This window comes from Ictidomys tridecemlineatus, chromosome 12 (genome assembly GCF_052094955.1).
Source record: "Ictidomys tridecemlineatus isolate mIctTri1 chromosome 12, mIctTri1.hap1, whole genome shotgun sequence".
In the NCBI taxonomy this organism is placed as follows: domain Eukaryota; kingdom Metazoa; phylum Chordata; class Mammalia; order Rodentia; family Sciuridae; genus Ictidomys; species Ictidomys tridecemlineatus.
In genome coordinates this window covers 67062503-67134591 of record NC_135488.1, presented here as the reverse complement: position 1 = coordinate 67134591, position 72089 = coordinate 67062503, and the positions used below count along the sequence as shown (strand labels likewise).

At 37.8% G+C, this 72089-nt stretch overlaps 1 long non-coding RNA gene across 1 annotated transcript; it reads left to right on the top strand.

The window, feature by feature from the left end:
• The first annotated feature begins 32018 nt into the window (after positions 1–32018).
• Positions 32019–67365, top strand: LOC144369594 (uncharacterized). Its single transcript, XR_013429377.1, has 3 exons — positions 32019–32456; positions 53608–53799; positions 67136–67365. It is a non-coding gene; the product is annotated as an uncharacterized LOC144369594 (long non-coding RNA).
• The last annotated feature ends 4724 nt before the right edge of the window (positions 67366–72089 follow it).

Here is a 72089-nt window from a genome sequence, read left to right as displayed (position 1 = left end):
ACAAATGACACTGGTATCTATATTAAGACTCTGCCTCTAAAAGGCCAAGCCATGTAGATGACAGATGAAAAAGTCATAAAATGTTTCTCCCACCTGCTAATAATGGGATATTTGGAGACAGAGAAAACTTAACAACTAGTTGGTTGGATTTTCACATTTTTCTTCCTATGGTTTCGATATCAGAAAAATAGAGCTGAATTTATAGTGTTAGCAATAGGCACTTAAATTGAAGAGGTCTCACTCATGGGTATGCCCTATTCCCATGCATAAATAGGCCCTGAGTAGTCTATTGGTCAACAAGGCTGATAACTATGAATTCAATGCTAAACTGAAATGACATTGCATCCCTGTCGAAGAGGAAACTTACTAACTCTCCACGTATGTCAGGGATATATTACCTCTTGTCCTCAGAATGGCTTGCAAGGTAAGCATTGTCATCCCCATTTAAAAGATGAAGACACTGAGTCTTTGAAATGACCGAGCCAAGATCACTTAATTATAAAGGGGAACCCAGATCCTTCTGATTCCAATATTCTTACTGATTCCACGGAACTGTTACAGTAGCCTTCTATTAACTGAGGCTAGTTTCAAGGTTAGCATTTTATTTCTCACATGCTGCCTGTGGGTCAAAGCATAGTTAAAAAGTTGTAAAATTTGAGCAGCTTATGTTTGATATGTTTGATTCTTCACTTTCTTCTCTTTCTTTGTCCTCTGCCCGCTTCGATATCTGACTATACTCCAGGCATTGGAACCGCATTCTGCTTTCTGGATGCTTTGTGGTTTTTGTGACACCATACTCAGCACAATTCTAAGAGCATTCTCCCTGCATGAAATCTCACCCACCCACAATTCCTCTTTCTTTGAACTCTGCTGTTTGTTGTGTGGTGAGGTGGGATTAAATATTTGCAGACACATCCTCCTGCTGCTGGGATAGATGCTGAGCCTTCTAGGGGACCAAACATGTTAACCAAGACAAAAAATTCACTTTAAGGAAAAGATGAAGAGATGTTGCAGATATCAGACATGAAGGTCTTGGAGACTTAGTAGTGGAGTCATCTCTTCTAGAACGATCAAACCCAAAAGTTCAAGTGTTAAAATACTGATAAAATATTTCAGGTCAGTGAGTTTAACAGGAAGAGTAAAGGGTTACCTGCAAAATACCTAAGCCCTTATGCATCTCTTAAGACATACCCTGTACTAAAGTCTCCCTGATGTTTAAACAACTTTTGATCAAAACAATAAATGTCCAGGGAGTTTATGTTAAAATTGACTAAACTGGAAAAAAAAGAAAGAAACTTGGGGTACCTCAGTGTGTCCACAATAGAGTTCTAATATGTTACAATAGCAGCAACACAGAGGACTAGGAGGGCATGCTCACAGCTTCTGCATGATTGAGATGTCAATTACTAAATTATGTACAAAGAAATTCTCTGAATTAATCAATCATCTAAAACTTATTGAGCACTTGCTGTATTCCAGGATAGAGTACAAAAAAAAAAAAAAAGAACTCTTGCTCATAAATGAAGGGCTTCAAATAATTTAGTATGTTCACAAAACCATATAACTTAATCTGAGGTTTGCAGCAGGACATGGGATTAGTGTAAGTATTGTGTACTCGTTTTTGTGCTTATTCAGTCAGCAAATATTTGTATGAGGGCTTAATAGTCCATACTAGATACTGAGAGATAAAGTTGAGAAAGTTACAGTCTAAACCAAGGGCCAATTGTCTGGTCAGGGACATGCAATATAGTATGATGATTCCCGTAAAATGGGACTGGACCATGAGAAGATCAGTCATTCGGGCTAGTGTTACTTTGGCAGCTCGATAGTCTTGAAGTGATGAGAAAACCATCTTGGAGGAAGTGATATTCACATTGTGACCTGTCGGATGAGGAGTGAGCCAGGCAAAATATGGGGAAGGTGTGTCAAGAAGGAGAGAGTGAACAGCATGTCTGAGACTTAAGGATGGGGGCGGGGGCTGGTCAGTTGGGGACAGTCAGTAACTTAATATTGTAAGAATTTAGAATTTAAGGCATTGAAACAGGGGCATGTGGGTGGAGAGGTAAATAAAGGCAAATTTATGAAGATAGTCGAATGACAAGGAGGTTAGAGGTTATCTTGGGGTCACTAGGGTGCCATTGATGTTCCAATGTGGAGGCCATTTCAATGATTAAAGTATGGCATATATAGCAAAATAGTACTATTGCCTTTCCAGAAAGCATTGCCAGCCCACAGAAATGCCTGAAATTAACAGCCAAAATATCTTGAAATTGTTGACCCATCTGTAGCATGACGTGTTCCAGTGTGTTCTCTCCATGGAGCTCCCTGTGCTGAGATTCTTTAAAAAAAATCAGTAAAAGGTATTTTTGAATAAGAAGTTAGTAAAAGTCGTAAAAGACTTGAGTTAGAATAGATATGTTGCAGCTGTTTCTGGCTGAAGCCTGAAAGCAAAAACTAAGCAGCTGACACATATCTCCTTGTAACTTTTATTGAGCAGACAGCCTCCTTTCACCCCACCACCTTGGTCTAACTCTATGGACATTTTTTTTTAAATGTGAAAAGGTTAAAAAAAAAAGTTTTAAAGTTAATAAAATATACAACTTGACCTGGTTAATCTGAACCAGTTTGCAAACTCCCTTTATATTTGGACAAAAAAATAAACCTTCAGATTAACAAACTCTTGGCAAAATTCACGGCCTCTCATGTTAGCAAATTCTTTACTAGTTCCATTTCCGGCCAGACATGAGGATGAATTAAGGCTGGAAGAAGCAGGCCTGGCTGTAATTACATTAAGTGTTTTATGCAATAAGAAAAAGTGTGTCACAGAGTACAGATATCCATAAGGTGACATTGGCTCTGATCGGCCAAGTTTTAGGCTGCCTCCCAGGTTCTTGGATCCAGTAATGGAGAACGCTGGGCCAGAGACACTTTCTACCTTTCCAATCATTTCATGTTTTGTCATTAATGTAAGTGATAATGTTGCTGGCTAGACAGATGGAAGGGGAGAGGTGGATCCTGTGCGGTAAAATGGAAGAACCTGGCTTGATCCAAGTTTGCAGACTGGTTTCATGTTGCTTCAGATCTTAAGAAACCAGGCTCCAGGGACCAAGTAAGGGAAGGTGCATTCTGGGTAGGACTGTCATCCTAGAATTGGGGAAGAGTTAGAAGTATCTATCTGTGGTTTCCTCCCTAATGTCCTCCGAGCTTTGTCCCATGACTCACTTTCTTCAGAAGCCTTTCCCAATGAATCTAAGCCCATCTCAATCATTTTCAAAAAGTTCTTGTCATTGGAAGATACGATATTACTTTAAACTTATCCCAGTTCTCTATTCTTATCTTTTTTCCCCCTTTCTTTTTCTACAAAGGTTGAATATCTTTTGCTTTTTCTTCTGGCACCGTGTTCAATGCTGGCCGTGCAATCTATGCTTAATACTTTGTTGAGGGCATTAGGAAAGAACGTAAAGCTCAGAAAGAAAGTGTGTAATGCTAGCACCCGGCTACCTTGCAAGCAACTTTCCCCTGCATAATCCCACTTATTACTCTCATAAAATATAACACTATCCTTATTACTTTTGGCAGTAAAAGAAAGCCTCTAATGTATACCTTTCCTACCACACCTCACACACACACTTAACTATTAAGGGAGTTATAAATAGAGGGGTGGAAAGACATGGAAAGGCCAGATTCTACCAGTGGGTGCCAAATGACTCGGAGTGTGCGAGTTTGTTCCCACCCTTAAAGTGGTCTGGGAAAACCTAAACCTTTATATCTTAAGGGTGACCCACTGGCCCCGCCAGTGTTTTGAAATGGAGTCCTCCTTTCAAAAAACCTCCCCTGGTCCTTCCTTGAGGAAAAGTAGTCTGAAACTTGCTTTCAAAGCCCTTAAGTGTAAAAATAACAAGCATTCAGTCAGTGGGGTCCCTGATGCCTGCTCTACCACAACACATTTTGAGTCATAAATCATGGCTCTGTCAAACCCACGATGACGCATTGTGTTAATGCATCATAAGGACAATACTGATGAAGTATGAGTGCAATATATCCTGCAAGCCTATCACTTTAGGGTTCTGTGTTTATAGATAGCCAAGGCAGGGTTTGAAGGCAGCAAAACAGAGAAAGAGAGGCACATGGGAGGGTTTAGGATGCCGATTATTATTTTTTTTTTCTGACAAACTGAGAGACAAAAAAGAAAATCAAAAGCTTCCACTTTTCAGACACTGATGCCCTCCCTCTCTAAGTAGTGGGTCATGATGTGAATCCTACAGATGTTGTTCTAACCAAAGTCAGGTCACAGTTACTGGTGAAGTCAGAATGGATGCAGATCTTTTGAGGCTTAGCCCTATACCCTTTCTGAAAATTCCAAGCCTTGGGATGAATAAAATACAGTCAACCCTTGTATCCACAAGTTAGGGATCTTCAGATTCAACCAGGCATAGATTAAAATTAGCTTTTGAAAAGTTTTTTGAACTGAGCATCTATATATTTTAAAATCATTATTCCCTAACAATTATTTATATAGTATTTACATTGTGTTAGGTGTGATAAATAATCTAGAGATGATTTAAAGTAAACAGGATGATGTGTATAGGTAATATGCAAGTGTCACTTTATATAAAGGACTTGAGTATTTGCAGAATCTAACCTCCAGAAGTCTTGGAATCAATTCTCCATGGATACTCAAGGATAACTATGTATTCTATGTTATGAAACAGGAGCTTGGTATAGGTAAACCCTTTGGTAGAAATGTTTTCTCCCTAGTATCAGAGTTAGATGAATAGCCATTTTATTTCTTGAGAATTTGCTGCTACAATAGACGTGGCCCTAGCATTTGCTGAACTTTGCTATCCAACCAAGCCAGACACTGATCACATATCACTCTTTTCTTCAAATTAATTCAGTAGGGTGATTTCTCCTTTTTTTTTTCAGTCACTGAGGAAAACAGTTATCCCTAGGTTTAGATGATGGACCTGTCCACAAAATAATGACTAATATAACAGTTGTCCCAATGGGAACAACTGGAAACACATGTGTTGCTTTTTGGGAGACAGGACTACAAAATACCCTATCTATCAAATCTTCAATTGTCCATCATTTCCAATCAATCTATTGTTCCAGCATTTTTAATTTAACTCATCTCAATTATATTTTAAGATGTTCTTTAAAACAACGAGTTTTTTTTTTAATGAAACAAATTTGATGAGAAATAAAAAGTCATTTAAAAGTGCAACGAAAGTACTGAGGGAAGCTGGGCATGATGGTGCATGCCTGTAATACTAGCTTGGGAGGCTGAAGCAGGAGGATTGCCAAGTTCAAAGCCAGCCTGAGCATCTTAGTGAGGCCCTAAGCAACTTAGTGAGATCCCCAAGAAATTAAGAATTGGGAGATGTAGCTCAGTAGTTAAGTGCCCCTGGATTCAATCCCTGGTACCAAAAAATAAAGTCCTGAAGGAAAGTAGAAAATTCAGTGGATTGATGTCTTTGGTTAGGAGATAGTTTAAGACACATTTTTTTTGTATTACTGAAAAGCAAATGAAGATTTACATTAGATAAAAATGGCTGATTATTATACACATGTTTAAGGATGAACAACTTACTTTTTAAAATTCAGACCATAAATGTGTTTACTGAAATGTACAGATAAGTCCATTCCTGCAAAAGAGCATTTCCTCTTCAGAAAATGCTGGAATTCAGATTTCCCTAATTAAGCCAAATAACTACATAGCTGAGTGAGGATTTGATGCATATGAAAATTAGGCTAAAAAGAGGGCAATCATTACCCACTGGCATTTCCTGACACGAGACTACCCTATTTTTTTGAGTGCCTGGTTTCCTGTATATACAGTTGATATTTGGTGAAATAATGTATTTTGGATGTTTTGACTTACAAGTTTACAAATATGCTTTTGAGAACATTCATTCAATTAAACAAAAAAAAAGATGACTTTGTGGAAGTAACCAGTTTTCAGGACCAGATTATATTATATACTTAGAAATACTCCCAGATATTTTCTATTCAGCTGTCTGCTAATAAATGTGTCAGCTGGGGGCAGAAGAAAGGTTATTACCTCCCACGAAGCACTAGAAAATGATTAGGTGGATCATGACTCTCGCTCAATGGCTGTCTCACAGCCTGATGGGGGGATCTTCTGGAAGGGGGAGTGACTGTGAAAGTTCACCAACCATGGGCTTGCTCAACTTTGATGGCTTTTGCTGTCCAGAGAATTTTAAGGTCTCTGCAGAGAATGATGACAACATCCCAAGGGTTCCCTGGCAAGACTCCAGACCTTTGAAGATGTTCAACTCTCTGACCAGTGGGTTTGTGGTAATGTTTGTTGCTCTTGGCCTTGAAGTCAATTGGTCCCACTCCCAAATGAAGCATCTGGAGAAAGTATGATTTCTAAGAACTATTCCCAGAGGCCATATCTATCTCTCCATAACCAGAATAAAAATATCCCTCGATCCTCCAATGTACCTATCTGATGAAATCTGTCTTATTTAAGCTCAGCTGGATTATACCAATGATCTATGGGTCAACTTTCCCCTGTCCTCTTGCATCACCCATCAAATCAGGAACATGGAATACTTAAACATATGTCCAAAAAATTCTCCTGGTTGTCATTCCCCAGGACTCATAAATCATTTTTGCTCTTACAAAGCTACAAGGTTTTAATGCATGAGACTCAGGGGAGTGTAACATATACAGATGTGAAGAGAAGCAGCACCCTTTCCTACCCCAGGCCACCAACCCTCGTAGGGCTTTGGGGCCCTTATCTGAACAATGAGGTTTTGAATTAGATGAGGATTAAGGCATTTCAAGCAATAGCTTATGATTAAGGGCATGCTGCTATAGCATTTAGTAGACAAATTACTGTCACAGGTAAACTTCTAGAAAACAACTTTGAGGCCTATAGATTCTTCCAGTATTAGACAATGTTAATCTTAGACGTCACAGTGAGAAAACAAACCCTTTTCTTGCCATAATCCAAAACATGTTCCAAGGTAACTCAGAATGGAGCAGATCCTCTCACCCCAAATTTCCTGAAAATGTCCAGGTTAAATATTTGGTTCACCGACTTAGAATACTGTGGCAAGGTTTATTTCTGTGAACAAGTCCAACAGCCCTTCCCAGCTCCACTGGTAATTCATGTTGTAAGTCTTCATCAGGATGCCAGCTTTCTCAATCTAGTTCTTCTTTGGGGGATACTGAACCTGAAAATTTGTACTTAAACCCCCCAAACATGTCTGTGTTTCTGTTTTATATCCCAAGAAATGAACTGAACCAGAAAGTGTTTTTTCCCCCCTGGGCTATTGTTGAAATAACTCCTTGTTATATTGCTGCAATGCAGAAGAGGAAAATGTTATTAAAAATAAAGACCACCTTCTCTGGAGAGTGGATTCTTGAACCTGGAGGCTCTTTTGCCTGACTGAGAGACTCCATGTGCTGACCCCAGACTCTGGGTTGTAGGAACTGTACAATAAATAAGAAGAAGGTAGGATTTCTGGATGATACTTGGGGATTAACAAGAAAAGAGGAATAAGAAAGGAAGGCAGGTGGATATTAGCAGCTGGGGGGTACCAAATACGGTGAAGGGGCAAGTAAAGTGTCCCCAGTGTTAGAGTATGCTGAGACGTTAATGAGCTCAACTTGTGGCCTGTGTTGTTGTGATATAACACCCACTGCCCCTCTGCATGAAACATCACTTTCGGAACAAGGTCTCTTAGGGTAATACAACAGTTGTAGATCTGGAAGAAAAAGCTCAGTTTCTCCTTTAGGTCCTCTTGGATGCAGCAGACTCAGATTGGTGAGATAATCCACAGTCTTAACTGATCCAGGAAAAGGAGGAATTACAGTTCAGATGTAATCATGAGAACACAGTCTTTCAGAATTTTCTGGAATCTCGGGAACGTATTTAGAGTCCCACAAAGTATGGAACATAATGTTTGAGGCAATCTTACTTATATTGTGAAGAGCAGGGAGACCCCACTGACATTTGGTCCCACTACAGGGAGGACTTTTATTACATGGGGCATCAGGGATTATGCGAATCTCCTTACATCAGTCTTTATCTGCTTGTGGTCATACTTTGTGGAATAAGATAAGCCTTAGGATATATTCAAGCATGGGTGATAGGTGATTTCACACTCACTTTTGCTCACTGTGTCCTACCTCTAAGTTTTGACTTCTGATGAAGATCTAGAACAAACCCTTCCCAACCCTTCCCATCTCAGTTCTAAATTCAGGTGTGTTGGAATGTGTTTTTTCCCCCTTTGCATGGCTCCCTTGTTTGAATAGATTCCTCCATCCATTTCCCTGTGTTAGGTTCCATTGTCTGCTTTCAGCCCTGGACTGTCCTTGTGGCCAACCCCTCCTTTCTAAACAGGGGGCTTGGCTTCCTCTTACATCCTCAGTGAACCACAGTGACCTTAGAGGCTGATGCAGGTGCTTTGGGAGCCCAGTTCATCAAGTGCTGCAGACAGCAAGGGCTAGGGTGAACCATCAGCCCCTCAAAACTGTAGTCTAGAACTGCCCTGGACCAGATTAGTAATGGTGACCTAGAGGTGAAAGGCTCTGTATTCCATTACCAGTCTCCTGAGTAATCTACCTAATTCAGTATCCTTTCATTTAATTGAAACATTATTTTCTCTCTGTTAGCCAGGGCACTCAAGCTGGTGTAGCAGTGTTAATCTTTCAGCTGATTTCCATCTTTGCAGAATTACCTTTCTAGCAATTAGAAGCACTGGTATAAATTTGCTTTTGCTCCTTCCTGGGGTTCAACATTAAAATGGAAATCTCCAAGCTCAATGTGTTTTTCTCCAGGCTGACCTGGGGCAGGTATTAATTAACTGGGGTGCCGTGGAAAGGTTGAGCGAGGGGAGCCAACTAGGGGAATACTTCTCTTGGGATGTCTTTACAGCCAGCATTGGAATAAAGAGGGTGAGACCTGGATGGAAAAGAATCACATTTAAAGTTAAGTGGAATGACTACAGTGTTAGTGAACTGGGGAGCTAAACAATGGTTATTTCAGAAGTAAAAGGGTGCCTTCCTATAAAAAAAAAATAATGTTCTCTGTGTCCATTGTTGATTTCTGAATGTAGCTCATTTGTGAACATTCTCGAGGACATTCAGGGTTAGTAATCAGGCATCTCCACTTCTCTGGGGCAGAGGGGTTTCTGGGAGCAGGAACTTTCTGAATTAGAAGTAAAAAAAGTTCTGGACAAACTGGGATGTGTTGGGCACCCTTATTAGGCATGATATCTGAGAAAGCTTCATAAGCTGGTTGATCTCTCGCATTCCCTGCCAAACATCAATACTGAGTGATTTATACTCATCACCTTATTTCCTGAGATTTAAAATTTTCTGAAATCTGGTCTGCTTCTTCAATAAATGAGAAATGAACCCAGGATGATCAGGACTGCTAATGGTGGAATCCACTGGCCTCAGACCTTGCACTCACTCTAGCATTGAACACATCTCTTCCTTTGAATTCTGGGTGCGTGAGTTTTTCTGATTCACCTTCTTTGTAACCACTTCTTTTTCTCCACCTCTTTAATGTCCACCATTATGCCTGTTCTGTCTCTGCAATTGCTCCTGTAGACACTGATGTTATTTACCTGTTGCCTGCCATCCTACACTTTAATGTCCTGCTCCATGCTGCCAAAGAGAGAAATAGCAAACTTATTTCCTTGGGCTGACTCACCAGCTGCCTTGCTGTCAGGCTCTGTCAGTAGAGGAACCCTGGGAAGTCAGAAAGTGGGAGGGAGAAAAATACAAGACTCATATTCCTGACTCTTAACGTTGCTTCAGTTACTCACCATACCTGGTGGTTGCCATAGCAGTAGCATCTGGTATTTTACCTCCAGAAGCTGAGGCAGAGAAGTCTCTGGCCAGATGTCCTAGCTCTGGTCAATGGAAGATGCAGAACTGAATTTTGATAGCCCTTCCAATGATACAGAAGTCCATGAGGCTGTGTGTTCCAACCAAGGGAGGTCAAACACTTGCATCCTCTGCCTATGGCAACCTCCTGGCTGCCATATTTTCCTCTTCTATCCCTTTTGATATTGTCATAACCATTCTCTGCAATTAAATTTGAAACAGGCAGAGCTGGTGGTTTCCTGAATGGCTGTTGACTGATCATCTCTCAGGATTTTAATTCTTAACAAGAAATAAATGACTCAACTTTATACCTGCATTAAAACGCACTTTGAGGACCAATCCTCATTGATGTAATACTTATCTGCATGGTACCCGTGATCTTCCTTCGGACTCAATTCTCCCTCCGGACTCAATTCTCCCTCTTGATTACTAGGAAAACTTCTAGCGAGAGAGGTATGATTCTTCTAGCTATCATGGACACTTGCCTTTCCCTTGCCTTCAAAACCTCTTTTTATAAAGGTATTTTGCATGTGTCACTTTCTCTCCTGTCCCTAGTTTTGGTCTCTATGACTCTCTGTTTATAAGCAGCAATGTCACATTCATTTATTAAGGAAATATTGCTAATACCTGTTCTCTAAAGTAAGGAATAACTACTCTTCACAACATACTTTATGTTTGTAATTTCTAAACAAGTTGCCAGGACTCTAGGATAGACACTGTCTTTTCCTGCAATTGGAATTATTGAAGTTCAGAGAGGTTAGCTAACGTTTCAAAGGTTACCCAGACATTCAGTAGAAGATTCTGGATCTGAGTTTAGGTCCTTCTCACTCCAGAGCCCATGCATTTTTCCTTTAGTTACATTCTTTTTAGACCCTTCAACTTCAAATCCATCTGGCACACACCAGCTCATTAATATTACTAACTTTTACTTTCAAATAACTGGATCCATAGTTAAGATCCAATCAATTCTTACTGGATTAATTGAACATACCATGCCTCTAATCAGATAATTTTTTATAAAGTTTTAAAAAACAGCTGTATTGAGGTATAAAATACAGATAACAAATTGTACATATTCAAAGTGTAAAAATGATAATTTGACACATATGCATCTGTGACATCAGTTATTACCATTATTATGATAATGAGCATGTTTTTGCAAATAGTATTACTTTTCATTGTTCAGTGCTATTCCATTGAACAAATACAAGGCAATTTGTCAATTCATTTACCTGACCATAGACACGTTTCAGTTTTTAGCTATTACAAATAAAACTGCCACAAATGTTCACATATTGTTTTTGTCTGGCCATAAGCTTTGGTTTTTCTTGGGTAGATGTGTAGGAATGGGATGCCTGGGTCATGTGGTAGGTATTTATTAAACTTTTTAAGGAACTGACAAGCTATTTTCTAAAGTGATTATAACATTTTTACATTCCCATCAGTAGTGTATGAGAATCATGGTCGGTCCACACTCTTGTCCACTCTTGGTATGCACAGTCTTGTTCATATTAGCCATTCTAAAAGGTACAGAGCCTTGTGATGTGAATTTTCACTTTCCTGATGACTGATGGAGTTGAGCCTCGTCGTGTGCTTTTTGTCCATATATGTTCTTTGCTGAAGTATCTGTTCAAATCTTTTGCCCATTTTAAAAAATTGAATTGTTTGATGTTTTTGTTATAAAATTTCAGAGTTGTTTTAATGTTATGGGTTTAATTCTTTATCAGCTATGCTATTGCAAATCTCCTACTTTATATCTTTTCATTCAGTATCTTCAAAAGAATAGAAATTTTTAGTTTTGATGTAGTGCACTATATCAAAGTTTTAGTTAATGGATCATGTTTTAGTGTTAAAACTAGGAAATCTTGACAACTTCACAAAAATTTTCTCCTGTATTTTTTCCCTAGTACTTTCATAGTTCAGATTTTACTTTAAATCTATGGTCCATTCTCACAGTGAGTAGTGAGTGGTATTGATTGAGGATTTTTTTTTAATTTTTCAAAATTATATCCAATTATTTCAGTGCTACTTGTTGAAAAAATTAGACTTTCTCCATTGAGTTGCCTTTGCACCTTTGTTGAAAATCAAGCAACAATACATACATGGCTCTATGTCTGATCTTTGAATTCTGTTTTAAGAATCTGTTAGTCTATGTTGATGCTAATACCACAGTCAATGTAACTTTTGAGTAAATCTTGAAGTGAGGTATTGTAAACCCTTGAGCTTTATCTTTCTAAAATTGTCTGTGCTATGTTGGGTCATTCACATTTCCATATGAATTTTAGAACCAGTGTTTCATTTTCTACAATATCCTGCTAGAATTTAATTGAGATTGTCTTGGGGAGAACTGTCTCCTTGAGTAATCTTGAGTCTTCCTATCCATGAACACAGTATATCTCTCCATTTTCTTGGGTGTTCTTTCTCTTATCAATGTTTTTTCATATTTAATGAATAGATTTGCCAGATTTGTCCCTATTTCATATTTTGATGCTAATATTAATGTCATTGACTTTTTTAAAGCTCAGTTTCTGATCATTCATAATTTATCTATAAAATGCAATCGATTCTTGCTTTGCAAACTTGCTAAAGTCATTTATTAATATTGGTGGCTTTTTTAGATTTTGTAGGGTTTTGAATATAGGCTATGATTCATCTGCCAACAGAGTATATTTCTTCCTTTCCCTTCTGGGTGCCTTTCCTTTTACTTACCTAGTTGAATTGGCTAGAACTTTCAGTGTTATGTTGAATGGAAGTGATGGAAGTAGATATTATTGCCTTATTTCTGATCTTAACGGTAAAGTCCTCCAGTATATTTTTTGGTATAGTTTTTTAAAAATTTTTCTGTTTGTTTTTGTTTTGACAGAATCTATTCATCAGGTTGAGGTTCCTTTGTATTCCTCATTTATTGGGATGTGTATCCTATATGCATGAATTACTACAAATATTTTGTCTCTTTACATGCTTTGTTTTTGAATTTTCAAAGCATAGATTAGGTTCACGGTTAAGAAAATAATTCATACACACATGAAGTTGATTTTTCAGAAGTAGTCACTGCTTTTCCCACCATCCTGACCTTTCCAGAGTAGCTGAGGAGGAGAAAAGCGGATAGGGTACAAAAAAGGAACTGGACCTGTAAGGAATTTCTGATTCCTTACTCTCCTCCTTCTATCCCATAATCCAATGTTTAGGAGCTTCCTGGAATCGTGAGCTGGTCAAGGTTTTATTCCATTTATTATTTTATGCCTTTGGCATCTTGTTGGTTGGTTTGGTTTGTTTATCTATCTATCTATCTATCTATTTTTACAAATAGCTAGTTATGCTACCATTTTCTTGGTTAAGTGGATCTTTGGCTTTTACTTCTTATAATGCCATCTAGTTTTTCATTATTTAACTTTTTTTTAAAAAACAAAAACCTTTCATTTATGGCAATTTTTATCTTGTCTGTTTAACACTAAAACTTGTGATTTCATTATCTGTGTTGATCTTTGTCTTATTTTAAAATTGCAAGAAAGAATCACTGACTTGAAGGTAGCATCTGTGATTACTATCCATAGAGTAAGCCAGAATGGCTGGAAGACTTCCTGAGAGCTCTCTTCAGCTTGTTCTTTAATCCCACCCCCGTATTTCTTAGGCTTGCAGTACTTTAAGGAGCACTGCTCAGATTTGTGTTCCATGTCAACACCAGCAGGAAATTGATCCAGAAATTTCATCCACATAGGGTACAATGTAAACATGCTCCCTGAAGTTGTACAGCAGTGATACTGGCCACCTGGTAAAGATGGTGCAGCTAGTTTTAAAGTTTTTAAACCAAAGAAAATAATAGCTACATGGGTTGTTATGGTTTAGATGTGAGGAGTCCCCCAAACGTTCATATGTGAGATAATGCAATGCATGACATTTCAGAGGTGAATGATAGTAAACTATAATAGGTATGGCCTAATCAGTGGCTTACTCTACTGATATGGATTAACTGGGTGGTATCTATAGGCAGATAGGGTGTGGTTGGAGGAAGTAGGTCACTGGAGGTGTGCCTTTGGGGTTTACATTGTGTTCTTGTGAATGGAGCTCTCTGTGTCTCTCTCTGCTTCCTGGTTGCCATGTACTGAGCTGTTTTCCTCTGTGTTGCCATGATGTTCTGCCTCACCCTGGGCCTAGAGCTATGGTGTCAGCTGGCCATGGACTGAACCTCGGAAACCGTGAGCCAAAATAAACTTTTCCTCCTCTAAGTTCTTGTCAGGTCTTTTGGTCACAGTGACACAAAGCTGACTAAAACATGGGCCAGTCTCCCTTTCCAAAGATTACATTAATCCTGCATTTAATCACAATACAGCCACGCCATTGAAACAATGTTATCATTTTGTATCACAAATCATCCAAACCTTTTATAAGGATATGAATTATTTAAACAGCTGATCTCTATTCAGTGCAACCACTGAATGTCAGATAAATATATGGTTTCAAAATAAAAGAAAAAAAATTGTGTAGGAAGATTCTAGACAGAAAGGACTCTCAAATAATACCTCTCTATATATAGTTTATTTTCATTTAAAATTTTAAAAAAAATTCCTGTTATTTTTACTTTATTTTTTAAAAATGTCTAAAATGCAAAACAGCAATATAAAAATATAGAATGAAAGTGAAAAATGGAAATAAAATAGCATATGTTACTCAAGTTTAATTTTAAAGTTCAATTCTTGAAAACTTGACACAAATTGCCTTAAAGGTAAGCAGCTGTCATAAGATGCTTCTTCCAGGAAAATTCTATGAAATTTTAGAAAAATTCTCAAAATTTCTATTCCAAAGGCAAAGACAAGTTTTGGCTAGAGCTAGCATTAAGGTTGCAAGTATTATTTGGCTGAAGCCAGCTCTATCAGTGATGATGAATCAGCAATAACCAAAAGTAAAGCAAACACAATTTCACTTACTATTTGTCCAGTCTCAGTCCCTAAGCATCAACTACAGTCTCCTACAGAGTATCTCTCAGGTTAATTGAACTGAGAACAAGCCTGTCTACTCTATGGAATTCCCTAAAGTAAAGACAAATTGGACAGAGTGAACTCTTTTCCAAAGTAATTTGACTCATATTTACCACTTTCTCCATAAGAATAAGGACCTCCTATCTGATGAGATTTGTATTAAGTAAATTTTCCAAACACCCTGTGTGAGGCTCACCTTAACGATTAAGACCCTCTCTCTTCTGTGGAATGTATCTAATTGACACCATCATCAAGTGCTTTTACATTCTATTTTCTCTGAAATTTTATTCCTTTCCAGATGGATAAAACTCCATGCAGGAGCTATGATGATATTCTATAGTTGGGTGGTGAGGTTCTTGCTCTTCAGAAATTCATAGTGTTCCATGTAGAGAAGTAATAGATTCAAATGGACAATATCCAGTAGTCCATGAACCCCTCCTGAGAGAGGGAGAGGGAGGGAGGGAAAGAGAGAGAGAGAGAGAGAGAGAGAGAGAGAGAGAGAGAGAGAGAGAGAGAGAGAGAGAAGTTGGGGGTCGCAGAGGCAGAGACAGAAGAATGTGAGTTGGGATGGCCAGAGGAATTTCCTAGAAAAGCTGGTAATACTTGGCATGTTATGGAGGGCTAATAGGAATGAGATCACCTGTAGTCCTCTGAATGCTGACACCCATCACTCTCTTCATCTGAATACCCAGAAATATTAGCATTCATTTCATTTTCCCCCCAATTCTACTCTTTAGGATCTTAATAACCATACGCAGCAAGGAAGAGCAGGAGGTGAAGGATTTGTTTTTATATTTCATTTTATTATTCCTTCAAAACCATGTCTATAGCATTGCCACAGTTGAAATAGTTTATATCCAGAGAAAGTTGCCTAATGTCTCTCACACTGCTCAAGTTCTGTAACAGTTTAGCCAGCTATTCACTATATTTAACAAGTTCCCATTAAAATTTTATCAATCTATAAACATAGATCTATGTGCAGGTCAGTATTATGGTCATGGAGAACATAGCAGTCTTCCTGGATCATATTTTCTGATGGGAAGAGATGTCATAGAAATCTGTATATATCTGTCTATTGATCTATCTATCGATCTATCTATCATCTATGTTTATGGAGTAAAAGAATACAATGCAATGAAATACAAAACTATAATATTAATATATATTAATAGATGTTTATATGTATATATGTCTGTATAAATAGCTATTTAAATTTCTATGCATTAAGTGCTGGGAGGTCAACTAGAGCAGGGCAAGAGCATGTTGGGAAGCAAGTTTTATTCAGATGGTCAGGAAAGACTTCACTGAAAAGGTAACATATGAGTAGTGATTGAAAGCGAAGTGAAGTGAAGTCATATCAGTTTTAAAGGAAAGAACATTCTGGTTGAGAGATAGCAAGTGCAAAAACCCTGAGTTGGAAGTATGGTTGATGTTTTCAAGGAAAGTAAATTTTTATTGTGAGAAAATCACAGGGCCAGCTGTGTGGAGAATAGATTATAGAGGCCAACTATAGAAAGAGAAAAACTAGTTAGGAGAATTTAAGGAGCAGGCAGCTAAGAGATAGTGGAGGCTTGGAACAGGACTTAGTGGTAGAGAGTATACTTAGATTCTCATTCCATTTTTGCTTGTTTTTTTTTTTTTAAACATCTCTGAAATTGGGATGGGTCATAAAATTAGTGGCTGTTCACCATTGCTGCAGGCCAGGAGGGAAATAGAGATGTATTTGCCATTTTTATGCATGTGCACATTCTTGGATTTGCATTTTCATTCCGTGTCAATGACATCACAGGTCCCTGGAAGTCTTATAGCTTCTGTTCAAAATCTGCAGGAAGGAGAGCTCTTAATGGCACATTGGATGACACTTTGTGTAAAAACATGTGCAAGTGTGACTCTAGGTTAAAAGTGATTAGAAAGATGAATTCTGATGCTGATAATATTTTTGGAAACTTTAGCCAATGAATTTCACACATATGCTTTCCCGAGTAGTATATTGTAGTAGTATATTATAAAATTAAGTTTGTTGAAGGGGCAAACATCAGTTTAGAGGTCTTCAAATATGTATAAAAGGAATAGTCTGAGCAATAGCATTGGGTCATGCATTGCCAGATATTTTTGTTTTTAATAAGTAAATAGTTTAATTATGTATCTCATGATCAATGACATCTAAGATTCTATAAATTCCTACTTTTGTGGTTGTTTAGTCAGCTTTTTCACCACTCTGACCAAAATACCCAACCAGAACAATTGTAGAGGAGCAACAGTTTATTTGAGGGCTCACAGTTTCAGAGGTCTTACTCCATAGAAAGCTGACTCCATTCCTTGGGGCTTTAGATGAGCCTCAACATCATGGTGGAAGAGTGTGGCAGAGGGAAGCGGCTCACATGATAACCAGGAAACAGAGAGAGAGAGGTCTTCACTTGCCAGAATCAAATGTATACCCCAAAGCCATGTCCCAAATTCTCAACTCCTCCAGTCATACCCTGTCACTTCAGTTACCACTCAGTTAATCCCTAGCAGGGGATTAATTCACTGATTGGGTTAAGACTCTCACAACCCAATCATTTCTCCTCTGAACTTTGTTTCATTGTCTCACACGTGAGCTTTTGGGGACACCTCACATCCAAACCATAACATTCCACCCCTGGCCCCCAAAAGCTCATACTCATTTGACAATGCACAATACATTAGCTCATTTACAAGAGTCCCCATAGTCTCAACAGTTCTGAGATTGCTCCAAAGTCTTCTCTGAGACTCAAGGCGATCTCATATTGTGAGCTCCTGTAAAATTCAAAGGAATTTACAAATATCCAGTATATAAAGGTACTGAGTAAATTCTTCCATTTATAAAAATAGGGCCATAGAAGGGATGGGGCCAGGTGCAGTGGTGCATCTTGTAATCCCAGCAACTCAGGAGGCTGAGGCAGTAGAATCGCTAGTGAAGATTGCAAGTTCAAAGCCAGCCTTAGCAAAAAGTGAGGCTCTAAGAAACTCAGTGAGACCCTGTCTCTAAATAAAATACAAAATAGGGCTGGGGATGTGACTCAGTTATTGAATGCCCTTAAATTCAATTCCCAGCCCCCGCCTCCTTAAAAAAAAAAGAAAGAAAATAAAAAGAAAGAAGGGATAGAACCAACACAGACTGTAATCTAGCTGGCAAACAGGCCCTATAGTCCTGTGTTTGGCATCTAGAGCACATGGCATGATATCCTATCTAAAGGGCTTGTGTAGCTCTACCCCTGTGGCCTTGTTGGTTGCAGCTCAAGTGGCCTCTCTGTTATTTGTCTCTGCTCAATTCCTGCAGCTTTTCTAGGATGATATCCCATGTTACTGTATTTCTTAATTTATTTATTTTTAATTGTAGATGGACACAATGCCTTTATTTTATTTATTTATTTTTATGTGGCACTGATGCTCAGACCCAGCATTTCTTAATCTCAGGGGTCTCCACTGAAGCTTTGGCTTCCTCCTCAAATATCCACACCTTACCTTCTCAGGGAGTGCCCACAGGGACTCTGACTCTGTTGCACTTTGCCTGACTTCCAAGGCCTTCCTTTGAAATCTTGGTGGAAACCTCCATGACCCCCTAATTCAAGCATCCTGCATTCCTGCAGAACCAGCATGATGCAGTTAATGCCAAGGTCTGCCACCATCTTGAGCAGTAGCCAAATCTCCCGGGACCCTGATTGCAGCAGCCACCGAGTGCCTGAGCACATTGAAAAACCTTCCTATGCCCTCTTGTGCAAGAAGGATTTCCCACTGGTCTCTTCTCAAGAGAATTTTTACTTTTACTCCCTTGAACCTGAGATAGATGTGGTCTTGCCAGCTCCTGAGATGCCCTCAAGCCTTCTTTCTTATTGTCTTTAGGGAAAGTCTTCAAATTTCTTTAGTGGCAGTAATGTCTTTAACAACTGCAACTTCCTTAGGCCCAGTTTTACTCCTGCCTTCCAAGTCCAAGTTTTTCAAATCTTTCTGCTCTGCTTTCTACTTCTAAATATTACAATAAACTTTGCTAAAAGCCTCTAGCAAAACCCATGCCAGTTCCTGAATACTATGCTGCCTAAACATTTCTTCTAGCAGATTAAGAAGTCTATCAATTTTAAATTCAGCCTCACAGAAAGTCTCAGGAAACAGGCAAAATGCAGACAACTTCTCAGCCAGACTATAAGATGAATGGCTTCTAGTCCAATTACCAATAGCATCCTCATTTTCTTCTTTAGCCCTGTCTTTACTGTCCAGAGTCCTATTGGCATTCTCGTCTTATGAGTTCCCACCAAAATCAGCAATTAAGCTCCACTTGCAACAATCTGAAGCCTTTCTGGCTTGCACTGCTGCACATCTTAAAATTCCTCCCGCCAATTCCAAAAAGCCCCCCAAAAGTTCTGAACCACATGGTCAGGTTAGTCACAGCAATAATGCCACTTCTCAATACCAATTTCTGATATATATAGTCAGCTTTTTTGCTACTGTGCCTAAAATATCCAACTGAAAAAATTGTAGAGGAAGAATAGTTCATTTGAGTGCTCATAGTTTCAAAGGTCTTAGTCCATAGAAGGCTGGCGTCATTCCTTGGGCCTCAAGGTGAGGCAGAACATCATGGTTGGAGAGTGTGGCAAAGGAAGGCAGCTCACATGATGATTGAGAGAGAGAGAGAGAGAGAGAGAGAGAGAGAGAGAGAGAGAGAGACTTCACTTGCCAGATACATTTAAATATATACTCCCAAACCATGTTCCCAATTTCTACTTCCTCCAGCCATACTCTAGTTACCCCTTAGTTAATCCCTACCAGGGGATTAATTCACTGATTGGATTAAGACTCTCTCAACCCAATCATTTCATCTCTGAATCTTTTTGCATTATCTCACAAGTGAGCTTTTGGGGGCACCTCACATCCAAACCATAACAGTGGTAGTGAATTGAACTGGGACCTCACACATCCTAGGTAATCACTCTAACACTGAGCTACATTCCCAGTCCTAAATCACTACATTTTTGAGGGGAAATATTTTGAGAGGAATGAGAGTAAGAGAGGAGTCAAGTTTGACTCTAGTGTTTTGTCTGAGCAACTGAGAAAACAGGGTTTCCAGTAATAGGAAGAGAAAATGTGGTGGGGAAGGGGTGTGTTAGTAAAGATGCTTCTTAGGTACAGCTGCTATAACAAAGTACCCAAAGTGAGTGGCTCAAAGTAACAGCTGTGTGTTATCTTGCAATTGAAATAAAGATGTTGGCATGCTTCTTCCAATGGTTCTAAGGAGGAATCCTTCCTAGCCTCTTTTAGTTTTGGTATTTGCTGATAAGTCTTTTGTGCTTGGGCTGATGGATGTGTCATGCCAGTCACATGGTCATCTTCTCCCTATGTGTGTCCATGGCATCTTCTCTCTGTGTGTGACTGTCTCCGTGTCAAGATTTCCCTTTTTATGAGGAAATCAGTCATATTGAATCAAGCTCTACTCCAGTTATCTCATTATAACTTCATTACCTTTGTAAAGACCTCACTTCCAAGTAAGATCACATTCTGAGTTACTGGGAATTAGGATTTCAATATACTTTTTCGGGGCAGGGGGACACATTTCAACCTATAATAGCATCCAGGTGGGGAGGTCAACAGGCAGATGGCAATGAGGCTGCCTGAAGTTGGGAAGAGGTTTGGCTGGAAACAAAAATGTGGGAGTCGTCAGCTTCGTAAATGGCGTAAGTAAGACCGGGTGAGATCATCAGGCAGGGAGTGTAAACAAAGTGAAGTCTGAAGTCATTTAGAAGTTGGGAACTGTGGACGATGTGTTCTAGTGCCTCAGTAGGTGGGACTTGTAAACATAATGAGTCTGCCAACTCAGAAGAGCTTTGGATTTCTTTTAAAAAAAAATATGCTTGTTACACAAGAGAATGGCGTTGAATGTATTAGAAAAACTAAGTAAATTTAAAAGTTAATAAAAATCACTCTGGAAAAAAGAGTCAGATAAATGGTGTTGAATTTTTAGTAGGATATCCCATTAAAGCTAATTAACAAATCAAAAACAATTAGGCGTAGGCTCTACGTAGAGCAGGAGAGTTTAACCTTAAGAGGGTAGGCTTTGGTTATAATATAGAAAATCTTTTTGGATTATTTAGTCACCCAAATAGATTTTTCCAAAAGCAAAATTTTCTAGTGGTGATAGAATTCAGAGTTTAATGTGGTTTTCCAGAACAACCTGCTGATAGATGAGGCAAGGAAACCCCGGAGCCACCAAGGTATTAACCCAACTAAGATGGCATGTCTCAAAGGGCATGCACCAGGACCAATAGAGAGCTTTGGCTTCTAGTTCAATATGCGTCATACCACACGCACAGTCTTAGAATTGAAGGAAGAAAAAGAAAAGAAAAAGACCCTAAAAATGTGTGAGAAGAGTCCTAATTTTAAACACAAGTCAAAATCAAAATCTTATTCCAACAACAGCAACAACAAAGGAAAAAAACGTATGAAGTTTGCAATTGCTATTGATAGGCTATTGATTTTGCACTGGGCAAGGGCTCAACATGGGAAATTCGGCGTATTTTGTCAGAAAAAAAAAAAGATAAGATAAAGTAAGGCTACATCCTCCACTGGCAGCAGTTTTGCATGAATGCAAAGAGGACATTAAAAAGACCTTCCTAAAAGGAATGCTTAAGTCTTATTCAGTTAGTCTCAGTAATTAATAAATTTGACACTTAGGATTTCCTGATAGAAATGTGGCCATCGCCCCCTGCAAAGAATAGGATCATTCTTATTCTTAGGAATAAAGTAACAATCTATAAAAATGACTTCCACTTTCTTTTTGTATAGGCTCAAACTTACAGTATTTCCATTATGAATGTTAATAGATTTCTCCTCCTACCCCACACCCCGTGTGTGTGTGAATGAGTGTGTGTGTGTGTGTGCTCCTCAGCAGAAATCTACTCACTAAAGGAAGCTGCAGCTCTGGAATCAGACCTAAGCTCATACTTTAGCCTGCTACTGATTGACCATGTGGCATTTCCAGGATTCTTGTTTTCTCTGAGGCTCAGCTATCTCTGTTCTGGGAATTGGGATGATATTACTCACTTGAAAAAATGGTTGTGTAAAGCAAATGACTTAGTTCAGACATGGAAAATCTTCATACAGTACTTTGTACTTAGAAAATGTCAATAAACTGCTTCCCAGTGAATAATGCTTGTTTTAGGCATTTTTCTTCCTGCGGACAAAATCCTTGATACTGTTTATTTTGTTATCTATCCAGATTATTTTATTCACGGCATTGTTACAGATAGTAAAAGCAAACATGAATTTATTTTACAATGTTATATTCTTTTTTATTCAAGACCCATAAACATTTACAATCCTTCAGACACCTTTTTGGGCAATCTCTTTTTGTATTACTTGATTCCATTCAAGTTGCAGAATAAGTAGCTCTTGTTTATGTATCTGTTCACTATTTAACACAAACACTATCCTGCCTTCACTTTTCAACCACTCAAACCACATTCTGCCTTCAGGGTATACAGTAGTTAAGCAGCATAGAAAAATAATGTCCAAAAAAAATTCTAGTTCATTGTGAATTCTTACAAATATTAAAATTATTTAATTTCTTTTGTTAAAAAAGGATGCTTAGAGGTTTCTTTAGAAGTAATTTAGTTTTCATCTTTACACAACAATCCAGCCTCTTACTAACCTATCATTGAGGCTTAGATGGTAGCTTAGCCTAAGAAATACCTTCTAAATTTTGTCAAAAGCATAAATAAGATCAAATATGACTGCCCCTTCCACCGGAGGCAGTTTTGAAAGAACTTTTTAAAAAGCAAAAAGGGCAACTGGTGTGATTCTACATCATGTACAATCAGAAGAATGAGAAATCATACTCCAATATACATGACGTATCAAAGTGCATTCTACTGTCATGTATAACTAATTAAAACAAAGAAATTTTTTTAATAAGAGCAAAAAGGAAATTGAAATAACTTGCAAAAATGTACCCTTTTGCAGTATGCTCAAGTTTGAGTTCCTTTTGCTTAACATTCAGTTTTAAAAAGAACCAGCTGTGGGTGTTTGAGAGCCAGAATCTTAAGCCAGGAGACTTGAGGACTGTAGTGTGAGGGGCCCTTGCTGTCCTGTGTGCATCTGATGGTTGGGACACTTATCTGGGGAGTGTTTCATCACCAAGGAAACCCTCCTGTCACATCAATTCTGGCACCTTGCTTGTTCAACTCTTTTGACAAGCACTGACTATAAGTCTGTGCCCAGGAGCAGGAATAGGTTCCATCCTCACTAGCACCTTCTGTAAGATTTATAAATGACTCAATTTTAAAACGGAGGGCGATGCTTTAACAAAAGTTCAGAACAGTGACAGATCTGGCGCCAAATCTATTGCATACTAATTGTTTCACTGAGATAATTTTGAAGTCATTCCACCTCACCAACCCACAAGTAACCTCACTCAAGCTGTACTTAATCCAGTGTAGCTTGCTATTTCCAAAAGGTCAGGAAATCTCTTTCCTCACCTCTAACTGCTCACCTTTCTTGGGCGTACTATGGGGATGCATAATTCCAATGGAGTGGAAATTCAGTCAGTAAATGAAGTCTAGGCATAAATATTCATGGCAAAAACTTTTGGAAAAAAAAAGTTAAGAAATGAGTCTAAGTAAATCACACCCTCCTTTAGAGGTGACTAAGCTAAGCTCCAATAATTTGCATGGATGTGCTTAAAATTTTGCTCTGTTATTTGGGAACTGTTTTCATGGCAACTCACATATCCTCTGTGCCTGTATTTGGAAACCTCCTTTATGTTTCACTCATGAAGAAGAAAGCAAATGCTCTCAGTCTCTCAAATTCTAAACTCCCATGACACTTTATTGCCTCTCTAAAACCCTAGTCCATAAAAAAATAACTCAAGCCGGGTGTGGTGGTGAATGCCTGTAATCCAAGTGGCTTTGGAGGCTGAGGCAGGAGGATCAAAAGTTTGAGATCTGTCTCAGCAACTTATGGAGACCCTGTCTCAAAATTAAACATAAAACGGGCAGGGGATGTGGCTCAATGGATAAGTGCCCCTGGGTTCAATCTTGGGTACCTAATAATAATAATAATAATAATAATAATTCAAAGATTTTTATCATGTTCCAATGCAATCAAAGGTGTCTGAGCTAACATAAAATTGAAACTTGAAAATACTTTGAAACTATGAATTCTGTCAAACTCATTCATTACAAAAATTGACTAAACAACACTCAAACATTGATTCTGATGTATTCTATGAATTATAAATTCTACAAAGTCAATAACCCTGATCCTTCTCATTTAAAATGTGTGTATATATATGGGGTGGTATTTGCACGTTTCATTATGAATGCTGATCACCCTTTAGTAGTAATGGTGGCCTTTGTCTTTATCACAAACACCAGATTTAATTTTATATTTTTTATCTAACCCAAAAGTACTCTTGAAAAAGGTTGCCTAAATACAGTTTTGATGTGTGGGTGGGTGACAATATTTAACAACAATTTATTATATATTTTATAAAGAATTAGAAGAGAGAGAATATTAAAGCTTCCTAACAAGAAGAAATGGTAAACAACTAAGGAGATGAAAATGCTAATTACCCTGATTTGGTCATTACACATTGTATACGTGTATTGAATTATCACCCGGTATCACATAAATGTATATAATTATTATTATCAATTTAAAAAAGAAAAAGGAGAAAGAAAAAAGTTATCTTTCCTTCAAGAATTAACAAGCAAAAACTTTACAATTTGATCCCAGTTTGAGCAGCAATGCATAAAAAGACCTTTTACAAAACTAGGTCTTATATTTTATCTGCTTAAATCTTGGAAAAACTAATAAAAATTTATCTTGTCAGGCACCAAGAATCATCCCAAGATGAACCTGAAAGTCTGTTACCTTTTGGTGTCTGATCATCAAACAGTACAAGTAGCCACAGGATGTCTTGTAATATGGGGCTTTGCCCAGTGGCAAAGCATGCACTTGCCTTTCATAGTTAATAAAATTCAAGATGAAACAGAATTTGTTAATTCTGTACAGTTAAAGTAGTTAAAATATTCAAATCAAGTAACTGTTTTTGTTTGTTTTGTGTTTGTGTTTGTTCACTCATTTCTTTGCTTGATTTTTTTTTGTGTGTGTGTGTGGGGGGGGGGAGGGTACTCAGGGGCACTCGACCACTGAGCCACATCCCCAGCCCTATTTTGTATTTTATTTAGAGACAGGGTCTCACAGAGTTGCTTAGCACCTTCATTTTGCTGAGGCTGGCTTTGAACTCACGATCCTCTGGTCTAAGCCTCCTGAGCAGCTGGGATTATAAGCATGTGCCACAGTGCCTGGCTTCTTTGCTTGACTTTTGATTGATGTGGGAAAATCCAGTAATCCAATGAATTCAAAGATTAGACTTGAGAACTAAAGACCCCAATGGCAGGGAGAGCTGAGAGCTCTGATATAACCCTCCTGGTGGCACTCTTTTGGGTAACATTTCCTTTTGCCTTTAAGTATAGGGTGGCCTAGAAGGAGACAGGTGTCTAGCACCTTCAAACAAAGTGCTAGGATGGAAGTCAAGAATGTCTACCTCTTTTCTTTACAGTCTTTCAGACTTGGCTGCATGCTATAGAAATAAAAAATAACAATATCTTTTTTACACATTCTTGTGATGTTCATATATGTAATTATATAAATAACTGTGTAAACCAGCTTTGTGTCATTGTTACCAAAATACCTTTTAAGAACAACTTAGAACCAACAATAAAAATTAAAAAAAAAAAAAAAAAGAAAAACTTAAGAGAAGGAGTAGTTTATAGGCTATTTCAGAAGCCTTAGTCATGGTTAACTGACTCCATTGCTCAGGGCCTAAAGTGAGGCAGAGCATCATGGTGGAAGGTGTAGCCAGAAAGCAGAGAAAGAGAGAGAAAGGAAGGAACCCGGAACTAGATAAGTCCTTCCAGGGCACAACCCCAATGACCTATTTCCTTCAACTGGGTCCCATTTCCTAGTAGTCCATTCAGCTATGAATGGAATAATCCAGCAAATGGACTAATCCACTGATGAGATCAGAGCCCTAAACGTTGCCACCTCTGAACCTTGCTGTATTGGCCACCATGTTTCCTACATGTGAACTTTTGGGAACATTCCAGATCCAAACCAAAAAAAATAATCTTGAAGAAGTAACTTGATTACTTTCCTAAAAACTATGGGTTATGATAATAAAAGGTCATTTCTATTCCTCTATTACAAAGAAGAAGGCAACACATACTTGAGGAGCTCTCACAGATGAGGGACTTCCCAGCATTCTTTGTGCTCCATCATGGCTGGACCATGGGGTCGTAGGGGAAGACTATTTCTTATGCGTGCTCTGTGACCCTAGGCAAGCCCCTTCCTATCCTCTTGGATTCTATTTACTCTGTTGTGTAGCTGTGAGCAGGTATTGTAAAACCAGTCTGGAAAATGACTCTTTTCTTTCTTCAAACAGTGTTTTCGATGGACAAAAATGAGTGTACCTTCTTTGGAGTCTGGGCCTTTCATCTTAAAAGATCTATTTCCCATCACATTTTTTCTACAGTATGTGCTTATGAGCCTCGGGTGAAAAACAGGTAGTTAGCCTTTGGAAGTCCTACAGGTAATATGCAACCTTTCTGACACAAATGGTTTTCAAATGGGTTTGGTGAAACATGAATACACTATTCCAAATTCAAGCCCAAACTCAAAGTTTTTCTTTCCTCCGTCCTATTTTCCAGGGATTTCTGAGAATAACCATTTCACAGTTCAGTTGTGAAATAATATCCTCATATCACCATCCAGGGATGTTGAACCATAACTAAAGGAAACTAGAAAATGTACAATTTGCTCTTACGACTTTTGCTGTGATTTTATGAGGTTTATTGTTATTGTTATTATTTTTAATAATCATGCTAGCAACATGATTAGAGCATAATGACTCTGAGAGCATGAATCAAAGAGGGAATGCCTGTTTTCTTCAGTAATGGCTTCCCAATCCCCTTTCCTCAATCTTCTGGCTTCATAAAAGTGGTGATGTCATAATTTATGATGCTGAGCTGCCTGGTGAAATGTCACTACACAGTGATGCTTTAATTGATGATGTTAGGCTGGTTAGCAAGAAAGTGTCAAATGTCACTTTTGTGACATAAACTGGCAGTTACGATTATATAATATCAATTATTCTTTGGAAAACTGCATTAGATAAGATAGAGCTAAACCAATTTAGGTTGAGCAGGTTCATATTTTTTTTTTCTTAGCTGTTCATCCAGTTCTAATTATTAAGAGTAAAATACACTTTGGATGTAGTTTAGGCTTTCATAATGACCTTGCTGGAAGCATAATAGGTGTCTTACATGGCCTTCCTGTTGCAAAAGGAGGTGAAAGAAAATCTGTCCTGACCTTCCAGGAAGGAGGCTGCACCTTGAATCGCTTTACCATCTCCTCCTCCTCCCTAATGGAAACTCTCCAAATTGTCTTAATTGTTAACTGCGATTTAAGTGAAATATGACATTGTGAAGGAATCTTTTTTTGTAGTGTCTTAGCTTATTTGGCCTTCCTATGCAAGTTGGTTACTAAGTTATGTTAAATTTAACCCCAAATTTTGAATGCTTATGCCTTTTCCTTCTCTTTACTGATAAAGTAAAAATAAGAAACAAAAGAAAGGAGGAAATATTTTCTCATATTCTCTCTCCTTTAGCATAGATACGATTTTGAAAGTGTAATGAGTTAACTAGAAAGATATGAGAACTTAAAACTCAAAAGTGAACGCTACAAATAATAATAAATACTAAAATGGCAATAGCTATCCTTGATTATAATTACTATGTCCAGGCACTGTGCTAATCTTTTACAGCCATTACTTTATTTATTCCTCATAGAAGATCTGATAGATACATATGATGAATATCATTCTGCATTTGAGAAAAAGGGAGGCTTACAGACGCTCTGGCGTGCATCAGAAAATAAACAATTTGTAAATGTTAAGTATTTCCAGGAGTATTCGAGTAATTTGTCGGAAGGCAACTAGGGGAAATATATCAACAGAGATAGTCACCCTTTTCAGTTTCTGCCATCATTACCCCCAAGGTGAAGTTGACAGCTGAGCCCAGCCTTAGGTTTAAGTGCTAACAGGAGCAACATGGTGACACTGGAGCAAAGGGAGGATAGGTGTGTCTGCATGTGTGTTTGCCTATGTGCATGTATCTCTGTGCAGGTATGCATGCTCGTGCATAGGTGTACATTCCACGTGCATGTATACATGTGCACTGTGTAGAATTGGGTATGTGTTTATGCTCATGTACATGTGTACACACATACAATGTGTGCACCTATGTTCAGGGAGTGGAAAGTAGGATGGGGAAGAAATATAGAAAAGCACTTCAGTAGGATTAATATTAGAGACCATGAACAGGTAAAGTGCAGTCTTAGCAATGGGTACAGATTCAAAAGCAGGCCATCCCCATTAGAGCAGTATTCAGGAGGAGCCCCTCTGAGCCAGGATTGAATGCCTCACAATTGCTGGATTGTGAGGCGTTCCACTGGGGGGGGGGGGATCATTGTGACAAGGACAAACACCAGGCTTTTGGGTGGTGGTGTGTACTTAAAAATGGTACAGTCAGTTCAGTCACTGAATAGCAGGCACCAACCTACCATTCAAAGTGGGGGTCTTTGAAGGACTCAGCTCACAGATTGCTGGTCTTTGCCTATCCCTGCCCATCTCCAATTCCCAATTCTATCCCCAGTTAACTCCAAAATTAACTCCATTTCTGCTATAGCTACTTAGGGCATTTTCTCCATGGCTCTGAGCTGATAACTGTCTTCAAACCATTCAGTTCTATAGGACTGCTTTTTCTTCTTATAGGTGTTGTGTGTGTGTGTGTGTGTGTGTGTGTGTGTGTGTGTGTGTGTGTGTGTGAACTCCAGAAATTCAAACCTGCAACTGAGCGAGTCACAGCTGGAATTGGAGGAATGTGGGTGCTGAACCCACATCAGACATTCTAGAGCATGGGTGAAAGGTTCACATATTCTCTTTGGCTCTGTCAAACCACACCACAAAGAGAGAGTAATCAATAAGTGTGTCGAATGAGATAGCACATTTGGGGTCTTCATGGTAATTCTTCGTGGCAAGTTATCATGTTTGCCTTCATCCAAGTCTCTTCCCTTTGTACGCCTTTCCTTTTCCACCCTGCATTCACCTTATAATGAAGTCAGCTTTTTAACTGCGGTGACCAAAAGATCTGACCAGAACAATTGTAGAGGAGGGACAGTTTATTTGGGGACTCACTGTTTCAGAGGTCTCAATCATAGATGGTAGGCTCCATTCCTCAGGGCTCAAGGAGAAGCTGAACATCACGGTGGAAGATTGTGGCAGAGGGAAGCAGCTCACATGATGATAGCAGAGGAGGAGGAGGAGGAGGAGGAGGAGGAGGAGGAGAGAGAGAGAGAGAGAGAGAGAGGTGTAGAGAGATATCTCTACTTGCCAGATACAAATACATACCCTAAAACCATGCCTACAATGTCCTACCTCCTCCAACCACAGTCCATCCACCTTTAATTACCATTGAATTAATCCCATCCAGGTGAATAATTCACTGATTTGGTTAAGATTCTCATTACCCAATCATCTCTCCTCCTTGCATTGTCTCACACATAAGTTTTTGGAGGGGGCATCTCACATCCATAACAGCTTAGTTTAAGAGAAAAGTCAAATGATTTCTCTTGTAGTGTGAGGCCAAGGAAAATGGTTCCTGAAACTTTGGACTTTCTCCTTTGGCTCCAACTCAAAAGACAGAGGACTGTACAGGAGACAGGGCAAATAGTAATTTTATGAGTTTGCAAAACACTTTCATGTATAATCTCATTGTTTCTCGTTGTTGGTTTGTAAGATCATGATTTTTATTATCTCAGATGATCCCATAAGACTAAGCAACTGGTTATTCAAAATGATGTCCTTTGTAGGATCTCCCTCATCCCATTGTACTCTGATTCCCTGGGAATACATCCTAACTAAACTAATCACACAGAGACATTTTCTTAGTTTGGGTTTTTTTTTTTTTTTTGATTGTTGTTGTTGCTTATAGAATCCAGTCTAAGACAATCATCATGCTTTAATGAATGAAAAAAATAACTGAATCAATAAATTACTGATTATGAAATTTTTTGTTACATGCAGGACATCAGGCTGAAGTGAGCTTAAGATGACATTTTTGAGACGTGCGATTTACATGGTGACTCTTCTGCATATTGGAACACTCCTTCTCGAAGTTAGTTACTACATTGAACCCATGTATTTCTCCATTATGATTTCTCTGGTTCTTTAAATATGGGTGTTTGAAGTGAAGATAGTGATAATGATGGCAACAATGATAAAAAGAATGAGACTTATTCTATAATGAGAAGTATATAATATGTAAGTCTTCATACACACACACTTACTTTGGGCAAAGTTCTCAGGGTGGATCCCAGCAATGTTGTCTAGTGCAGGCTGGAACTTGGGGACGTAAGGATCAGTCTATAGTTCTGTGCTCATCCTCAGCAGTGTGTTGAGGCAAGGAAACCACTGGATGCACTGTGAGTCCATTCTTCCCTTAAAGAAATATGTCAAGAACGATGTAATGTTTTGAACAACTAATAATAAAAAGGGGGGGTATTAGAAAAAAAAAGAAAAAAAAATTCTATCTTCAGAATTCTTATCTGTCAAATGCAGCTAATACCAAGGTTTAGGGGGAAGTCACATAAAGTATATGTGAAAATTTTTATAATTAAAATTGTGTTGCAAAATAAATCATTTTATAATACTAAAAAAAGTGCCATAAAGTAAAAAAAAAAAAAAAAAAAGAAAAAGAAAAAGAAATCTCAATTCCCCTGTTGACCTTTTCCATAAGGCAGATTTGTGTGGGCAGATTTGATGGAGGAGAAATATTTGGGGTTTACTTTGTTCCAAGAAGTCTTAGGAGAGGACCAAAACTTTTACATCTATTCCAAAGAAACACAGACGCTCAGTGTTGGGACATTTTAGGGTTTGGGGCCACCTAGGAAGGGATTTGGGTACAGTCTTTTATGCATCCATAAAATGTTGCAGCCTTATACCCTTTCCCAAAGAAACTAGCCACCAGTCTCAGCTGGGTATGGGAAGCAAGACAATTGTCAGAGAGCTCCAAGGTCATTCATCAGAATATTCTACCTACTTCTTGATGAAATATAACAGACCCACAGTGGACCTGGGCCACGATTTCCATTTCTCACCATGTAGGATTTAGTGATGACCTTTAGCCAGTGTGGCCAAGGGAATATTCCTGAGCAGCATTCTTCTTTGTTTGCCGAACGTGATTCTTGCCTCACATTATTCTTGCCTTTTGCTTGGGAAAGATGTGCTTCTGGTTTCAGTGGCTTTATTGTTAGGGGTTAGCCTTGCTTAGTTCCTTCACAACAGTAGAGGCATGGAGTTCTCATCCAGTGATTCTCCCTGGAGTTTTGCCTACATCCATTATCCTCTGTGAACTGCTGGCTGTGACTGGCTCTAGGCTGGTGGGTCAAATCTGCCTTCTCTACTTCAAGATTAAGGTTCTCCCCTAGACTTTTGGAAGAGGTTCTTGTGGGACTTTGGACTTTCTCCTATGGCTCCAACTCAAAAGATAAATGACTGTACAGGAGGCAGGGAAAATAGTTATTTTGTGAGTTTGCAAAGCACTTTCATGTATAATCCGATTGTTTCTCATTGTTGGTTTGTAAGATCATGATTTTTATTATCTCAGATGATCCCATCGGACTAAGCAATGAAAGAAGCCATGAAAGAAAAGGACATAATTTTTTTTTTTCTGGAAGTAACGTTGGAATTAAAAAGAAGTTCCTTTTTTGTACCACTCCAAGACACTTCACATTAAGATACTTTCTGCGAATAAAACCCTTAATTTCCTGCTGGTGGAGGAAGAGAGCCAACATGCTACCCTTTTATGTTGCTAGCTTGAGATTTTATAAGGTAATATGATAAGTATGTTATGGTAGAGTAGGATATTTTGGGCTCCTGAGAGATCATCTCGGTTCTTTTGGTAGGGACACTTCTAAATGTCTCCTGGTGATCTTTGTCTCCTGACATTCATACCCTTCTATTGTCCCTCCCCTCTTCTATGTGTTGCCTTAACCAAATGGCTTGCATTTGATGGAAAGATGATGATGTATTACATTTTTTTTTATCAACACATCCTTCATTTACTCAGTGTGATCCTTTAGACTTTAGTAGCTGTCTAATTTTTAATGGAATGAATCCGATGGCATACTTTTGAGAACAGTTTATCAATGACCATGACTTCCATCTGGTGAGTCACCGCCCTCATCCCTCCTGGCCTGGCTTGCTTTAATGAAGCAATCTGCCTTCTTAGATCCCATGGTGTCTTATGACAAGGAACTGAGGGAGGCCTCTAGCCAACACCAGCAAAACACCAAGGCCCTCAGTCCAGCAGGAAGGAGGAACCAGGTCCTGCCTATAATCAGTCACATAAGGGAGCTTAGAAGTGGGCCCTTCCCCAGTTCAGTCTTGAGAGGACCACACTTTCCTTGCAGCCTGTGTGAGGGCCTAGGAAGCAGAGGAATCAGGAAGCTAGCCCAGAGTCAAGTCCTGACCCACAGGTAAGTAAACAGTTGTGGGTGGTAACTCTTTACACAGCAGTAGATAACAAACACAGCCCCACTCCAGTCAATACGTGTTGGAGGCTGTCTCTTCTTTTGTGAGCCATTTGGAACAGTATCCTCTGGTCACAATACCCAGGAAATATCTGTAACCTACAATCTCCTTTGAATCCAGGCAGCCATTTTCCACTCCTGGATCACTGAGCAACACTCAACCTGTCAGAAACTAGGGCATACAAATTCTATGATAGCCACCATATTTAACACAGGAGCCCGGATAATAAGGTCAGAGATGTATTTTACAGCCTCAGCCTGGCATCATATCTTTGCTGGACTAAGGGCACTTTCCATGGATCTGATTGAAAATAGCAGTTATTTTTTTTTTCCCTTTCCCCCAATCAGTTATCTTTACTGAAAATGTACATTGCTGTCGCTCCTGACAGGGAGGACTTGTATTAGACACCATGGGCTTGCACCTGAATACCCAAGTGCTGCATTACATGAATACAATTTACATAATGAGCCAGGCAAAAAGTGTGCGTTAGAGTGTACATGCTTGTCAACGTTTACAAATGTCGCAGTCTTGACAGAGAGTTACCTCTTTAAGAAGAGAATATTTTTTCCCTCTTCCTATCAACCTCTTATCTGGTGTCATGCCCCTAATATTACCCAGGAAGCGAATCCATACAGTTTACATGAAGAACATATAACATGTATTGTATGCCCAAATATTAATAAAACTAGTACATTGGACTTACCTGGCTGCCTTGGAGCAATTTTTTTCCCCCTAGCCTTTCAATGACTATGAAAGATGAAACTCAAGCACCAAATGGATTTTATGGTTAAGACACAATTTATAAGTGGGCGTTAATTAATGTCAGATAAAAATGAGATTCCTAAGGAATTACATTTTGCCTTCTCATTAGTGGCTGGTTTATAATTATAAACCTCGCTGGAGTGAATAATTAAGAAATTGTAATAAATAACAATGGTATAGGGAGGCCCTGGGATAATGAAAACAGCAACGTTTGGCACAAGTTTTAGTAAATAACGAATAGACCTGGGTCACATGCGTTCCCTTCATAACCTACCGACAATGGATTAAACTCTAACAATTACACCTAAATTTCAGAAATATTTTAGCTTTTTATTAGGTCTTGGCTTCCTGAGATCAGGTAACTGAGCTCCAGAGACTCAGGCAGAATTTTTAGATTATTAGTAGTTTTTTTTAAAAAAAACTTGCTTATTGGCCTTTCGTTGAACACATCAACTATGAAATGAAACATTTTTCCAGTTCACTTTTTGAAACTTAGGGCTACATTGATGTGACATCAAAAATATGTCTACTTAAATGAACGGGTGGGTGTTGGTCAGCTTTGTGTCACGGTGACTCAGATACCTGACAAGAACAACTTAGAGGAGGAAAAGTTTATTTTTGACTCACGGTTTCAGAGAGTCAGTCCACAGTTGGCCTAATCCATTGCTCTGGGCCTAAGGTGAAGCAGAACATTCTGGTAGCAGGGCATGGTGGAGGAGTGTGGCTCAGCTCGTGAAAGCAGAGAGAGAAAAGGGAAAGGGACCACAGAGAAGAAAAATCCCATCAGGGCATGCCCCCAGTGACCCACCTCCTCCAGCCAAGCCCTACCTGCCCACAGTTCCCACTGAGTTAGTCCATTCTAGTTTGAGTGGATTAGATTACAGCTCTCCTAATCTAGTCAACTCACCTCGGGACATTCTGTATAATACATGAGTACTGGGGGACATCTCATATTCAAACCATAACAGCAGGGAAGCACCCAAATGACTACTTAGATCATCAGAAACCCCAATCTATCCCACCCTTCCCAAGTTCACCTTGTTTTATTAATTCTACCTTTTAAAAGCAATACAACTTACAAAATAAGCACCGTTTTGCGTGTTTTTTTTTTTTTTAATTTTTATTGCTAGTCCTACATGAAGTGGGTGTCTTTTGGTCCCTCACAAACCCGCCTTTACCTTGATCCAAACACCAAGTATCAAATAAGTGCTTTTATGTCAAAGGCCCTCAGACTAAGGGGCCCACCAGCCGCTTTCCAGGCTGACTGATACCTGGAATAAGGAAGCCAAAGGAATGCAAGAGGAATAAGAAGCTCTGACATCTTGTGGCATTTATTTGCCCTCTAGCCTATTGACCTTGGCAAATTTCCTAGGGTGGGGAAGCATAAGCCACGCATTGACCTAAATGGAATATATCATTCCTGCTCAAATGTTAGCCAGCTCATAATTACCTTACCCACTGAAGGTTGAAATGCCAGCAGAATCAAAAGGCATTTCCTTTTGGAATGAAAGGTGATCACCTGTACTCTCTGGAGGACGGGGCCCTTGCCAAACTCTGGTCCTCTAATGCAAGGGAACAAGATGGCAATAAGGGAGGGCCCTCTTCGGCTCATCTGCCTTTCATTCTTTACCTTTGATTCCATTCTCATTTCACATCAAGTCCTTAAATTTGAAGTTCATTTTGCTCAGAAGGCTCTTCCCCGAATCTTCATATACCTGGATTCTTTCATTTAAGGAGTCAATCAAATGCCACCCTCAATGAACATCCATTCAAACTTTCCCGTTGCTTTGGGTTTAGAAATGGATGCATTTATTTAGCTTCAAATACCAAATCCATTGTTTACTGGATATGTAAACATAATAAACCTTTTAAGCCTCTCTGTGTATTTATAAGTACAGATGAACGTATTTGTGTTTACCCTTCATTATCCCAAAAAGCGTTTAATGCAACCCAAACTATTTCTATGATTTGAGTGTTTTCCATTGATATCATCTCAATCATCTTAATTTGATTCTGTCTGATCTAACTCCTATGGGTTTTTCTTTATTTTTCTTCATATTTCATTATTAGGCTACAATCACTTGTTACTCCTGTTCATAAGAATTATGTTATTGAGAATTTATACATTAGCAAAGGCTGCATCTCAACTGGCTAACTTGCGTATTTGAGACAGTAGGTTCAACAATCTGGAAAAATAACTATAGCTGACAATAAAGAGGGGATATCACGAATAACTGGCTTGTATTTTCCAGACGAGGTGGTCTATATTGTTTTATCATCTAATAATTGCTTAGCATTTTCATTTTATTTCAGAATTACCTGGGGATTTGTAAAAATAGGGAACATTTGCTCAATTTTTATTTGAAAATCTGATGTGATTAGAATGAGTGAGTTGCTAAAGGCTTTTCAGTGAAAAGGATTTACTTGGTCATTGGTTGGTGAGATTGTTCGGTGTTATGTTTTGAAGATGTTATATTATTAGCTGTGACCTGACATGTGAACCAAAGAAGCTTTAATAAGTTCTCTATGAGGTTTTACAAAACCAATAGGTTCAGAAGGCTGAGGCAGGAGGATCACAAGTTCAAAGCCAGTCTCAGCAATTTAGTGAGGCCCTAAGCAATTTAATGAAATCCTGTCTCAAAAAATAAAAAGGTTCTGAGGATGCAGCTCAGTGGTTAAGCATCCCTGGGTTCAATTTATGATACCAAAAACAAACAAACAAACAAACAAATCAATGGGCCTATGAAAGCTGTTACTATTATAGGATGGTTACAACAAATTTTTATCATTTGTTTTTGTTGATTTTGGATGAAATTATTTAGCACATTTCAACACAAGAAATGTAATGGGTTGTGCTATACACTGCATGTGGTCTAGTTGACTCCTGAGACAAACAAACTAATAATTAAATATCTGCAATGAGAAAAATAATTAGCTGATTAAATTTGTAAGATGATAGAGGGCAGACTCTGACAATAAATTACTTAATTTAACACTCTTGAGATGTTTCTTTGAAAGAAAAAGTTCTGTGAGAAAGGAAATATAATAGGTTTAAAATAGTAGAGGGATACACATTAATGGAAAAGAGAATCAAGGCACACCTTTTATAGAGCAGGTGAAAAAAATACTCCTTTGCCTGAATTATTTGGCAATTCAATTCAGTTTGACCTATTGACATTTTTTTGTTTAATTAGAGTAATTAAAGTGTAATGAAATCTGCAGAGATGTAGTGTTAAGAACTTGAATAAAAAATGAGCTTTCTTTTTTTCCTCTGGTTAAAAAAATATTGGTTCCTGGATAGTCTATGAGGTCTGGGGCTTATTTCTTGGTGAATGAGTATTGGATTCAGTAAGTATGTATTAGTTAGCTTTCTGTTACTATAAGAGATAGCTGCTCATAATGATCTTATAAAGGTAAAAGGTTTATTTTGGTTCATAGTTTTGGGGGTTTTAGTCTGTGTTGGGTCAGCCCTGTTGCTTTTAGTCCTGGGATGAGACAGCCCATCATGGCAGCAGAACATGGTGAAATTATTCATCTCATAGTCAGATGTGAAAGAGAGGCAAAAGAAGGGACTGGGGTCCAATATTCCCATCAAGGGAACATTCCCAGTGGACAAAGACTTTCCATAAGATCCAATTTCTTAAAATTTCCACTGCCTCCCAATAGTACCAAGCAGGCTACTAGGACTTTAACACATGGGACTTTGCAGAAAACATGTAAGATCCAAACTCCAGCAAAGTACAAAGGTAATGCTCTCTTATATTGCTGAAATACTTCTGAATATCATTGAAAAGCACTTCATGTTTTAAAGGGTCTTAGTAAATTGTCTTCACTCAACAAATTTTTGGAGTGAAGAAATATAGGTTCAAATTAAATAGTGAGCTATGTGCTTGTGTGTTCAAGGTGGGGAGTTTGGATGATGGAACAAACACAATGAATGTGTTAAATACCCAATTGGTGGATGTACGTTTTATTTTTCTCTCGTTATTTAATCAGAGCACATGTAGACAAATTGTATTCACATACCATTTTCATAAATTTGCTGTCTAATATGCTATTCTATTTAAGTTTTCATTGCTCTAACCAAAATACCTGGTAAGAAAAACTTAGAGGAGGGAAGGTCTACTGGGTGGGCAGGGGGTCATGGCTTTGGAGGTCTCAGTCCATAGATAGCTGTCTATGTTGCTCTGGGTCTGAGATAAGGCAACACATCATGGGGCAAGAACTGAATGCAGGAGAGTTGTTAGCTCATGGCAGGGTCAGAAAGCAGAGAGTGGGGGTGGGGGAAGGGTTGCAGGAAGAACAACCCTTCTTTTTAGTTAGCTTTTCTGCTGCTGTGACTGAAAGACCTGATAAGAACAATTTTAGAGGAGGAAAAGTTCATAGACATCCAGATCCATTCCTTGGGGCTTGAGATGAGGCAGAACATCATGGTGGAAGATGGTAATCCACCTCCTCCAGTGTTACATCAGCTGCCTACAGTTACCATCCCATCAGTCCATTCAAACTAATATGGACTGATTAGGTTACAGCTCTCGAAACCTAATCATTTCAGCTCTGATTTTATTCCCGCATTAACAGGAGTTTGGGGGGACACATTGGATTCAAACCATAATTTATGCTTTATTAAATTGGTTTAAAACAAGTCAATATTTTACTTAGTCCCATTCGAAGAAATAATTTCCAGCTGGGCGTGGTGGTGCAAGCCTATAATCCCAGCAGCTGAGAAGGATGAAGCTGGAGGATTGCAAGTTCAAAGCCAGCCTCAGCAATTTAGGGAGGCTCTAAGTAACTCAGTGAGACCCTGTCTCAAAAGAAAAATTTAAAAAAAAAGAAAGAAAAGTAAAAAAATAGAATAATTTCCATGAAAGCACAAGAACTTAAATTTCTTCTATTGCTAAACACAAAACTGCTAAAACTAAAAGGAAATCTCTTTCCTAGACCACTAATTGCATAGATAAAATTGGGAAATACTGTAACCTCCGCTCTCTTTGACCTCTAAAAATACCCATTTGCCTTGAATGGTACACTCTTTTCTGAATTAAACAGCCCAACCAAGATATAAAATTTGAGGACACAAAGAAAATTTAAACAAACAGAGCCAAAGTACTTCTGGATAATGAAAGAAATATGGAATTTATTTTAGGAATGGATTTTTTTTTCTTCCCAGAAACATTTTCTAATTATATTGTTCAAACTCTTAACTTCAGAAATAGGAGGTAGGTTATACTAGTATGTTCCTTGTTAGATAAAGTAGTAACAACATAAGTGTTCTTAGGGGTTTTAAATCACACTGCAATGCTGCATACCTGGCCAGCTGCAACTGTCTCTTTATTTGGCATTTCTCCTTCACCTTTGTCCTGTCTAAGAAATCTCCACCCACTGGAATGATTCTATGACACGGTGACCTATTGAACACCTTACTCCCTTTAAAACTGTGCATTTTTGCATGTCATCAGCCTTTATCTGGGGCTGTCATTTCCGTTGTGGGCTGCACATTAAAACCACCAGGGGAGCTTTTAAAATATGCCCATGCTTAAGTCCTAACTAGGAGTCCTAATTTAATTGCTGTGTGGTGGAATTCAGATAGTGGTATTCCTAAACCACATACTAAGGGTCTCTTTTGTGCAGATAGAAAGATGGTTTTTTTTTTTCTTTCCATCATGGCAATTTTTGAGTACCTTTAAAAGGACCAGAGAGTCTCAGTCACGTTCAAGTCCGGGCAAGGGGCTTATGCATCAGGGAGACCACCTACGGCCCCAAATTCTTCCTGTCACAACCTTCACTCAGCATGAAAAGGAGAGGAGACTGGAGAGCATTTCCTTTTTGCAGGCTTGGCTTCTCTGGGGTTGGCAAGGTGCCCCAGCAGGACCCGCGTTCTAGCGTGCACGTAATGGAATGCAATATGGACCTTGACATTCATCAGACTGTGTCTTTTCCTTTTCTCTGCAAAAGCATAGCACAGCCAAAAGGTGAAGAGACAGGGCTGTTTCATCCTGGCTGGATTCCTCTCTCTTTGTTGTTGGGGGAACACGGAGCCCTGAACTCCCAACATTAATAATAATGTTTAACAACAAGGAAAGAGCCCTGGTCAAATTTCTGGAGGGAAAAGCAGTAGGAGGCTGGAAGTCACCTTTTTTACTCTTGTTTAGGAAATGGAACTTTTTATTTTTCCCCTAGTGATGTTGTCCCTACCAAGTTTTATATCAGGAAATATGAAGCTGGTGATTGCCTGTTGCTGACATGAAGTTCAGTCTTTTTTTCTCTCTCTCTTCCTCTTTCTGGTTTCCCTCCCTGAAACTTGGGTTCATGACAGCTTGTTGTTGGGCAGGGCATTAGCCTTTTGTAATTTATTGCTTTTAGATTAAATCTAGGGAAACTCAATATTGCAGTTGAATGATTAGAGCAATACCCCTTGGAGTAATAAATTTTCTTTGGTGCTGTGCATCTCCAGATCATGTTTCCCTTCTAATTACATTTACATAAATGATATTCTGTAAAATTAAATTAACATTCAAACGGTTACACTGGCAGGGAGAGACAAAAATTAGTTACCAAGTTGCATCTCTTAAAAAAAAATCTAGTTCTTTTCATAATATGAATCACTACCCTCTCTCAAGTGTCGGTAATCAACAAAACCCCCATTCCAGAACTGCACAGAGATGTTTGTCACCAGCTAATGGAGATGTTTTGTTTCTTTCTTGAAGATTTAGACCGTAAAGCCTCATTAGACGGTGGCTATGGTGACTTTTCAAACTTGACCACTAATGAATTGCTAATCTTCCTACGAGCTTTCTGCCTTGAAATTCTGCAGTGATCATGGAGAATGTCCAAATTGAATCTGCACACAGAACTCTGTTACGGTCTGTCCCTTCCTCACCATTGGCTCTGATTTTTTTTTTTTTTTCCTGAGCTTTGGTTCTCTAGTCTCTGAGTCAATAGAAGGTCTGGCACAGGTGACATCAAGATCCACCTGCCCTTCTGTGATCTTTTATATTGCTTCAGTATGTTTCCATTTTGGAGTTTGGTTCTCTTTAGGAGCTGAACTACTTAGAAGGCTTGAATCAGAATCTGCAGAGGCTCTAACAGCTTCCGTGTCTCGGCTACTGTGGTCACCTCTACCCTGTGCCTTGTGTGTGACCTCTGAACAACTTGAAGTCGGTTTCCTTTATTTCTTTTGGTAACCCAAAAAGTTTCTTTTGTGAGCATGATGATTTGATGCAAGATATGATTTTACTTATGTCAAAAATAAATAAATATATCTGTGGGAGGATGTTTACCAAAACATTGCCACAAGTATTCATGAGCAGGGGTTTTCACCTTGTTTATTATAGTCTGTACGGTCTGAAATTGCCCAAGGTTAGCATGGGCCATCTTTATAAACATAGTTACTGCAAAAGAAGCACCTCTTCAGATCCTGTGTGCTCAAGTGAAGAAAGATTTAACTAGTATGGTAGCAGTCTATGACCAAACTGTTTCCTTTTGCCTGTCAAGCACCATGTTTCCTCTTTACTTGGATCTGACAATGCCTTGGTCACAATCATACCCTCATATTATAATTGCATACATTATAAAGTTTGGCTATCAGGAATCTGCTTTCAAAATAATTTTTCAGGAACAATGCTTGTGATAGAAGATTATAAGAGTAATTGAAGAAATAGTCCCTATTCTAAAAGAAGCTTAGGATACCCAGGTCCTTGTCTAGAAATGATTACATTTGGACTACATCACCTGATTTCATGATTTCACATATTATCCCCCTTTTTTGAGCTTGCATTCATTTGGGTTTCAGTTATTCATTTAACCTGTTTCTATTGCAATATCTACAATGTGCCATGTATTGAGATGGTCAGGGGGTCATCATATAGAAAGTAAAAACAAATGTAGCTCTTGTTCTCATGGAAATTACAGTCTGCATAGAAAGATGCATATTAATTAAATAATCAATTGATTAATGCTTAATTGCTAGATGAGAAGAAACACAGTCCTGGGGGATTATAAATTCAAAGAATCAGCTCTAGACCAAAGATGAGGGAGACCAGAGAAGACTTTCTAGGGAAGTAAGGCGAGAATTGAAGAGAAAAATCAGAGATGAGTTTGGGTGAAACTGGGCTCATGGAGACTGGTTCCAGGAAGTGGTTCATGCCTGCTTGAGGGAATAACATGAACCGATGTCCCACACTGGCTGTGAGCTTGGCATGTTTGTTATCAAGGAAGGGCCATCAGGGCTGAATTGCAAGAAGCCTGGAGAGAAACACTGGTGATAAGAATACCAAGGCAGGTAAAGTTAGACCAAGCAAGATCTGAGTCCATACTAATGATTTTGGTTTTATTCTCAGAACACAGTCATAACCAGGGAATAACCATAGTCTTTTTTAAAAATTGATTTTAAAAAAATAAATAAATGACAACAGAATGCCCTACAATTCTTATTACACATATACAGCACAATTTTTCATATCTCTGATTATATATAAAGTATGTTGACACCAATTCGTGTCTTCTTCATACAGGTACTTTGGATAATGATATGCATCACATTCCACCATCCTTGCTAGTCCCCTGCCCCTTCCTTTTCCCTCCCACCCCTCTGCCCTATCTAGAATTCATCTATTCCTTCCATGCTCCCCCTCCCTACCCCACTATGAGTCAGCTTCCTTATATCAGAGAAAACATTTGGCATTTGTTTTTCGGGGATTGGCTAACTTCACTTGGCATTATCTTCTCCAATGCCATCCATTTACCTGAAAATGCCATGATTTTATTCTCTTTTATTGCTGAGTAAAATTCCATTGTGTATATATGCCACTTTTTTAAATCCATTCATCCACTGAAGAGCATCTAGGTTGGTCCCACAGTTTATTTATTCTGAATTATGCTGCTATAAACATTGATGTGGCTGTGTCCTTGTAGTATGCTGTTTTTTAAGTTCTTTGGGTGTACACCAAAGAGAGAGATAGTTGGGTCAAATGGTGGTTCAATTCCAAGATTTCCAAGGAATCTCCATACTGCTTTTGATTTTGGCTGCATCAATTTGCAGTCCCACCAGCAGTGTATGAGTGTACATTTTTCCCCACATCCTCGCCAACACTTAATGTTGTTTGTCTTCATAATAGCTGCCATTCTGACTGGAGTGAGATGATATCTTAGTTTTGATTTGCATTTCTCTAATGTCTAGAGATGATGGAACATTTTTTTTCATATATTTGTTGATTGATTGTATATCCTCTTCTGAGAAGTGTCTGTTCAGGTCCTTGGCCCATTGCTTGATTGGGTTATTTCCCTTTGGCAAAGGTCACTCTGAAAGCAGTGTGGCAAATGAATTGTGTAACAGTCATAGTGGTTGTGGAAAGACCAGTTAGGAGGCAATTGTAGTAGTTCCGTCTTCCTATCCCAGAAGGGTGGCTACAGAAATAAGCAGGAAATGTGCATGTAACCAAAAGATAACTCAGAGGTAAATTTACATCTCTTGGTGGTGGTTTGGTCATAGAGAAAAATAGATGGAACAGTAAATTGGAATGCTTCCTGCACTTCTCACTCCCAATAGATGAGCAATGGATGACAGAACAATTAAAGAATACGAGAGAGTGGGTTTAGAGGAGGGGAGGAGAACTCTACTCTGGGTCATATTGAAACATACCCAGGGAAAGGGGTTGAGTGGGCAGGTATACGAATGTCAATCTCAAAGGGGAGAAAACAGGTAGGTTGTATAAAGGTGACTGAAGCTATGAGTAAGTGGGTAACTATGGCCATATGTGAAGAGATGTGAATGAGCACTAGAGAGACCATGACCTAGGTTCCTTTTTGGCTGAAAACACTATCATCCTTCCCTGATTCCATATAATGACTTGGCTCTCACCTCTCACCTTCCATGTGTGATATTGTAGGAAAATGCCAAATACTACTTTAACCCTGCCTTCAATAATGTTCTGTTGGATTTGGGCCCTGACATTCAGCTCTATTTTCAAGTTTCAGCTGCTACAGTCCTGATCTGGACTCTCAAGATGAACTATGAAGCTGTTAATGATAATACTGAACTTCAAACCTGGGCCTCAGCTCTTCCATCTGTGTTTTATCTAGAAAAAAAAAAGTATTTCCTGCCTTCTAATTGACTCATTCATTATTTCTGTTTGTATCAAGAGCTGATTTATAGTATATCCAAACACATGGGCTAATGAACCATGTCATAATAGAGTTCTAGTACACTGTGCACATGCCCATAATTCATTTGATACCTCTCCTGCTGCACTTCCAACAGGCCATAAATTATAGTTATTTTCATACCTGTCAACGGTAAGAATTCAAGCTCCTTGAAGACAGGAATGTTGTTTTATGTAGCTTTGTGCCTTGCTTGACAAACAATGTAGTGCTTCTCACATAAATACATGTCAACGTGTACTCATTGATTCTGTCTTGAATGACCAAGGGCTGTGGGCACACAGGGAACTGCAATTACACAGGTGTGGAGTGAAGAGCCATCAGGGTAGAAAATAAAAGAAAGGCAATGAAGTCAATGTTCAATAAATGTGTCTTGACTAATTGAAATTTAGGGGAAATATGACAGGTAAAGGAAAAAAATGGTCAAAGTGAAGGATGAGGAATAAACCCTCCATTTATTCCAATTCCTACATGTATATTCCATTTTTTTTTGTGTGTGTGTATGTTTTTCCTTTGCCTGCAACTTATTTTAATCTCTCTTTCTACCTTGCAGGATTTAGCTCAAGAGTCACTCTCCTGCATAGCCACCCTGGGCCATTCAGTTAGGGTCTTCTTTATGATTTCACTGATCCTTTAAGCTTTTCTATCACTTAGCAGATTTCTTCTAGGAAGGTATATGATTTGGATGGATGTGAAGTATCCCCCAGAGGCTCACATGTGAGATAGTGCAGGAAGGCTTGGAGGGGAAGTGATTTGGTTTTGAGAGTCTGAACCCAATCAGTGAATTGATCCCTTGATTGGAATTAACTGAGTGGTAACTGAAGGCAGCTGGCGTGTAGATGGAGGAAGTGGGTCCTTGGGGTATACATACCTTTGGGGGTACATATTTGGTGAGCTGAGCTTAGTCTCTCTCTGCTCCCTGGTGTGATGTCTTAAGCTGCCTCCCTCCAACACACTTTTCTGCCTTTCCTGGAGCCCTGAGGAACAGAGCCAGGTGTTTTCCTGGCTGAGACCTCTGATACCAGGAGCCCCAAATAAACCGCCTCCTTAAAATGGTTCTTGTGGTCACAGCAATGAAAACGCTGACTAGAACAGAAGGCACATACCTGTGTTCTTCCCCACTACACATTCTTCTCTCCGATGGCCCAGGGTCTATCAGCTTCCAGCACAGGAGCACATAACAGGACAGAGTAAGAGGCATAAATAGGGCTCCACACTCACAGTTGAATGTAATTTCAAGAGCACTATGATCCTATTCTACCCTTAAAACACAAAAGAGGGATTTCTTACCTGCCTGAAAACCCTTTTGAAAGGAAAAAAAATAACTTCTAAAATTCTAGCATTACTTTATTCTAGAATTAAAGTTCAGGTTAAATCCAACTACACCTGGAACATGAGTCAGAAAATATGAATTTGTTCCCCCTTTGTATATTTAAAATCTGCATGGCTTTGGGAAATCATTTAAACTATTGTTTAATGTTATTTTCTGAAAAAAAGGGTCATCTGTCAGATGACTGTCAGACAGTCATCTATTGAGGTAGAATGAATTTGGAAGCTGATTATAAAGTGAGACTCTATAGCCATAATGAAATGCCATTCCAGTACTGGTTGCTGTGGCTTATTTGAGGGAAGTCAATGGTGGTGGCCTTCAATCTGTTAATTCAGCCCACACTAAGTGCATGGTGTGTGCCTAGCGTGGTGCTATAGGTGCTTTGGAAAGGAGCAGAATTATTGAAAGATGGAACTGTGTTTTCAAATGGTTTGCAATATATATTGGAAGACCACACTTAATAAAAAGTCACCCAACATTGAAATATGTACAAATGCAGGTTCATAGGTAATTAGACCACTTATGCGATTGTGGTCCTCAGAAAGATGGGTGGATGAGAGTGCACTTTCATTTTTATATCAGGAAAGGTCTTGCTTTGTTTGCTGTTCATAGATACCCCTGGGTTTTCCACGACTAATTTGTGAAAACTTGCACCAGGATCAGCTAACTGGCACCTCCCTTCTTTGTCACGTATCCACTTTCTTCATTGCTACTCAGTTCTGAACACTTCACGCAGCTAAGAGCCTTTGGCTCAGTCTCTCCAATCACTACCTGCAGGCTGTGGAAGACCCAAAGATCCAGGAGCCCTGGATGCCCAGGTGGGGTGCTGGGTGCAGCTCTCACAACCTGATCCAGTCTGCTGGCCTCCATCTGGACCTGCTGTCAGTGGATGGATGCTGTGAGTGCTAGCTCACCCACCGGAAATGAACAAATGGGACCAGTGCCCCAGAAATCCTTGGGGAGAGCTATGAAGACTGGTCACCGGAACCCATCATTGCCTGTGACTTATACACCAGGGAAAGGTTAGAGAAATTTATGAGTGGGTACCATATGCCAGTCCAACATCTGCTTCCTCAAAAGGGACATGAATATAGGACAGAAGTAAGTACATCAAAGATGAACCTCAGGGATAAAAAAGAAATGAAATTTAACTGCTTAAGGGTATGAAGATGCCATGTTACTGTTAGAAATCTCAAATACATTTTTCAAAGGAGATTTTATGTAGTATTCCATACATGTGTGTGTGTGAGTGTGTGTGTGTGTGTGTGTGTGTGTGTGTGTGTGTGTGTGTGTGTATACTGGCCTATTCAAGGATGCTGGTAGTGTCCTGTCCTCTTAGAGCTCTCTGAGCTACTTCCAAGATCAAAACTACATTTTTTAGTTGTTTGAAGGAAGAAGACCATTTTTTTTTCTTTTAGTATTTTCTGCATTAAACCCTGAAAAAACACCTATCTCATTCAATCCTAATAAGACGTTTGGAGAAGTGCTTAGTGTGGTTGGGGACCATCTTTATCTGCATTCATGGTGAAGTCAGTTGAGAAGATCACTTGAAGTAGGCACTGAATGAGCCTTCTTTGGACATGCCAAATGTTCTGCAGAAGGTAGGTGTCAGTATCATGATGTTGTTCTTTGAATTTGACGAATCTACATCAGAGGTCCTATTGCTACTGTGTCCTTTCTCACAGCTAGGTTGTGATGTTTCAATGGACAGTGTCACACAGAAGCGGCACTTGAAAGAGACAGAAAAATGGTGGGATCACAGTGATAGTGCCACCCTCCGATTTTGCCACTTTTGTTTAAAAAATATTGATGAAAAAAATGACATTCTGGAGCCTTGAGCTACTTTCTCCATACTATCTGTGTCAAGGTTCTTCAGAGAAGTGTCCTACTTGCTACTTGAAGTTCTAGTCCATGTTGCCACCAGATATAGTCAGTGAGAAGCTTCATCAGCATCATCACTGAACATGAAAGTGACAATGACACTTTAAAAAGTGTTCTTAAATTAGTTTAAAACTTCTTGGTACATCAAGGAAGACATAAAACAGATATAAGTGCTTTAGACAGTGATACCAACATCTTAACAGTGCCTGCTTCAGAACATCATTGTTTCTTCCAGCAATTTGGAGGGAGAAGAGACAGAAGGTGATAAGGACTTAGTGTAGTCTGATGACATCCACTTGCTTTGGACTCCTGACACAACAGGGCCAGAGCATCACATATGGTGATCTGCTGTGTTCTATGTATGCTCCTCCTCTGCTTGATTGGTCACCCTAATTGCAATCATTTTCTTCTCAGCCTCTGTCACCAGAGTGTAACTCCCTCCCAGCACAGCCTGGCTGAACCTTTGACTCTGAGTCCCCAGCATCTGGCATAGTCATTGGCATACGAAAGATCCCCAGAAATCAGTGCCAAATAAAAGAAGAGTAATATTATTCAAATATTTGTCATAACTTTGCCAAAAAGAAATAAAAGTAGCTATAACACTTTAGCCAATGAAAATAGCTGACAATCTATTTTTACAGAATTTTTGACTTGGTCATAATTTGAAAATTTTTCTTTCTCTGAGACTGAAATGATGAGCTAAGTAGTAATTATCTAGGTTCTCTCTTATGATATAATATTAGACAAATGACCTAACCTCTCTATCCAAGGTTCTACATCAATGAAAGGATAAAATAACCTTCAATGCATAAAATTAACCCCCATCAGTCTTGTGAGAGAATCTCTTGTCATTTGTCTTTAGACCCCTATTTTGGATTTGATTCTCAACCTGCCAAACATGCATGCATGGCTAGTGGAAATAAAGAGATTAAAGCCACTCCAAAAAAAAAAAAATAAGTCAATCTAACATAGATAAACTCTATCCTGTGGCCATGACTCTGACTTTCCCAATAATGCACCACTTACAGCTTCCAGGCCACGAGGTGAGTGATTTGCTTGGCCACGTGCTCCTGAAATGTTGACATGCTGCTTCACCCAAAGCAACAGGACCAACCAATCATTGACTGGAATCCTTAAAACTATAAACTAAAAGAAATCTTTTCCCTTTAGAAGTATAAACTAGTGCTTAGTAGGTTACCTTGCACACAATAGATACGCAATATTCAACGAACTTACGAATGTCTAAATATTCGGTCAAAATTGTAGTTAAGAGAAGCATGAAGTAAGAGATTTTCAACTATTTTACTATTTCAATGGGAAATCTCAGGGGTAGTTGAGTCTGGTTTATGGTACAGTTCACAGTTTGGTACAAGGCCATTCGAGGGCTTTGATTTGAGGGCTCTCGGTAATGGTACATTGGTAAGTCAAATCAATAAAGCACAGGAAAGCAAGGGAAGGCAAGCCTATCAAGAGTCATTTCCCATGTTCCCCATTTTGTCATCTAGCACAGTCAGAACCAGGCATTTCAATCCATCAGGTGACTTTTGACATCTCAACCATGAGTGAGCTATGAATCTGTGCCTCTGAAACTTGATAGCTTGCAAGGTCATTCAGAAAGTGACTTTTTGTTGAGTCCTAAAAATTACAGAAGATTAAAAGGTCCACTAAAATCCTGTGAGCAAATAACTCAGAAATCACTAGACAACTTTGTCCTACTGGAATGGGGCTAAAAGTATGATTTTGAAAATGCAAAATAAAGTATCTTCTATAGAACAGAATATGACTTACACATGCACATATGTATATGACATCCTTTTATCCATGGGGAATATGTTCCAAGACCCCCAGTGGACACCTGAAACCATAGGTAGTACGAAACCATGTATACACACACACACACACACACACACTCTCTCTCTCTCTCTCTCTCATCTGCATAATTATGATTTTCCTATACTTACACACATCAGACAAAGTTAAACTTGAACAATAGGCACAATAGGAGATCAACAACAACTAATATTAAAATGGAACAATTATAATACTACTGTAATAAAAGTATGTGAATGTGTGACTGATTGAAACATTCCCCAGCACCCACCCAAACACCTACTCAATGTCCTTGAAGGAAATCCCAAGACCTGAGCAGAATATATCAAAGCAAGCCACCTTGCCTTCAACCAGAATGTTTCTGTGTCATTTAGTGGGGGTTTCTTCCAGTTTTCACCTATTGCTGTTACTATATTCTCCAGGGAAGTCATCACAATTATTTTCCAAATCTCTTGGTCTCTAAGGCTGTTGAGACATAATTGTATGGTTGCACTCACTTATTTCTAAAAAGGGGCAGCTGGGTGCAGCTGGGTGATCAGAGAGAACAGCTGTTGTGTAGCTCAGGACAGAACAGAACTATATTCAAAACAGACATCCATTCAACAAAAATTTGCTGAGCACCTGCAGTAAGCTGAACATTGTTGTCAATGCTTGGGACCTGTCAGTAAAGAACATAATGAAGAAGAAGAAGAAGAAGAGGAGGAGGAGGAGGAGGAGGAGGAATAAAAAAATGTCCCTAACCTATGCAGCTCATATATATTGTCACTAAAAGTGACAACATATTTATGGAATTTTTAAAAAGAGAGTAAACTTGAGTCATGGGTGAGATCAGTCACTTAACAGTCCATCCACTCCGAGATATGCATTTCCATGGTGATGTGAATTCTATTCAGGACCATTTGGCAATAACAGCAGATAGAAAAAATGGAACCAGACAGATCTGAATTAAAATTTAGGCTCTCTCACCTATGATCTGTGTAACTCTCATCAAAACATTAACTCTCCTTGCCTTAGTTTCTTTACTGAGAATACCCATACCACCTGTTCATGGTTCAGATTAAATAAGAAACTATATTCAAAATTCTCCAAAGGAAACGTGCTAAACACCAATGACTTATATATTTCTTCTTTTATTTCTCAAAAATCTAGTTGTACATGACTATTACATAAACTTTTATACTTTTCTGGGACAGTATAGATCATGTCAATTCCTTTTTTTTTTACATTTGAGGTAAACTGATACAGAGGGCAGTTGAGTGAATTATTTGAGAATGAATAATTCTGATCTCTGTTCATCAGATGGTCTTTCATAGTATTCTTGATTAATCTACATTCTTCTTTTCATTTGATCACCCATTTGATTGAGGTTTCTGCCATAGGCAATCTTTTATTCTTTTTCATTCATTTTGATCAAACTATTGTTAGTGAGATGGTTGAAATGAAACAGCCACAAAAGAGTCATGTGCATAATGTGGAAAGAGACAGTGGATGTCTGTTCTTAAAAACATCCCTGCATCTTTACTGGCAAAAAGCAGTAGGCAACTTTGGGATAGCAGAAATTCCTGGATTTACCTGAACTTCCTTAAGTTGAAGGTGAAAGAGCTTGCACAGAAATGTTGGGGCTACTGGATGAAGTCACTGGGATGCTAGATATTTTGCTTGGCACATAGTAGGTACTGGATTTTCTCTCCTCTACTTCTGGTAATCCCATAAAATAAAACTCAGGTTTTAGTATATTATGTAGGTAGATGAAATAACTTTAAATATTATTCTGTATCAAGGTAGGCAGAGCATGATAACTTTACATGAAAATCAGGAATCTGCAGAATAGAAAGAGCTCCATTCTTCAGTAACACTGGTGTTTTTGCAACTAGGAAGACATATTTTCCCTAAGTGGTTGGAGCTGGTCGCTTGACTAGATATCTCCTATTTATCGTGACTTTCTCTAAAGCTCATGATTAATGTGGGCTTTTAAAAATTGTTTTTCTTTGTGTTATGTAAATAGGGCTTTTCTTCAGTATGGCTGAATGCTGGTTTTAATTAAATTTAGGAAGGAAGAAGTGGGGGCTGGGTAGCCTGATGAAGTTGAAGAGCATCAGTGAAAATTACATTTATGTTAGGAGCATGGCATTTGAAAATAGAATCAGTAATATGAAATGTAGGGCTTGTCCAAATGGGAAAATAATGAATATGCTTAAACACTCTTACATTGTTCTCATTTTGGCTGAAGATGGAATTCTTGTTTTGGAAAATAGAGTTTTTATTTTTTTAGTCATTAAAATCTATGGATATGATAAATACTACTCCATCGACCACCTTTCTTTTTGTTTTATGTTCCTCCAAAAAAAGCCATTATTTTGTGAAAGCGAACTTTGCTGTTTAATTAATCACATTTATTTATGCTATTTTGGTTATAACAAAATTGAAACTTGGACCCAAGCTAATCCACACTGCTCTAAAGTTAATTATGATGTAATGATGGAACTCTATTACTTTTGGTTATAATTTACCTTTACTTACCATACTCTTTAAGAAGTACAAATTAGTTATGTAAACAAAATTACTTATAAAAAATTGTTTTTAAGCATTGGAATAACCCATCTTTATTTATATGGTTATGCTAATTAGAAATTAGTCTCATCTTTTCCTCAGAGGATATCCTTGAAAAATTTCAGTTGGCAAATAACATGAATGGATAAACTCTGAAGCAAACTTAAATTATTGTGGGTATTTGGAAATCATAAAACAATATTTCTTCAAATTTTTTTCTTATCTAGATTTTTTTCAATCATTTCAGCCTGAACTTCTTCTCCAATAGTTCAAATAAATAAAATTAGTCTGCATTCCTAAATCATTCTTGAATGTTGTAACTCCCAACTTCCAATCAATGGCATCTCCCTGGCAGTTTATATTCTCACAGGCTGCTTCTCACCTGGGTCAGTAAGCAAACTCACTAAGAAGGCTGATTAACCCGGTCTCTGAAATATGATTAGGGTTGAAAATGTGCATTTTTTTTAATGGAAAGGAAAACTCTAAATTTAAGGCAGTCATGCTTCTTGTGGGGAGGTCAAGGAGTGAGTAGATTATAGGGGGAGGAGGATAAAGGGGGAGGAGGTAGATTTATGTGTTCTATAGTATTTGAAACCAACTCACAATTGGCCCCCAGAGTCTGGAGATTTACATATTATGTAGTTTGAGAAAATGGATGTGAAATATTAAAGTAATCCTCAAAAGTGCTTCTTATGACTTTTCCTGGTCAATAGACCCCTGATTATTTTTAAAAATATTTTTTAAAAATATTTAATATTGAAAACGTTTCATTTTCTTCAGAGAAATAACCATTTGTCTGAAAGAGGAGGGTAAAGGCACAGATTCGAGTGTGAATTTTGAAGCTTTGTGAATTTGGAAAAGTTCTTTAACTTCTTTACGTTTCAGCATTACAGAAAAGACTGGTATGCTCCATAGTCAGCGTACAAGTAAGTATGCGTTTGTTAACAGAGAAGATGGAGAGAAAAATAATTTGAGTTTTCAAGAATAAGTCCATCTTTCACTAAATTCAAAAGATATTTTCTCAGGTAAACATGAGATAGGAGATAGGAATATTCTCCTTCATTTTGTCTTCATTCCTGAAGTCCATGTGTGATAATGAACAAAGCCGGTGTGCTTTTACTTTTGAAACGTTCGTTATAAACTTTGGTATAATAGGACCTTGAAGGCATAAGCTGCTATTATATCTGGGACTCAATGGAGAATAAAAGCGGTAAAACTGACTGGGCTATACTCTTTGGAGATGGTATATCTGCCACTAATGTGGAACCATTCTTGTGTGGGAATTTTCAGTAAGAACATACAGAGACAGTTTGCAATTTTTTTCCTTATATGCTGGCTTAGCACTTCATCCCAAGTAAGAAGTAACTCTACTTTTATGAGAACTTTTAAAAGGTAGTTGGATCATACAGACAGGAAAAGGGTACTTACTAGGTGGAAGAGGTAGGGAAATATGGACAGTCACTGTTTAATGGGTACAGAGTTTCTATTTAGGATTCTGATTGTAACTACTGCCACTGAATTGTACACTGAAAATTGGTGGAAGCAGTAAATTTAATGTTGTGTACATTCTACCACAGGAAGAACAAAAAGTTTCTTGGGAAGATTCCATGAGAAAGTAATGCGAGATGAGCACTTGACACAAAGTCATGAATAGCCAACACAAATTAAATATGATTAGTAGATGATTTGGTTGGTGTTTATATACCAGATCTACTTGATTTATATGTCTTTTGACTTAGTCTAATTCATACACAAGCACGAATGGTTTTGATAGTTCTTTTGGCCTGGGGACATATAATTTCAAAGCATAAATCACAGAACTTTGGATTCTATCGTGTGCTTACCTGCTGCCCTTTCTGTGACACACCTCTCCGGTGCCCCTCTGTAGCCAGCCTAGGAATGCTTTTAGGGGAGTTGGCTTCCATTTCTGTCTCCATGATCACCACCTGGACTTGTCTGTTTCTCTGGGTATCACCTTTTATGCTCAAAGTCACTTTGAGTTCTTTCTCCCATTCCTTCTACCTTTTCGACCAGAGCAATTTCCAAATTGTGACCCTTAGTCCTTAATCCTCAGGACACACAATGGTGACTCAACTTCATGACCTACTTTTACGTTCTATCCTCACCCTCTTTCAAGGAGATCAAACATAGTGCCCAGAATAGGGACCCAGGAGACTCAACCCCCTTTTAGAACTCTTTAAAACTCATGTTCTAACGGCCTCTGTGTATGGCTGGGAGAAGCAAAACAACAGAAACCAAGGGCCTGGTGTGGACATGAAGGCCAGGAGTTGGAGAAAATGGGAAAAGAACCAGAGTTACAAACAGTGGAATAAGGATGGCCAAAGACATTGAGAACATGGAGACCCCCATGTTGAGGCTTGGGAAAGAAATGAAGTTCAGCCGAGACAACTCAGATCTGGGACCCAGATCCAATTCACTCCCGAACATAGCCAGCTACATGAAGTTTCAGACCAATTTTGTCTTCTGCTGATCTTCTCACTTAAAAATAACCCAGAAAAGCTCTGGGCATTATAATGGGATGGGATCTTAGAGATAATGTAACTCATCTGTCTTATTTTTTGAAGGAAGTATGGTCCAGGAAAGGAAAAGGCGGTGCCCCAGCAGATACAGCTGTTCAGTTGTGGGGTCTGGATTTGGACTCCAACCTCACCATTCCAACTAATCGCCTGGTACTTTGTGGCCTCCCATGGATGAGGGCCATGATGATGGAGTTGCGCAGAACCATACTGAATATAGCACCATATGCATTGCAGCAGGTAATAAATGCTTCTCAATGGTGGTGGCAATGAAGATGATGATGATTATGGCCACAGAGAAAACTCCATTTAGATGAAATTAAATGATACTGTGTGGATGAGAGAGGAAAACACCATGCTATTTAATGGCTGACATGTAAGATGAATTTGGTAATGAAGCTCCGGGACTTATCAGGCCAGAAAACTGCATTCTCTCATTATATAGTCCTTAATGACCCACTTATTACTAATATAAAAGGAAAGATATACATATAAACACATGTTCCTCAATGTTTTGACTGCAAGAAATGAAACCAGTACACCAGCTTGAGGGGTTAGCAACAGACGTTGTTTCTGTGCGAATGATCAAATTTGCTGTTTTCCAGCTGGAAAATGACAAGTGAAGTAAAAGGGTAAAAGATGATTTGACTATACTTATTAAAAAAAAGAAAGAGGGGAATAATGTAAGAAGAGCAGGTGGAAGTGGCTACCTGTAAGGGCTGCTTCAGGGGATCTTGAGGAAGGAATAGATTTATTTGGGAGCATGATTTCTGTCTTCTTTGGGGATGTGTGTCTATGAAAATATTCAATGCATCAATTCTGCAGCATTCGTGTCTCTAAAAAATTCAATTATTCAAGATACAACTAATAGCAATGGGATGGCCAAGTTGGACTTCACATCTATTGGCAAATCCTTAGGCACTTCACTCATAAAAGGTCTTTTAGGGCCTTGCCCAGAATTATTTACTCTTGTTTGTTGCTCAATCTTAGAGAGTTAACTGGTTTCCTATCTCGTGGTACATTGTAAATACAGCATCATGTGCAAAAAGGGTATTTATTGAAAAGCATATTCTTTAGAACAGGAACAAGTAACACCAGACAACTTGAAAGTGAAGAGGAAAAAAAATGTGTAAAATAATTAGAAGACACTTGGGATGAAATAGACCATAGCGATATGCTGCCATTTAGTGTGGGGAAGTTCTTATACATCACTGTACCCTTTGGGGCATTGTTGATTTACATCATAGCCAAAGGAACTTTGCTTCTAGTCATGTCCTCTGAAGATTTAGAAGGTTAGGCTAAATAATCTCCAAAGCCCTTTTTTTTTTTAAAAAAAAAAAGAGGGAAAAGTGGCCCCTCCCCTTAAATAACTTCGTTGCTGAGAGGCATCCATCTCATTTTTCTGGAAAACTGCCTCTGGCAACTGCTGCCCCATTTGTCTGGTCTTGCTTTCGGGTTACTAGATTAGATTCCCATGTCTACCATGCATTAGTAAATGACCCTTGGCAACGTACCACCTATTGCTAATCCCCGGTTCTTTCATTTGTACGTTGGGAATTATTTTATCTACCACAGAGAGCTGTTTGAAGTATGAACAGTTTGAGTCAATGTGTCTAGAGCTAAAACAGAGAAAGCTCTTAATCATATTAGTTATTGTTGGGGTGCTGGCAACAGTAATAAAAAAATTCCCTCTACTTTTAGTATGTGCACTGTGCAGATGGAAGGGCTGAAGCTGTAGGTCACCGTGTGACACTTGGTGGAGCCATTCAATGGAAATAAAGATGAAAAAAAGGTTGAGTTTCATTCTCATGCCAAGACACCATCACCAATCAAGTTATATTGGGGCCCCCACCCTAGAAACTCACTGTCCCACTCAAGGCAGGATATGAATTGGTTCAAGGTTTGTCAGTTTATTGGAAAGTTTTACAAAGCCACAAACTTTCATTTGGGCTCACTGTGACTTTGTGAGAGTAGCACTTACTGGCCCCATTTCATGGATAAGGAAGGAGCTATTTAGGATTTAAATAAGTTGTCCACATTTAACTGGCATTTCAAAAGAAATCAACTGGAACTTGAGATTTGACACTCCAAGTCTAGTGGTATTATCTCTTTAGTAATGATTCCCCACAGACCATGACTGACAATAGAGCTGCTAATAACTGGAGAAAGAACTGGGCTTGGGAGTACATGGGTTTGTTGCTGTTTAAGAGAATAAAAGAAATACCATGAAATGGTGCAGAATTCATGATAATTTGGAGAAATGCTGAATCAAAACTTCATTTTGTTCACAAATCCTTTATAGATAAGTCAATATTATAGATAAAATAGGAGACAATGTTTAAATTTGAAAGAGCAAAATCTGTTTTCAATCATTCTTAAATCTGTTTGGGAACATAATTTTCATATAATAATTTAACTACTGACTATGAGTTAACCTCATCTAGGTTAAGCAATTCTACAGGGAAGAACCTCAACTTGGAGAATATATTGGCTTGGTTGGTAAGGAATTAGCTATCAAAAATTATCATCCTTTATGATGAATAATGTATCTTTTCCATTTTATGTATTTTTCTGTTACATTATCCCTTTCCACCAATAAAACTATAAGAAAAATTAGGAAAGAAAGGAAATTAATATTTTTGAGCCTCTATACAACAATGTATACTCCTTTTTCCACTTTTATATGTTAGCTCATTTTATCCTAAAAATAGCCTTTTGTATTGGGTACTCATGCTCCTCATTCAAAAGGGTGTTTCTAAGAATTTGTACGATAGATGTTCTAGAAAGTATTTGTGATAGTATGTGAAGGGTTAGAATCATGCCACAAAATTTCAAAAGATGTATTTTGCTTGGCCTGCAATATTGTTTTTGTATTGTTGAGCCAATTTCCAGCTTAAAGAAAAATCAGAAACTCTAGCAACCCTGGGCCTACACCCAGAGACCAGAAAGGCAACATGTGGCTGGAGCCAAGCAGCAAGTGCCTTTATGAAAGCCAAGGACGCCTTCTGTGGCATAATCATTCTCTGGATTGCTCTGCTTGGTGATAAGGCCCCAGCGTAGTTAGCATTTAAGTGGAGACTCCTGAAATGATGAGAATCTTCAGTGTGGACTGCTGTCTAAGAGCGTCATGTATTTATTTGTTGAGATGGGGGTGACTTTTTTATGAACGTTATTGCTTGGCTCTTAAATGTCCTCCAGAGGCCCATGGGCTAAAAGGCTTGATTATCAGTCTATGGCATTATTGAAGATGGTGGAACCTTCAGGAGGTGAGATCAGGTGGAAAGAATTTAGGTCAGTGGGGTCATGTCCCTTGAAAGGGATATTGGAATGCCAGCCCTTTTCTTTCTCTCTCTCTATCTCTGCTTCTCACCATCATGAGCTTAATAGGCCTCCTCTCCCATGCCCTCCTGCCATGATGTACTGTACTGCCACAGGCCCAAAGCAACAGGGTGGACAGAAAGCGATGGTGGACAGAAATCTCTGAAACCATTAGCCAAAAATACACCTTTCCTTCTATAAATTAATTATCTCAGAGATTTTGCCCCAGAAACAGGAAACTAAGACAATGACCACATATGCAAATTTTCGCATGAAAACTAAATTGAATGGAGATCAGTTATTTGAAGTACATTATGACAATGGTATTTTCTAATAAAAATCAACATATCTTTTTGTTTCTGCTGAACCCCAAGGACACGGGAGGTGTTGAAAACCTCTGCTTCCTCCCTACATTCTTCCTGCCTGCCTTCAGCAAAGATACATAGAGCAGTTAGTGTGTACTCAGCAGTGTGAAAGGTATAGAGATGACTGGTGCATGCCATCAGGGAACGAGTGTATGTTCTAGAAGAGAATAAACACAGGGGCACATATTGCATATTGCTTTGTGAGAAAGTGAATCAGATTCTATAATGGAAGGATAAACAAGGGTCCAACGTATACAGAAAGGACTGACAGATTAATTCAGATTTGGGCAATCTGTGTGAATTTATTTTTTAAATAAATGGTCATTTAATTCAGAAATTTGGGTAGACCTTTTTAAAATATTGTGATAACTTATGCACAATCAAAATTCACCAGTTCAACCATTTTCAAATGTACTCTCAGTGGCCTGAAGCACATTTAAAATGTGCTTAAAACCATCACCGAGATACATTCTGTAGACTTTGGGTGGGTAAAGAACCAGTGGGTGAAGAATGAGTGATGTCATCAGTGTCTATCATTTGCATTCTTTTAGAGAACATAATTAATTAATTCCCTCATCTGCTGCCAAGGGTATTTGAGAAAATTTGTAAGAATACTTAGTGTACAATAAGTCTAATTTATATATTTTATGGAAAATTAGAACAAAAAATGAAAATGGTATTTTATGATGAGTTGGTTTATAGAAATTTTTCCGTAGGCTGGAAGCAAATTCATATCTAAGCTTTATAGCTGAAAAACCAAAGAGAATGCATGAATGTAAAAATATAATCCTTTGGAACCAAGATGCTATTGTAGAGGTTTGTTTCTGAAATTATTTGTCCTGCCTTCATATATTTGTTGTACTGTATTTTTGTACAAATTGTACTATTTCAGATTCTCTTTAAAAGTATACTAAAACTTTTATGCTACTTCTTAGAGCTTTCAAATTCAGCATCTAAATAATTCACTTACTTTAAAAAGACTACTTAAATTAATGGTACTTAGATGTATATATTGTCTAATTTTCTCAGCTACATGGATGATGATAAGAGTAATAGTTAACAAATTCTTACTGTGGGTCAGGAGCTGAACTAAGCACTTTTCAGATATTATTTAAATTTATCCTCACAACATTTAAAAAAGTCTACCCAAATTTCTGATGTATACATTATATATATAGAATGTATACATTTTTTTACCTCCCCCTTTTACGAAGCAAAGCATGCATGCATTAAGTAACTCTAAAACATGAAATGACCTTTTGTTTTATACCTTTTGTTCACATATTTCTGGGGTGGGGTATGTTGGGTAGATGAAGATGATCATCCCCATTCTTCCCACCTCATGAAGGAAGAGGAATAAAACGTGATTCCTTGGGTCATTGCATAGCATGGCCTATATGGAGTTAACTACTCCAGCTGAAAACAGAATCTGAGCTTCACAAGCAATGGTCTCAGGTAGCAGGTGAGATGGTTAGATGGTGGGGATAAGAGGCAGCCAAGGATCAAGCTGACTTTCTTATTATATTCAGCTTGTGTAACCGGGTGGATGGTGTAGCCAATCACTAAGATAGTAATAAAAACAATTGTCTAGAGCAGAAGTTGGCATGCTCTTTCTGTAAAGGACCAAATAGTAAATATTTTAAGTTTTGTGGGCCACATGGTCTCTATCACAGCTACTCAATTCTGTTGTGGAATGAAAGAAGCCACAGACAAAACATAAATGAAGAGTGTGGCTGTGTTCCAACAAAATTCTAGAAATAATTCACTGGTTCTTGGTGAGAAGGCATCAAGACGGTCTGTAATCACTGTCTTTTCTACAGTTTCCAACATGCTTCTGTGGTCCTTTGGCTTTTTAATTTAGGTTTACTGGGGTTTACAGTCTCATAAACCTATTCAAACATACATACATCATGCAATTCTCACATTATCCCAGTGAATTGACTTTCTCTGTTTCTATTGATGAGAAACTGACACTCAAGTACTAAAAGTGAACCTTGCACTTTTAGTGCAAGGTAGCATGGGCTACCAATAGGAAACCTCAGTGTGAGGTCACACACTCTGACTTCACAGGTGCTGCTTCTGTGAACTGAACTTTTTTTTTTATCTGCACAGAGTTTATAACAGTAAAAGTTATTAGTGTTATTTTGGATGATCTTTTTCACAGTTTCTATTTGCTACTCCTATCTTGAATGTGTTAACTATTCATTCATTCATTTATTCAACCAACATTTATTGAAACTTCTTTTATGCCAGAAATAGTGTTAGACCCTAATGATATAAGAGCAACCAAAAACCTACATGAGTCCATCTCTTAGAGATGTAGTATAAAGGAGGAACATCCTTTAATTGAGACAACAAGTATTACATTAATACAGTTACAGTCAGAACTCTGCACTTGAGGGGCATCATTAAATGTTCAAAGTTTATGATAGAGATATTTGATCCCCTCTGTGATAGTGAAGGAACAATTTCCCTAAATAAATGATTTTACTTAAAGAATGGAAGGATAGGAAGTCTTTAATATGATACAGGAGAAAAAAAGGTGGAAGAATTCCCTTTCTAGAAGGAGGAGGCAGCCTATGCAAAAACACTGTGGCAGGAGGGGAGAACCTCATGTAAGGGACTGTAAAAGAACAAGATTGGTAACAGCATAGAGAATAAGTGGGTATGCAGGACCCAGATGAAGGCCATGTTAAGGTCTGATCATCATTTTGGAGACCTCTCTCCAAGTGTTTATTTATTCTGAAAAACTAAATATAGCCATCAGACTGTTTAAATAGAGAAATGGCATGAACTCATCTTATTTCTCACTCTGAATAGATTGTTTTATTTTAATAGGTAGAATAGATTGAATAAGGAGAATGGATTGGTCATCAATACAACTGAAAGGGAGACACTAATTAGGAATTATGACAGTACTCATGGTGAGAGACAAGTGAACAGAAGCTAGAGCCTTGGCAGGTGAATTGAGAAGCACCACTAGATGCAGGAACTGAGCTAGTAGAGATACCAAGCTACACTCTCCTGGAATCTCTGAAGTGGAAATATGCATCTTGTGATTAGCCTTTCAAGTTTGAAGTTTAAAATGCTTTGAGACAGTAAAAGAAGGCCACAAATAACATTTACAAGCCTTGACTATGTAAAGGAATAATCAAGAATGGAGCTGGGTTCTGTGGCGAATGCCTGTAATCCCATCGGCATGGGAAGCTGAGGCAGGAGGATTTTGAGTTCCAAGCCAGCTCCAGCTATTTAACAAGGCTCTAAGCAACTCAGAGAGACCCTGTCTCTAAGTAAAATATTTTTAAAAAAGTGGGTGGGGATATGGCTCAGTTATTAAGGTTCCTAAGTTCAATCCCCAGTACCAAAAAAAAAAAAATGTGGGGATGTCTGGTAGCTAGAATGAGCTGAGATGCTGCGATATATTTATTATCTCATCATATAGGCTTCAATTTCATTTAACTGGGGGGGGATAAATATTTCCTCTAATCAAATGAAATAAATTCAATAATTGATTAAAGCAAAACTGTAGGGTAGAGCACTTTCCAATGAACATAGTGCAAAAAAAAATATGGTTTTAGGTTTGGGAACAAAACAGTATTTTCTTAGCAAAGTGGAGATAAATTTATTCCAACTCATATTTGACATTCAGGAAAACATATTAACATTCACCCAGCGCTCGCTGCAAGTCTTTGAGCCTGATGTAGCTGAGAATTGGAGTGAAAGTTTTGAAATCTGCATTGTGTGGAAGGGGCTTGTTGCTTGTTTGTTTATTGTGCATCTTTCTCACTTTATGCCTCCTCTTTGCCTGAAGCTACCATCAGGAATGAGCCGTTGCAGTTGCTATTTTCTGGTGAAGTATGTAAAAATAAACATGAGCTAAATGCACACTTATGGGACATTTAAAAGAGAGTTGCAGCAACTCTGCATCTGATTTTGCTTATTCTTTCTTTGCTTCCTCTCCTTGTGGTTTTTGTCGAAAGCCTCTGCTGCAGCCATGGCTAACTCTGGTCTCTGTGCCTGTCATCAAATTGAGTCAGTTCAAAGAGTCAGTTGGGAGGCAGAGGGGAACACTTGCTACCTGAAGGCACAGGTATTAGTTCTCACTCTTCCACAAATTGTGGTGTCTGGAAAAAGCCACTCGAACATTTAATTTCATCATAAATTGCAAAAGGAAGTTGGTTAGGCATTTCCTAGAATCAGTTTCCCAGGATGAAACATGGAGATCAGTCAGCCCCCTACAAACACACATACCAGTAGTCCTGGCCATATAAAGATGCAGAGATGGGGGTGTAATCCACACTCTCAGAACAATATTTGGCAGGTAGCAAGTCCTAAGCAAGTGTTTAATAAATGAATGAATGAATAACAAATGATCCTTGTCTCTTCTTGGAGTTTTCTCCTGGGCCAGAGAACTCATTCTATTTTTCTTCTCTTCATGTCTTTTTTTTTTTTTTTGAAGGGGTGGGTGGGTAGTGGAGATGGAATCCAGGAGCATTTTTATCACTGAGCAACATCTGCAGCCCTTTTTAGTTTTCAGTTTGAGACAGGGGCTCACAAAGTTACTTAGGTTCACCATTTCTTTAAGATGCCTTTCTTATCACTATTTCTTTGCTTTTCAGATGATAGAATTTCTATCAAGTAATTCTGGGACCATTTTATTATTATTCCTGGGACCATTTAGGATAAGTTTGGTCTTATTCCCACATCTCAGACTTTTAAGCATTTGGAGAATGACTACCGAGTTTCTAGGGTGTTCTTCTCCCCCTTCCTTTGCTGAAGTAAACATTTCTGTTCACTGATAACTGCCAAGGTCCTTTAAAAGTAAAATATTCCTGTAAGAATTTTGAGTTTTAAAAAAAGTTTACAAAATCCTAAGTAACCTGAATAGCCCACTTCTCACCCTGGAGCCTTGTTGTCATCTCCTCCTCATAGATACCTTCTTATTACCACCTTATCACAGAGCCCTTGGCTAGGAGCATCATACAATACTTACCTCCTCTTCACAAACATACATACATTATCCAAGAAACTTGCTAAGCTCTCCCATTGAGACCCAGTGTCCCTTCCTAGGGATAAAGAGCACTCAAGTAAATTCAACAAAAGTATTCCGTGTCCAGCAATGGGAACGGGCCTTCAGATACTCATAGGAATGGAAAATGCTCTAGAGATGCTCACCCAAAGCTAAGACTGCTGGGAAAAGCAAGAGACTCCTAGCTGAGGGAGGCAAGAAAAGCAGCCCTTGAGCTGAACATGGAAGTGTCAGAGGCAGGGGGCCAAGAAAGGAAATGAGGAAGCATATCCTAAGTAAAGGTGAAAATGGCATGTAAGAATGTGTAGATTCTAGTAACGGAAAAGCTCAGAACTGTAGAGAGCCAGAGGCCATTAGCTTATCCTGAGGGTGGCGTTCGGAAACATACAGAGCTATGTCTTCATGCTGAGCTCTGGCTTCCCAAGTTCCTATTCTCATGCCACCATCTGAACCTGGCTTTTCTTGCAAGACAGTCTGGCTACTGTTCACACTAGTTGTTAACAGGTGTTACTGCTTGTGCCTAGGCTCAAGGTAAGACTGAAAAATAACTTGTACATACACACACACACACACACACACACACACATCATCATCATCATCATCATCATCATCATCATCCGCCTGATCCAATGAGTGACATTTCTTGAGAGAAGAAGTTTTTCTTTTTTGATGTGATTGTGGATTCTTGAAAGATCATAAAATCAGTGGAGAATTCCAATCACCACTGGACTTCTGTCTATTGTATCTTGTGGAAGTTTTTGCTGATATTTACCTTGTATCCTTGAAACCATCTGAAATTTTATAGTGAAGAAGTTTCTTCCGGGGGTTCCTTGTATTTTATTTTATAGATTTGGAGGAAGAGAGCATATTATCTTTATTTATTCAGCAGAGCAGAATCTTGAAGCATAAAGGTATCTTTCCAAATTTGATGATTCTTATCTCTTTGGTTTTATGAACTACTTCTTCATATTATTAAAAACAAAAAAGACAGTCTTTCATTTCTACAGAAACTTTATGGAAAGCACCATTACCACCCCACTTTCCCAGTTTATTTGTTTTATTTTTTCTTTCTATAATAAAACTGTCAATTCTTCAGCACTGTGGCAATTCAGTCACACAGCCCAGACTTTTCAGCTTAACCTTGGAAACACTGCAGAGGGACATTGATTTCTGTATCAAGATTCCATGAGGATAATTTTCATGCTGGGCAAAACGGAGGGATATTACTTCACAAGTGTCTCATGCACATGCTCTCTCTTTTAGTTACTTTGGACCCCAAATTATTATAATTCCCTTGATTTGTGAATCTGGATTTAAACCAATTTCATCTTAAGCCAACTCTTCAGCTTCCCACAGGGATGACTCTTACCCAGGTTGAATTGAGCCTTTTCTCCCTCAAGTAGATGTAACCAATGTCCTAAGTGGAACTTCAAGTCTGTAGAAAAGGCTCCATGTCATGTAGTTCTTTTCTTTTCATAAAGGAATTCATTAGAGTGCTCTTGGCCTGTATTTAAACACCGTAATGAAGCCTGGAGCATTTCTTGTCTTTGGAGTCTTGTAGTTCTTGTGTGACAGTGTCTGTCAAGTCCCGCATTTTCTTCTTTAGACATTACCTAGACCAGGACTTCTCAAACACCTAACACCATGAATGGAAAAATCATATGGGGGCAGTATTCAAAAACCACCAGAAATGCTAGGCCTCTTTTGCTTATAAGAATCATAATGTACCTGAAATTATACTTTTCAATTGATCTTAAGTTTTACTGTATTTAAGAAAACAATGTAGGTATGATTGCTATTGTGAGGAACTCCACTGAGACTCTCTTTATGACCTAGAACATGACCACTTCTTGTAAATGTCCCATTGACATTTGATTTCTAAAAGAAATAAAAGTGTAAGAAGTGATTAAATAATTCAAAATCCTTTCATCATTTATTTGACATGTTTGTTCTGTGAAAAATTGAAAAAGTATGTTAAAATTTCAATGTCACTTCTGATTTGCTGTGTTTGAACTTGTATGTCAGTTATTGATATGTGCATATGAATGCTATTATTGAAATTTCAAGCTTTAATGTGTTAAGACCACTTTATTTCTATTATGGATTATATTTTTAGTCAATGTCAATTTGTATGCCAGTTAATATTATTTTTCTTGAATTCAATTTTATTTTAGATTGATGTTTTCATCTGTGCATTATTTTAGTTTAGAGTTGGCTTACATATTTTGACTCAACACTTTAAAAGTTTCATTATCATAGGTTTTGGGTATGTTTCCTGCAATAAGAACTAGGCTCTGGGACCATTCTGCCTGTTCTCAAATCCTGATTCTAATATTTACTTCCTCTATGATCTTGGGCAAGTTTCTCAATATCTATGTGCAGTGCAATGAGTAAGAGTCTGGCACATGATCCTCAATTAGTATTGGTCATTATATGATAATGGCAGTAATAGTAGTTGTCCTGACAGTTGTGTAGTAGCTGTAGTAGTATTAATAATAGTAGTAATATTATCCACTATTTGGTTTTATGTTATTTTTATTATCTTCTCTTCTGTCCTTCTTCATGTACTTTGTTCTTGATATTTTTTTCTTTTGTATCACTAGAGATTTGGAATCTATAAATATCTTTTTATATTCCCAATGATCTATATGTAATAATTTAATATAGATACACATATTTTACATTTATATGCCTACATATATAGATTACATATGATAATTTACATAAATTAATTTAAATATTAAAAATATGACTTAACCGTATGGTTTTGTATGTTCCAAAATGAAAGTTAGATATTGAGCTTCATTTTGGAATATTTAAAAATGAGTGGCTTTTAACCCCTTTAATTTCTTGCCCAATTTGTGAGTTTTCTTTTTACATAATAATCTGATGCATTAGATGATTTTTTACTTTTCATATTACAAATGTTATTTACAAAGAATTATTTGGACCTTTACATTGTTTTGTAATCATGATAAATATTTTAGTTTTGTGTTTAATAATTACTACTTTTTCTTGAAGTATTCCTTACCAGACATTTCATTCTTTTATTATTGAATTTCAACCTTTCTTCAAGTAATATTTTCACTTTTGGATATATGTTTGGGGAATCTGTTTTCTTGCATATTTTGGTTAGTGCTGCACACACGTCTGGCTGTATGTTCATCAACTTCTTATTAGTATAAAAATACCTGAAATAATCAACTTATGAAGAGAATACTTTTATCTCTCCCCACAGTTTGGGAGGAAGGAGTCCATGATGATTGGCCCCATAGCTTTGGGCCTGTGGCAGGGCAGCACATCATGGTCAAAACATGATGTTGGAGGAGCAAAACTGTTTAAATCACAAGCCAGGTACAAAGGAAAAAAAAAGAAGGAGCTAACATCCCACAGTCCCATTGAGAGGTAATCCCCCAAGGACTTAAAGACCTCCCACTAGGCCTAGGCCTCACCTCTTAAAAGTTCTACCACCTCCCAATAGCATCACCTTTGGGACTAAACCTTTAGCACATGGGCCTCTGGGGGACATTTAGGATTCAAACCATAGTAGACTGGATTTAGTATTTCTTCTGGTGGTCTTTTTCGTAAATAGATGTAGCTCCATAATTTTCAGTATTTAGTATTTCAAAGGAGAAATATTATAATCACCACATATATATATTATATTGTTCATTATCTCTTATATATTCACATATACATACATGGGCATTTCTGTCCATCTTTCTACCTGTCTTCAATCTTTTCCTTGAAAATAGCAGAACAATAGTGAGATTCTTTCTTTTATCATCAAAAGCTAACCATTTTGCTAAGCAATTTTTATGTAGGCTACTTTTCGTTAATTTTACTTAAAATTTGACATATTATTTGAAATAAAATTTTAGTATTTTTTTAATTGAAAAAAGTTTTCTATTTTCTTTTTCTATTTTCTTTTTTTTTAGTTGTAGTTTGGACACAATACCTTTATTTATTTATTTATTTATTTATTTATTTATTTATTTATTTATTTATTTATTTTGTAATGCTGAGGATCAAACCCAGCACCTTTCACGTGGTAGGAAAGCACTCTACCTCTGAACCACAATCCCAGCCCCGAAAGTTTTCTATTTTCTACAGCTTTTTCTCCATTTACTTTTTTACCCCTTACAACATTCTTGTAGATTTCTTATATCTGTTCTGAGTCACATAGCTTTCATTTCATTGTGTAAATATATGTCTGTTTTCCCTTTGAGTTTGGGAAGAGTTTTCTTTTCTTATCTCCTAATTCTCTTGTTCAGTTTTCTGCAGTATTTTATGTGTTGATCACACAATTCATTGTGTTTTAAATTTATGAACCATGTTGTTCACCTCCAATAAAACATTCCACTTATTACATTTTTTTCTTTCATGCAAGTGTTTGCTCTTGAAAAAAGCAACATCCTCACAAATCTTATTAAAAATACCATTAGAGATTTACTAAACTTTACTCTGCTTTCTTGCATTAAATCTGTCTTGTTGGAATGTTTTTGTTCCAGATTCTCAGTTAGCCACCTTTTTTCTGTTTTTGAGCTGCTGAAAACATTTTCATATATCATCTTTCTCCTGGAATCCTCAATCTATCACTGGGCCTGGAGGTGGATTTGCTCAGAAAGTGAAATTGATTTAAATGATGTACACTTAGACTAAAAGAGAAATGGAAAGTTTGGGTTGATCATTTGGGTGCCAGATTAGGAACCCATGGACTTTCAGGGAGAGGTTGAGGTAGGATCTCTGAACCCTGGCAGCCTTGGTAGATAGCTTGTCCAGAGGGTTGGCTGTGCTTATATCCCATGGTGACTGCAGCAGAATGACTGGACCAATTTATTAATTTCATTTATCATTTATCAAGGGGCAGTACACCAGTGCAACCCCCTCCAATCAGCACACCTTCTGGGCTGCATGCGAGGGAAAGGCCAAGGCAGAAGCACAGTTCTGTGTGGATACCACTGTCCAATGCAGACCACATCCTGAGAGGTCCTAAGAGGATCAAGACTGCCTTTTGTTTCTCCTTAATTTTGCACTTGCCTTAATTGTACCTGGTGAACCTCTTTGAATGTCAATAAATGTCTTCTACTGTGATCCTTCCTGATGGCTGCATATTATTCACTTACATGGTCTCACCTTATTTACCAATTCCCCAGTGGGTGGACATTTGATTGTTTGTTTCAGATTATATAAATGAATGTAATAATATTTTTCTATGTGCATTTAGAAACATTTGTTAAAATCTCTTTTCCCCTGCAATATTTTCATATCTTTAATGTTCTGGTTTTTGTATTTTCAGTTTTTTTTTTTTTTAGTGTGATATCAGACTTTGATGTGCTCAGCAAATATTCTGTTTTTCTCCTGATTCATTAATTTTCATATTTACTATTATTTCTGACTTGGATTTTTTGGATTTCTTTATTGTTCTCTGTTTTTAATTTTAAGTTTAATGATTTATTTCTCTCATTTTTATTCTTTGAGCTTGTTTAAAATGAGAGGATTTAAGATAATAAATTTCTCTTTGAGTAAGTTTTGTTCACAGTGATTAAGTTTCATATTAGAGTTTTCATGGTTCTTTAAAAAAACTTTATATTTTGTAATTGCAAGTTTGATTCTTCTTTTATCCAATAGTTATTTTAACGAGTATTCATAAATTTCAATTGGTCAAGGATTTAATTGTACTTTTGTAACCAATTTCAGGTTTTATTGCACAGTGGTGACAGAATATAATTGAAACAATTTCAGTCTTTTGGGATTTTTTTGAAACTTCATTGTGGTCAGTACTGATCAGTTTCATTGTGGTCAATAAGAGATTCATTTTTTGTAAATATTATTAGTGCCTAAAAATATATATTTCTGTTGAATGGAGCATTATATTAATGGTGTTATTTATTAAGTTAATCTTTAAAATTATATTACTTAATCTTTTTATCTCTAAGTATTTTTTTTTGTTCACTATCCATTGATTTGTTAAATGTCTCTGATTTATTTATCATTTATCAATACTGTATTATTTATCAGAACATTTTTGGAATTCTATATATTTAAGGTAGATTTTTTTTTCCTCCACAGCTAAAACATGTTCTTATTGTCCCACTTAATAGTTTGTTTAAAATTCTCCATTGATTAAACAAAATACTGTGTGTCTTCAGTTCTCTTTTTTGTTGCATGTTTTTGTGTGTGTGAGAGAGATATAATTTGGTTATATCGGTTTTCCTTATTAAGTTTTCTAAACCATTTGATTTGACATCTCTTTATATTCAGAATAAAGTCAAAATATTATTTTAAAATTCTTTTAAAATTGTCAGTGGACCTTTATTTTATTTATTTATATGTAGTGTGAGAATTAAACCCAGTGCCTCACACATGCTAGGCAAGCAGTTTACTACTGAGCCCCAGCCCCAGCCCTCAAATTATCCTTTTAATCTATTTTAAGAATTTTTAAATTTGGAGAAATTTATTTCTTTCTGTCAAATTTGTGCTTCAAAATTTTAGACTTCCTTATTTTTTCTTTGCTTGCTTTCTTTCTCTCTTTAATCTGTATTTCCTTTGCTTCCTGTCCTCCCAAAGAGGATGAATTTAAAAATCTTTGTGTTTTTTTTTTTATTTTATTAGTAGTTATTCTCAAGTTTCTATTTAAATTATTTCTAAAATTGTAATGGTATCTACAGAGGAAAAAAAACCAGTATCAATAGACTTTTACTTAAGAATGTAAAAAATTTGCTACAATCTTAATTGTTACCATCATTTCTCTTTTAATATAGTATTTACTAAGGTAATCTGAATTCAGATATGTCTTATTATTAAATATTTTTTCTTAATTATACAATATTTCAAACATACTTTTTGACATCAAAATTAATCTTGGAGGCAGGGGTGGTGGCTTACACCTGTAATCTCAGCAGCTAGGGAGGCTGAGTCAGGAGGATTGAGTTCAAAGCCAGCCTCAGCAATGGCCAAGTGCTTAACAACTCAGTGAGACCCTATCTCTAAATAAAAACACAAAAATAAGGCTAGGGATATGGTTCAGAGGTTGAGTGCCACTGAGTTCAATCTCCAGTAACAACAAAAAAATTAATTTTGGTAGATTTACCACATAAATTTGACAAATATATGTTATATTGCTATTATGCACAAATCCTTGTACAGTGTTACTTAATTATTTTAAAAGTATTTATTTGTATTTTCATTGAGATATTCTACGGTTTATTACTTTGTATTTTGAGAAAATGCATATTAACACCATGCTGTTAGAACACTGTATATCTGAAAAGTAACATTGAAGAGGGACTTTGAACCACCTAGCCTTTTGCCTTCTAAAAAGGTTCTTGTAAAGAAGGCAAAGGTGATGTGATTTACTTTTCATTGTGGTTTAGTCATAATAATGTTTATATTTGTTTAGAATTTCATGTACATATATACATATATTTCTATGATTGATGTTACCATTTAATACTCTCAGCAAATCTGAAAGTTGTTGTTATTCCCATTGACTAGGAAACTGGGTCTTGGCATGTTTGAAGAACTTAATGGCTTCAAATGAGTAGAGAGCAATGCTACATTTCTGACCCCAAACCCTAAGTTCTTTAGCATTATATTTTAAATTATTTTATTTTAATGCCTGTAAATATATAGGATTCTTTTTAAACTTTTGAAAGCAAAATAAATAAATAGATAGATAAATATAAGAACGAAAAGAAAACCTAAAAGAAAAAAAATCCATACCATAGCTAGATGTTCATTTCTTCATTAATTTTCAGGGTTAATATTAAGCCGTTTTTATCTGAAAACTAGCCCCTTTTCCAATAAGAAGTGTTCCATTGAGCTTGATTAATACTCTCATGCATTTATCTAGTTCCTTCTTAAGGTATAAAAATTGTGCCCTTTGCTCTGAATTCTGGGATTGCCTCCCTACTTTAGCATCCATACGGTTGATCAGCTTTTCTGAGGCATGGATCCTGCTGATGAAGGAACCTCATTTTTATGGAGTTAATGGCAGGAAAAGAGAGTCACTCTGTATCCTGAAAATAGTGCTGGGCTGGAAGGAAGTTCTTTACCTTTCTTGGCCATTTGGTTGGTGCTAAGTAGGCACAGCATTTCTGTAAGCCTCGGTGGTCTCACTTTGAAGTGGGGAGGATAATAATTGCCACACCCATCTGAGAAAATCAAGAAAAATAAAGCATGTGAAATAAACAGCAGAAATTGAAAAAAAATCCATTTTAAACAAGACTTTACAAGTTTATTTTTAGCACTAGATCCAGAAGAATAATCAACACTTATGAACTGTCATCGTCAAAAACAAATTACCCTAAAACAAGTAGTCCAGAACCATTATCTTACAAATGAGAAAACTGGGATCTAAAGAATTTAAGTGACCTGCTCACAGTCTCCTAGTTAGTAATTGATATGGAGTGAAGTCCTGCAACTCTCCGGCCAAGTTTTTCATTATATTTATTTGTGCTTGAGACACATTTTTCAGCTTAGGAACAATGTGGTAAAAGCCAGGTCACTGGCTGGAAAGGCTCTCCAAGGCTTTTTGGAGATGTTTTTCATATGCAGATGTCTCAGCGAGTTAATTTGGGGTATAGGCAGCCAGCCAGTCTGGCTGAATGCTGCAGGGCTCTTCCTTGGTTACTGCAGGGTGATTTTAGAAATGGTTCTCCTGCTGAGTGATAAAACCAGCTTCCCCAGGGAAAGGGCCTCTGCTGAGCTCAGAAGGTTCCCTTGCTTTTTCCTGAGATACTGATTGTTCAAGCTAAACTCAGTGAAGAATCTTTTTAGAAAACTGAAATCCTATTCCATTAAACAGATAACCAAGCAATATGAGGTTAGTAAGATTCTCAGATGTCACCAGTACTATAACCAAAATTATGTGAACAGATGTATGTCCAGCACAAGGAAAGGATGGGAAACTAGAGCAAACTTTAAAAAAAAAAAAAAAAAAAACCCTCACCCTTTCTTCTTGTCAAAACCCCCAGATGTGCACCAAGTGATCAGTGCTTCCATTAAAAGTTCAAAAGATGAAATCCAGATGTTTCTTTCACTTCTGCACCCTTTGACCTCTGATGCATTTACTTGCTCTTGGTGCTTTTGGTCACATGATTTTCTGAACTTTATGCTCTACCTAAATAGCTCTGAAATTTACTCTATGATAATGGAGCATAGAGTTGTTTGGGTTGGGGATCAATTTCATGTCTATGAAGTGTGGCTGAAACTTTAAAGTTTTCTTTTAGTTCTTTTCAAAAGAATGTCTGTGTTTAAGTCATGTTATCACTATTCTATCTGGAATTTTAAGTGCTAAACATTTTAAGTGCCAAATGTTTGACCCACTTTGGCAATAAAGGGTTGAAATGGATAAAGGTGCTAATAGAGTATGAATTATCTTTTTTAGCTTTGCAAATAGAGCTTTAATAGATGTTGTTGTGATGAGATGGACAAAATGTTCTGAGAAACAAATTGCCCTAAAACATATTTCTTGGCATTCAAGAACCAATCAAAAAACCATCTGCAATTACACAACACAGCAATGAGAATTGCCTTGGGAAAGATACCCCCTCCCCTCCCCCTATTCTGGACACAGACTTTAGTTCCTACCCTTAGGATGGTGACAGGATCCTTTGAAAATTTAAAATAAAATTCAATGTAGAAGGTCAGTTGAGACACATAATTACAACAAAATGAGACTGAATGTGAGCTTATTTTTTCGAATTCTATAGGCAGCTCCCAAATTTATTAGGACCATTAGTTAAAATTCTAGGTTCTTCTTGTGGAAAATGCAAGCCATGTTTATTTTTATCACTTGCAAAAGTCCTTAAAAA